The 72,089-nt window shown below is 37.5% G+C and overlaps 1 protein-coding gene and 1 pseudogene across 1 annotated transcript; both read left to right on the forward strand.

Moving 5' to 3' along the window:
- The window catches only part of LOC139703052 (zinc finger protein 85-like), a 3,056-nt pseudogene extending 1,867 nt beyond the window's left edge, over window positions 1-1,189 (forward strand).
- Window positions 1,190-10,357: 9,168 nt separating this feature from the next.
- LOC139703053 (zinc finger protein 345-like) lies at window positions 10,358-55,427 on the forward strand. Its single transcript, XM_071605974.1, has 6 exons — window positions 10,358-10,481; window positions 25,191-25,264; window positions 26,633-26,734; window positions 39,975-40,022; window positions 41,690-41,816; window positions 54,142-55,427. The coding sequence occupies exons 1-6, from the start codon at window positions 10,358-10,360 to the stop codon at window positions 55,425-55,427; spliced, it is 1,761 nt and encodes a 586-aa protein (XP_071462075.1).
- The last annotated feature ends 16,662 nt before the right edge of the window (window positions 55,428-72,089 follow it).

Genomic DNA, 72,089 nt, shown 5'->3' on the forward strand with positions numbered 1-72,089 from the left:
GCACTCAAGAACTTTACTCAACATCACAGTGTTCATACAGGAGATATGACATGCAAATGCAAAGAATGTTTCAAAACTTCTAATAAGAGCTCAATTTTTTTTGTCACCAGTGGACACACCCTGTAGAGATGCCCCACATATTTAAATGATTTTGCAAAGCTTTTATTAAAAAACCAAGCCTTAAAAATCACCAGAGAACTAATACTGGAGAGAAGCCCTACAAATGTAAAGTGTGTGGCAAAAGTTTTAATACAAACTCACATCTTGAGTGCCACAACAGGATACATAATGGAGAGAATCCCTATAAATGTAAAGTGTGTGGCAAAAGTTTTAATAGAAACTCAAATCTTCATTGCCACAGCAGGATTCATACTGGAGAAAATCCCTACAAATGTAAAGTGTGTGGCAAATGTTTTAATAAAAACTGGAATCTTGATTGCCACAATAGGATTCATACTGGAGAGAAGCCCTACAAATTTAAAGTGTGTGGCAAAGGTTTTAATACAAACCCACAGCTTGATTGCCACAACAGGATACATAATGGAGAAAGCCCTACACATGTAAAGTATGTGGCAAAAGTTTTAATAGAAACTCACATCTTGATCGCCACAGCAGGATTCATACTGGAGAAAAGCCCTACAAATGTAAAGTGTGTGGCAAGAGTTTTAATCAATCAACATCACTTACAAAGCACCAGCGAATCCACACTGGAGAGAAGCCCTACAACTGTAAAGAATGTGGCAAAGCTTTCAATAGCATCTCACAGTGTAATTGCACAAAAGTATTCATACTGGAGAGAAGCCCTACAAATGTAAAGTGTGCCACAAAAGTTTTAATACAAACTCAGAGCTCAATCGCCACAACAGGAATCATACTGGAGAGAAGCCCTACAAATGTAAAGAAGCCCTAAAAATGTAAAGTGTGTGGCAAGAGTTTCAGTCAAAAATCATCACTTACTCAGCACCAGCAAATCCACAGTGGAGCGAAGCCCTACAAATGTAAAGAATGTGGCAAAAGTTTTTATCACAAAGCATCACTTACTCAGCACCAGAGAATCCATACTGGAGAGAAGCCATACAAATGCAGAAAATGTGGAAAAGATTTTAATCAACAATCATCACTTACTCAACACCAGAGAACCCACATTAGAGAGAAGTTCTATATATGTGAAGAATGGCAAAGCTTTTAAAATTGAAGATCACATCTTACTAAACATTATGATTTTACACTGCAGAGAAGTTTTACAAGTGAAAACATTGCATCAGTGTCTTTAAGGATGAATCAACCCTTATTTCACAATAGTTCATCACTATTTCATACCAGAGATATGATAGCACAGAAATAACACAAGTGTAAAATAGGTGACAGAGTCTCCAAAAGTTGTTCACACCCTACTCAGCACCTCAGAATTCATACGAGTGAGAGGACATGTGGAAAAATTTTTGCAAAACTTTTGGCCATTGATCAAAAATTTTTTAAACACTGGAGGATTTAAAACATATAGAAACCTAAAGATTATGTCCAAGACTGTATTCAAATTTCATACATTTTTAAATTTCTGACCTCATATCTGCAGCAAGTGTGGAATAGCATTTGTCCAAAGTGTGTACCTTAGATAACAGCAAAATATTTACAAAAACACCTTGACAAATATAAAGATTGTAGTAAGTTTCTTATGTATAGCCCATCCCTTGAAGTATTTGGGACCTAGGAGGGAAAAATCATTTAAATGTAGAAAATGGATAATTGCTTTTGACATTTGCTGAAAATTTTCTTAACATCTTTAACTGATATTGTAGAAATAAGGAAATACAAATATAGAATAGTGCATCCCTAAAAGGATATACTTTTACAATAAATCAACAATTACTAAAGAGTCTCATTTTTCAAAACTGGAGAAATAATAATTCTCAGAGTTGATTATTTCAGAAGTTTCTTATGATTTATATGAAATTCTAAATTTTTAGTTTTTATTTTTGTACTTAAACTTAGGGGTACTTAATCAGTAAACCACATCCCCATATTTTTTTTTTCATTTTTTTAGAGATAGGGTTTGCTAAGTTGTATAAGGCCTCACTAAGTTATGGCGCCTGGCTTTTAACTTGCAAAGCTTCTCATGTCACAGGCATGGACCACCATGCCCGTTTTACAGAGCATTTTTACTTATATTTTATTAAGGATGCAACTTGTTACTAAATAAAGTCTGAATTTCTTAATGATAACCTTGTCATGCATTTAATGATGTTATTAGGTCACACATCTCCCACTATTCACTTTGCTAATGGATGGATGCAATAGTAAAACATTCTATTGGGTAAATAATGCTATAAAGTCTCCATTAATTATTTCATACATTTAATCAAGTTTTATTTAGGGAATATTATTTATGTAAATTATATACTCTCTTATTTGTAATTAATGAAAAATTAAGACAGTTATAGGAAGGACCTAGGGATACTAAAATTATGCCCAGATATCCCTAGTTTGAATTACGACGTTAACATTTCACTTTATAGAGGTGTAGTACTCCCTAAGGGATCTACAACTTTGGAGAGTTATACAAGCTCCCAATCAGGGAGAAGAGAAAGACCCAAGAGACTAGGAGCCAATGTGCATATTCAGGTAAAAAAGGAGGGTTGCTGAAGGGGAAATAGTCTCAATGTTTCCTGTGGAAACCATGTGGTCCACAGGCCCATCCTGACACTTGAACTGAAGAAACCATGCAGTTCCTCATGAATCCATGACATTCATCACTGAGGAGACTGGACTGACCTCAAGTGTAGGAAAACATCCCAATATAGGACCACCTCTTTAGTCTTGTATACCCAGTAGAAAAGTGTAACCAGAAACATGTAAAATGATGACTGTAAAAAGAAAAAGACATTCTATAGGAGCATTTATGCCCCCACATTTTTTATTTCATTATATATTTTGATTTTGTAGACCTTTTTAGTTCTACTTAATAACTTTCAATATAATGTTTGTTATACTTATTGGATTATATGATAGATAGCATGTGTCATGGTCTCCCAGACCCCTCTGCAACCCAGTAATTGTAAGATACTATAAATTAACCCTGTCCCTCCTCAGATCTTAAAGCTCCAAGAGCCCATGACATCACAGAGAGAAAAATACAATTTTGATTGAAATAAACCTCTAGACTCTAATCTACAAGTCCTGTTCTAAAAGTAAAAACACAATATTCTCTTTATATGTGAGCCTTTTGGGTCAACAGAACACCAACCACAAACATTTCATTTAACTTTATTTAGGAAAATAAATATTGAAATATAATGATAAATTCTAGGAGAATAATATTCATGTCATTCTTTATTCTAAAGGGTAAATCTCTAAGTTTCATGCTTAATTCCACATTATTTTATGCAGAAACTGTCTTTATTTTACATATAAGTTTTAACTATTTATAAAGTCCAGATTGAATATTGAGTACTAGAGGTCTAAGGAAAATACTAAAGATCTTTCCTTTCCATGTGCCAGCATGAGTCTGCATATCCTTGATTAAACAGCTAAAGAATGCCAATTTATCAATGCATCTGGCTCAGTGGCTCACTCATTGGAACCCCAATTTATTTAGTCATCTAGAGGCTATCACTCCCTCCTCGAGGATCTGACCTGCTCTTGGGAGGACGTAGTGTTCTTCAGGGAATCACTAGGTCACGCAAGCTATTAGAATGAAGCTTTCTTTGCTCTAAGTTTTATTTATTCAGCCACACTTTAAATACAAGTTAGAACAAGACTTCAGACTCTCACCTGTGGAGTGGATGCTCTGCCCAGCACTTCCCAGTCAGGACCCTGAAAAGCTGTTTGGGACTCCCCAGTACATAGGTTCAGTGTTGGGATTTTCCTAGTCTAGCAATACAGTTGCCTGTGTCTGTTACTTTTGCTTTCTCTCTTGTTTTCATAGTATTACTCAAAGAAACACTGTCTTGTGTGAAGAGAGTGTCTTCCTTATCTATTGCATCTGACATGCCAAGTTGAGCAGCTTCCCATATACTTAATGTCACAAACACATGTATATGTTATCAGTAACTAGCATATCTTTCAACTGCATGATATTTATTGAATGGGGGAGAAAATTGAGAATGCTTTATTTGAGTGCACACAGCACTATTAATAGTATTCATAACACTGCTATGTAATATTTCCTCTCTGCTCAACTTGCAAGTATTGCTCTTGTGCTGACTTGAAACAAATAGAAAAGAGTTGCAAATCAAAAATTTTGTGATTATAGATAGTTGCACAGACTGACTTAGGCAACTCTATTTACCACTCTTATTTTGTATGGGCTCAAAGTAGTCTTTTATAATTTTATTTAACCTTAATGACACTAGCATTTATTGAAGAGATTTTAACTCACAAACCTTCTCTGTATACAAATTTTCCCTTACCGTTTTTAAAATTTCTTACTTTTTTTTGGGTATACATGACAGGAGAGCAAATTTTGACACATTATACACACATGGAGTAATATTTTAGTTAGCCATTCCATTCTTGAGGTGTACATGGTGTGGACCTTCCCTGGTGGTGTATTTATACATGAACATAGAAAAGTTGTGTCTGATTCATTCTACTGTCATCTGTATTCCTATTTCCCTTTTCTTCCCTTCATTCCAACTTTGTCTAATCCATGCAATTTCTATTCTCTTCCCCTCCCTTATTGAGTGGTTTTCATCATCCATATATATTATGTATTATATGTAATGTCTGTTCCATTATACTATGCTTCCTGTCCCCATATCCCCTCCCCACACTCCTCTCTACTTAACCTAAAGTAACTATTCTTCCCCACCCCCCAATGTGAATTAGCATCCACTTATCAGAGAAAATATTTGGCCTTTGTGTTGTGTGTGTGTGTTGGCTTATTTCACTTTGCATGATATTCTCCAACACCATCCATTTACCACCAAATGCCATAGTTTCATTCATCTTTAAAGCTAAGTAATATTTCATTGGTGGGGGGAATATATATATATATATATATATATATATATATATATATATATATAAATATAAATATAAAATCACATTTTATTTATCCATTCATCTGTTGAAGGGCACCTAGGTTGATTCTATGGTTTAGCTGTTGTGAATTTTGCTGCTACAAACATTGGTGTGGCAATGTCCCTGTAGTATGCTGTTTTGAAGTCCTTTGGGTACAGAACTAGGAGAGGGAGAGCTGGGTCAAATGGTCCATCCTGGTTTTGTAAGGAGTCTCCATACTGCTTTCCATGGTGGTTGCACAAATTTGCAGTCAGTCCCATGAGCAATGTGTGAGTGTTCCTTTCCCCCCGCAACCTCTACAACATTTATTGTTGCCTGTATTATTAATGATTGCAATTCTGACTCAATGAGATAAAATCTTAAAGTAATTTTTATTTACCTTTTCCTATATGCTAGAGGTGTTGAACGTTTTTTTCATGTATTAGTAATGGATTATATTTCTATTGTGAAGTGTCTATTCAGTTACTTAGCCCATTTGTTAATTGGTTTTTGTTAAGTTTTGAGTTCTTTGTACACCCTAGAGATTAATGCTTTATCTGAGGTATGTGTGGTAAAGGCTTTATACAAACCTGTAGGTTCTCTCTTCACATTATTGTTTATTTTGCTGAGAAGCAGCTTTTTAGGTTAACTCTATCCCATTTATTGATTCTTGATTTTTAATTCTTGTGCTGTAGGGGTCTTGTTATGGAAGTCAGATTCTGGATGAACATTCACCACAGATTTTTAAATGGCATCCCAAGTTCATGAATATTTCACTTTTATTGTTTTACTTACCATCTTGCCTCATAGATGTACATGTTCTAAAGAGTCATGAAATGATCTAGCATCATATGCATGGTTTTGATGATTGTTATTTTTCAATATGTAGCTGCAGATTATTTAAAATATATATCTACTATTTCAGACACTTGAATTAAAGCACATACATGTCCTGTGTAGGAAATATTCCATCAGTAGATCAACATCAAATCTATAATATATATAAAAGCCTGGATTCAAATGCATGCATATCCACTCCAGAGTTTTGCCCATCACACTTATTCTATACTAGTTCTACATTTTAGAACCTCCATGAAAGAATGACCCAGACTTCTTTTTTTGGGGTGGGGGATGATGAAGATGGAACTCAGGGACACTCAACCACTGAGCCACATCCCTAGCCCTATTTTATGTAGAGACAGGATCTCACTGAGCTGCCTAGTAAATCTTTCACTGAGGCAGGCTCTGAGTGCTCTACTGCTGAGCTACAGCCACAGCCCCAGAGATTTTAATCTATTGTTCTTGTTGTTGTTATTGTTGTTGTTGAGACTATGCTATGGACTTTGAAATACTTTGTTCACATTATCTATGCTTTTTTATTTTACTAAATAAAAGTAATAATTAATGTGCTAACACTGCTCTGTATAGAATCATCATGTCATAGATATCAAACTATTCTACTTTGGTAATGTTCTTAGTAACAGGTAGTAAAAACACACTATTGGGTAAATAGTGGCATAATATCTCTGTTAATTATTAATTATTCAATTTATTTGGAGAATATTATTCCTATAAGTTGTATTTTTGTTCATTATTTTTTTCTGCTTGTAATCATTGGAAAATAAAGACAGGTGTAGATAACGTATGGAGATATGAAAGTAAGCCCCAGATTTCTGTATCTTGAGTATCAAATTTTTATCCTGCACTTCCGGAGAGTTACACAACCTCCCAAACAGGGTAATTATGAAGACCTCAAAGGCTGAGAGCATCTGGCACATTATCAGGGAAGAGGAGGGCCATTGGGAGAAATACTCCCAATATTTTCAAGAGAAATATGGTCAGTTACATGTTGATTCTTCCTGGCTCTTATCGCTTCATGTACAGAAACATTCTGAAAAAGTCAGGCCATCCCAAAAAGGAACCTCAGAGGATACTTGACTGACTTCAAAGAATGTAGGAAAATATTTCCCCCAATATTGATTTTCTATTTATTCTTGAATCCCTAGCATGGACATATAACCAGGATGGGTACAATAATTGGATAAGAAAGAGACATACAAATGGAGCACTTAAAACTCCCACACAATTTACTTATAAGTCTCATGCTGTACTGACTGAGCTAGCCAGGCACATCACAATTTAGTTAATTAAATATCTCTGTACTTTTCCTACCTCTTTTATTGTACTTTATAATATATAATGGTAATTATACCCTTGGGATGGCAGGGTAGACAGTATATAGCATAGACCCCCAAATTTCTCTGAAACACTGTTTAAAAGATACTTTTTTTGGTTATACAGGGACAGGAGCACATGTCCTCACACTGAGAAAAACAAAATTCTTATTCACATAAGCCACTATCTATGTTCAAACCTGTTCAAAAGTTAAAGCACATGATTACCCTATATTTTTTCATGTGTTACTGCTTTGGCTCAAAAAAATTCTACATGTTGATTTAAGTTGACTGGAATATGTAAATGTTGCAATACAATAATCAATTTTAGGGATAAGAAAACCAAGGTAATGGTAATGATGTTTCTGAGATCCTTGAGTTTTGGTTTCAGATATGGATGTACCTTGGCCATTCTTTTGTCTTTCAGGGGTCATGCCTGTAACTTTCCTCTTGTATTCATTCCATGTCATTACACACAGGATAACTTAGTTCTGAGGAGTCATTTTAATTTTTTTCTATGTTAAGTGTACATTGTAATTTGTGAGTCACTGGGGAGCTCCTGCATTTTTAAATTTTCAGTCTCACAATAAGATGTATTGTGGGGAGCCACACTGATTGACGATGCCTTCCAGTTCTGAAGCAGGAGGCTCTGATCAGTCACTACATTTGTGGTGGCTCATGGGCCATTACCCCGATACCACAGGCCTAACATGGGCTGAAACCATTTAAAAACGGAATTCAAGTACTGCCGGGAGTGATTGATTAAAATTTTTGAGATGAGATTAAAATAGCTGCGCAATCAGAACATGCCATCCGGCTTTCTACAAGAAACTATCATGTCATTCAAGGGACTTAATTAAGGATTTACTCCTAGGGAAATCGAGGGAGATTTACAGGAAGAGTACCTACCTGTAACCCAATCTGACCAACAGAGATTAACTAATTAACCCAGGCCAAATTTTTGGAAGGTGCCCTGACCTTATCCCTAACCAGAGAACAGCAAATAATAATAATAATAATAATAATAATAATAATAATAATAATAATAATAATAATAATAATAATTTGCTCACAGAAGAGCTAATGTGGGTTTTTCAGTGACCCCTAACAGTGGAAAAGTTAAAATAGCCCACATGTTAGTTGAGGAACAACTTCAGGCTGGTCATTTAGAGCCTATGCTCAGCCCTTGGAACACACCCATCTTTGTAATTAGGAAAATATCTGGTAACTGGAGATTATTACAAGACCTAAGATCTATTAATTGTGTTATAGATCCCATTGGAGCATTACAATCTGGGCTTCCTTCTCCTACAGCTATTACTTTAGATTATTATTTGATAATAATAGATCTGAAAGATTGCTTCTTCTCTATACCTTTGCACCCAGATGACTGTAAAGAGTTTGCTTTTAGAGTCCCAGCAATTAATTTTAAAGAACCAGTTAAAAGGTATCACTGGAAAGTGTTGCCTCAGAGAATGCATAACAGTCCTACCCTATATCAAAATGTTGTGACACAGGCTATCACGCCTGTGCATGTATTATTCATTTTATGAAAGACATACTCATGATAACCCAGATGTACTCTTAAAACTTTTTGCCCAATAAGGGACGTAACTCACAGCAATGGGTTTGTTCATTGCACTTCCAAAGGTGTTAAAGACATCTCCTTTTCAATATCTAGGTCATGTGATTAGAGGACATATAATGAATCCTCAAAACTTACAAATGAGAAAGGTCAATCTCTTGTAGAATGAGCTCATTTATCTATTAAGCTACAATTACAAAAGCTAAAAGGGGAGATATGACTAGGACTCCCCAAAATAACCTCAATCATGCTCTGTTTTTAACTAATTATACTGTTCCTGGAGACTAAAAGCCTTAGATCAGATCAGTTATTAAAATGGGACTTTCTCATAACCAGTCATCTCAGCAGAACATCCATGTATACCTCCTTCTACTAACAATTTGGCAATAGAAAGTTGCACCTTTCCTAAGTGGATGCAATGTATAAATACTTTTCCAGTACAGCATAAGGTGTGTAGAAATGGTGGGTATATTTTGGACTGGTCTCCTAAAACTGACAATAGGCAGTTATGCAAGGGTAATGCCATGAATCCTGGAGGATTTGTTAGTAGCATCCTGACCTTCATCAAGGATGGCATTCAGAAAGATGTTTGGTACTTAATTGCTGCCTCAGAAATCTTACATTTTACTGACAAACATTTACCAGACTCTGTAGGCAAGAACTGTAACAAGAAGGTTCTTGCTATGGCTTATGGGCCTGTGTTCATTCTCCTTATGTTTTAATTACAGGAAATGTAAAAGTTAAAAGGAAAGATGATAGATATCTTGTGACACGTAGTAAATGTAATTTAACTAATTGTATCACCAGAAATAATAGAGAAAAAGGAACGATGATGCTCCACCAGCCCTCTTGTGTCTTATTACCAGTAAATATTTCAGAGCCATGGTAGGCTAATGCTGGTTTTCAAGTCTTACTACAAATACACGCCCACTAGCAAGACCTAAATGTGTTCTTGGGCTCATAATAATGGGAGTCGTTGCCTTGGTTTCTTTCATTGCTTCCATGGTCACAGATTCGGTGGCCATATTTCAAATATTCAACACGCAAATTTTCTTAACAATTTGGCTCAGAATACTTCCAAGGCTCTTCAAAATCAAATAAATGTTGATGAAAGGATTGAGACAAAGCTACATGCCTTAGAGGCTGCTGTCATGAATATAGGTAATGAACTTTCCACTTTGAAATTCAAGGAAAGACTTAAATGTCATGCTAGCTATAGGTATGTGTGTGACTGATGCCAAATGCAATTCTTCTTAATGGTATTGGGAGAAGGTTCAAAACCATTTGTTGGATATTTGGCAGAAAAATGATAACAGCTTAGATCTTTAGGAGCTGCATCATCATATTCAAGACATACAAAAAAAGTAAGATTTATTTTTCAGATCCTACTTCTTTAGCTGATCAAATACTTAAAGAATTAAACTGCTTTAACCCTGGAAACATTCTTAAACACTCTGCATGGTATATCCTTGTATTGTTCTCCTTGCTACTAATTCTCTTTTGTGTTATAATTGTGGGATGATGTGCCCCCAGAAGAAGAATTCAGGGACTCAAATGATGACCCATCACCTGCTTTTTCAAAGAAAGAAAGACGGATATGTGGGAAGCCCTTCTGAATGACCCATGCCTTCCAGTCCTGAAGCAAAAGGCTCTGATCTGCCACTACATTTGTGGTGACTTGGGCATTGTCCCAGCTCAGATAGAGAGGCGGGTCTTCAGATGTAGGCATTACCCATGAGGGTTGACTTATCCTCACGTGTCCCTTGTAACCCTGCCCCCTCTGGCCTTTTTTGGGTAGAACTTTCTAAGAACAAGAGTCCTCCAATAAAAGCTCTCTTCTGAATGTGGTCACTTTCTCACCAGCCTCTCCCTTTTGGGGAGCCTGAGGTGAAGAGCAGAGAAGCAGTCCTGAAGCTTGTGTAAAAGTAAAGTGTGTCTGTGTTTTATTTGGTGTCCCTGGAAATTCACATGAGTGCCCTTAAGTTCAGCTGACTGTGCAGATCGGGGGTGGCAATTTGCCTGACCTGCATGGGCAGCAATTTGTAACTGGTGTTCAGAGGGTTTACACACACACACACACACACACAGAGAGAGAGAGAGAGAGAGAGAGAGAGAGAGAGAGAGAGCGAGAGCGAGAGCTTATATTTTTGAAGAGTAAAAGCAAAAGCAAAAATTGCCCTGGGATGACTAGATATCCACAAGAAGAAAAAAAAAATTATTTGGATATGTACCTCACATCATGTACAAAAGTAAAATTTTTTTAAAAAGGATCAAAGTCCTTTGTGAAAAAGCTAGAAGCATAAAACTCATAAAAAAAACGTTGAGGAAATTTTGGTTACTTTGGATGTGCTGATGGCTATTTAATATTTTTATTTATTTTAATCAGAATAATCCCCATTTAAAAGTGGTATGATTTCATGTCAAAATAAAACTTAATGTTACATGTAACTGAAATTAACTAAAAAAAAAATAGAATTTAAAAATGAGCAAAGGCATTGGAGATGTAGCTCAGGGGTAAAGCACCCCCAAGTTCAATTTTCAGTACCAACAAATAATTATTAAAGGAACAAAGACATTTCTAAATGTAATAGGCTTAATATTGACTCTGTTGACACTTTTTTGAGTTTGGTGAAAATGAGAGCCATTTTCATGAAAATACATAATTTGTTAAAAAAATATGCCCACAAAATTATGATTTCTCTTTTTTGTGACTCAACAATATGTTCCTGACTACATGAAAAAGCAACAAGTATACAGATGTTAGTTTGGAGTCAGAAGGTAATTAGTTAATGTTATTTGTTTGACAGCCCTTCAGCTAATATGATTCCACACAATGCTAGGGATCATTTGGCTTCAGAGGAATAATCTTTACTCTTGAGAAATTTAAATTTTATTTAAGTCTATAGATTAAGAAAATTGGATGTCCAGGTTTGACTTATACAAGATAAATGTGGTTGGAGATTTTCAGATAGAAGTCCCTGATGGGGGACAGTGAAGTTTCAAATAGCATATACAGAAGCCTAGATGAAGTCTATTGCTTAAAAAAACATAGTGACTAAATTGTAAATATATTAATCTTTACCCTTCAAAAAATTTATTATGCCACATCATAAACCTCATATCTAAAATCCTGTAGATACTTTCCAAATATATGGCATTATAAGCAGTATCTTTTGGCACATGCCTATAATCCCAGCAGTTTGGGAGGCTGAGGCAGAAGGATCACATGTTCAAAGCCAGGCTTAGTGATTGGCTTCTAAATAAAATTGTTAGAAGGGCTGGGAATGTTGCTCAGTGGTTAAGCTCCCCTGGATTCACTCCCTGGTACCAAAAGAAACAAAGAAAAATAGTGTTTTCTAGGAATTTCTTGTCCAATGCAGGGTCATGAGATTTTATATGTTTTCTGCTAAGAATCTTGTAGTCCATCATTTGTGCAATTTGATTACAGCTTGCTTCTCTTCGTCTAGTTACTGTGTAAAATTATGTTTTTGTTTGGGTAGTTTTTCTTTTATAATGTAGGCTTCTGTAGTTATGAATTTTCTTCTGGGGGCTACTTTAGCTGCACTGCATAAGTTTTGGCATGTTTGCTTTAATTTTATTTTCTATTTTTTTCTTTTTGTTCTTCCTACAGAGTATACTGTCTAATTGCTACATGTTTGCAAATTTTTTAATTTTCTGTTTTTTTAACTTAATTTCATTGTAGTTACAAAAGATACTTGTACTGATTTCAGTGCTTTTAAATTTATTGACATTTTTATGGCTTTAAAATGGCAAGTTCTGCACAATGTTTCCTACACACTGGAGTAAAATGTGTATTTCACCTTTTGGGCAGAATATTCTTTATAGTCCTCTAGACCTAGTGTAGTTATATTATTGTTCAAGTCATTTTGTTTTACATGGACTTTTTGCTAGTTATTTCATTCTTTCTTGAAAGTGGGATATCACAAATTATCCTCCCCTTTTTGTAGAAATTTTTCTTCCTTTAATCCTGGTAGTTTTCATTTCATGCATTTTGGAACTCTGTTTTTAGACATGTATACATTTATAACTTAGCTTGTGACACTGCCCACTCTATTGATATGTAATGTATATTTTAACTTTTATCATAAATATGCATATATATATTTAATATATAATTTAATATATACAATTACAAGTATATATAATGTTCTTGCCTCTATATAACAATTTCTGTCACAGCTGATTTTGTCTGACATGTGCATGGCCCTCCAGCTGTTTTCTTTGTTGTTTTTTTTTGTTTTTTCTTATATTGGGGGTTTTACCCAGGAGCACTTTACTACTGAGACCGGTCCGCAGCCATTTTTATGTTTTATTTTGAGGTAGGGCCTCACCAATTTGCAAGGAGCCACCCATGAATTACTTGAGGGTCTTCTGTCACTATGGAGCCATGGGGATTTAGATTTAACCTTGGAAACTATGGAGGCACCCTCAAGAACATTAGATTGCCCAAGGCACATGACCTATAAAAGTTACTAGGTGATATTAGTTAGCTGTGACCAAGTTTAATCCTACCCAGTGTAGATTTGATTCCTTTGTTTCAGATTGTACAGGGAGATCCTTCACTACCTTCTCATCAACTTATGGCAGAAGAAAGGATTGCCATAACAAAGGTTGAATCTGCCATGAAGACTGCACAGCTTACTAGAATTAATCCACAATAGCCTATATCTTGATTAACATTTCCCAATGTTCATACTCCTACAGGAGCAATGTGGCAATAATTGGGAATTATTGAGTGGCCTTGCCTACCTCATTCTCCTAAAAAGTTATTGACTCCGTTTCATAGCTTTATTGTGCAGTTTTTAAAGGAAGAGCACGAGTTTTGCAGATAGTTGGGTCATAGCCTAATATTATTGTTACCCCCTTTTCTACTCAAGAGCATGATTGGCTTTGGCAATCTTCTAATACTTGGCAGATAGCTTTTGCTAATTTCCCTGGTCAAATGGAAAGCCATTACCTTCATGATAAAATTATTCAGTTTGCTCTTGTGATTACATTTATTTTTCCCAAAAGTGTACGTGCTTAACCAATAGTTGGAGCATTAACAATTTTTACTGATGGATCGAGTTCAGGAAAAGCAGGTTTCTATAGCCAGACTCATACAAAGATAATACAGACATCTTATACTTCTGCACAATGAGCAGAACTTCAAGCTCTCATTTGTGCTTTAACTCATTTTTTAAATGTGCCAAGCATTACTTATTCAGATAGTTCACATGCAGTTCATATTACAAAAAATATTGAAACATCAACTACTGGGAACACACTATTTCAAGAGTTATTTAATTTGTTTTAGATCTTACAAAAGACAATTCAAATGTGTCACCATCCATGTTTCATTAGCCATATAAGGGCACATTCTAATCTTCCAGATCCTTTAGCATCAGGTAATGATAAGATTGATAAACTTGTTGCTGTTTGTGAATAAATATCTTTATATGATTGTGCAAAAGCATCACTTTCTTTACATCGTCAGAATGCTACTACTTTACATAAAAAATTAATATTCCTGGGGAAAAACTTGTCAAATTTTACATCAAATCTCACAATATTTTATTCATATTTTATCTTCACCAACTAGGGTTAATCCCATGGTTTATGACCAAATGAGTTATGGCAAATGGATGTAACTCGCATCCCTCAATTTGGCAAACAGTGTTAAGTTCATGTTATTGTTGATACTTACTCTAGATATATTTTTGACATTGCCTGTGTAAGAGAAAATACTCAGCATGTTATTTCTCACTGTCTAGCTACTTTTGCAGCATGAGGATGTCCTTTACAGATTGAAATTGACAATACTCCAGCTTATACCAATTTTTGTTTTCAACAGTTTTGCCATCAATTTTATACTGATCATAAAACAGGTATTCCATAGAAGCCTCAAGGTCAAGTCATTGTAGAATGAACTCATGTGTCTATTAAGCTACAATTACAAAAAAGGGGGGGGAATAAGACACCACACACACACACACACAAACTTTAATCATGCTTTGTTTTGATTTTTTTAAATTGTGACTCTGAAAGTCACACTGCAGCCAAAGGACACATTTCTTCTACTGCATCCGGTCCCTTGAGCCAAGGTTGGTGGAAACATTTACAAACGTAACAGAAAATATCAGATCCAGTGATAATATGGGGTAGATGTCATGCTTGTGTTTTCCCAGAAGGTACCTCTCATCCTATTGGGGTACCTGAATGAGCTATCAGACATGGAGGACCTAGAACCAAGGTTCAGCTAATGAAGATTGATCCAGAGATGTCAGACCTGACCCCCAGCAGGAAGTGAAAGCTACAAAGGAGGAAGAGGATGAAGAAGGCCCAGAGAGACTGAAATTTGAAACTGCCATCATGGAGGCAACTGTAGAATCTAGCGCCACAGCCTGACCACATAGTTTGACACAAGGAGGAACTAACCCTGCAGCCACAATGTTTGTGGCCATGTTAGCTCTGTTGAGCTGTCCAGTAAATGGGGTCCAGAAAGAGACCAATTGGACATATTTTCCAGACCCACCTTTGGTACACCCAGTGGTGTGGACCAGAGAATCCATCCCAGTATTTACCAATGATATTCATGTAATGTGTGTTTTTACAGATAACTCTGATTAAAACCAATCCCTGTGATTGGATTTAATTATACTGGTTATAGTGGACAACTACATATATATTGGTCCCATGATAAGCATGCTGGCTATCCAGGGGTATCTTTTGAAGAAAATACAGCATATGGGGGGTGTAGACCAGCCAATAGTACTGGACCCTGGGACTGTAAGCAATATGTCCAAACAGTTATTAAAATTGGACTTACTCATAATAAGCCAGTATTTGCCACAGAACTTCTGCCAATACCTTACTGTCCTAATCATTCTGCAATAGAATTTGGCACCTTTCCTAAATGGATAGACTGTGCAAATGTCTTGCCAGTGCAACAAAAAGGTTCTAAAAATAGTGGATATATTTTAGACTGGTCTCCAAGAATAGACAAAAGAAAATCACATAAGGATGCCATGATCCCTGGAGGTTTTGTTGGTAATATCCTAACCTTTAGTGAAGGCGGTATCCAAAAAGATGTTTGGTGCTTAATTGCAGCCTCAGATTTCCTATATTACACTGACAGCCCTATGCCTGACTTTGTAGGCAGGGGGTGTAAAGAGGGTTCCTGGTATGGCCTGCAGGCCTGTGTTCAATCTCCTTATGCTTTAATTACTGGAAATGTGAGAGTTAAGAGAAAGGATGATAAATATCTTGTAGCCTGTAAAAAGTGCAGTTTACCTAATTGCAGTTCTAGATATAACAAGGGAAAGGAGCAGTAATCCTTCACCAGTCTTCCTTTGTCTTACTGCCAGCCAACATTTCAGAACAATGGTATGCTGCTGCTGGTGTTCAGGTTTTACAACAGACACATGCTCAGGTGAGAAGACTCAAGCAAGCTTTTGGACTCATAATTCTTGGTTATAATTTTTCAAATTTTATTTAGTTTTTTATTGTTGGTTGTTCAAAACATTACAAATTTCTTGACATATCATATTCCACACTTTGATTCAAGTGGGTTATGAACTCTCATTCATCAGTCTACAGTTACAGTTTAGTGGCTTGATTCAGAACATTTAACATGCAAATTTTCTTAATAATTTGGCTCAAAATACTTCCAAGGCCTTCAATAATCAAAAATATTGATTTTTGAAAGTATTGAAACTTGAATGCCTTAGAAACTTCACTCCTAAATATTGGTAATGAGCTTTCTGCTCTCTCATTTAAGGAAAGGTTTAAATTGCATCTGACTATGAAGGTCTCTGTTACTGTAACCAAATATAAGGCTTACCAATGGGATTTGGAGAAGGTTAAGTCATCTAATGGGTATTTGGCATAGCAATAATAATAGACTGGATCTTATGGAGTTACATCACAACATCCAGGATATTCAAAAAAGCAAAATCGATCTTATGGATCCTACCTCTCAAACAGGAACTACTTCAAGAATGGAATGGCTTTAACACTGGAAACACACTGAAACACTCTGCATGGTATATTATTGGAATGAGATGTTTGCTACTAGTTCTTTTTTGAATTGTGATAATAGGTTATCACACCCTCAAAACAGGAATCCATTAACTTAAAATAACGGCTCATCTTTTTCTATTGCAAAGTAAAAAGGGGGAATATGCAGGGTGCCACCCATGAATTACTTGAGGATCTTCTCTGAGTATGGAGCTATGGAGATTTAGTTCTAACCATGGGAACTATTCACAGCTCCCCAGAGTGCACTAGATTGCCCAAGGCAGATGACCCTATCCCTGCTCTACCAGGAAGACCCCTCTTCTAGCTCTGAAGTTGGGCATAACCCACTGGGATATGCAAAGCCCACTTTCTACCTTATTTGGCAAAGAACATTCCATGGAAAACCTTTGATATTCCCTGATATAATTAAAGCAAACATGGGCTCCATTTTGCTCTTTTGAGTGTGGAAGCTTTATCCTGAAGATTGGCTAGCCCATCCCACCCCTGCTTTTAAAATTACTTTCTGTATCCTGTGGGTTATTTTTGTCCCCTGCTTCACCTTTTTTAGCTTTTATTTTGCAGCCAGACCATTCCACCAAGAGGAACTCTATTTTTACCACCTGCAGTTTTGAATTCACAATACTCTTGCCTCAGCCTCCCTAGTCACTGAACTACTTTGGTGGGCTCTTGATTGCTATTTTAATGTTTTTTATATTTATTTTTATTCTCATCCCATCTTTGTTTTGGAATCTAAAGTGAATCTGATGTAGACAGCAGAAAAATTTTGTTGGATTCTAGGTCTTTTACCCAAGGGTGCCTAAACTCTGGGCTATATCCCCAGCCACTTTTTAATATTATTATATTTTATTTTCAGACAGTGTTATGCTAAGTTGCTGATGCCAGCATCAAACTTGTTATACCCTAGCCTCAGTCTCAAAAGTAGCTTAGTGACATCATTTCACCACTGTGCCCAGATGATGATGACTTAGACAGGCTCTCCGTAAGTCACCGAGTTTGCCCTCAAACTTGCAGTCCTCTTACCTTAGCCTCCTGAGTTTCTAGAGTCACAAATGTGTGCTGCATGCCCAGTTTGATCAATATGTTTTCTAAAATTGGAATAAATTGGATCTATATGTAGTAATAGTAATGAAAAAAGTAATAATAATGAACCAAATGCTTCTTCTATGTTGCCTCTTGGTTTCTACGTATACGTTTTGGGTTTATCAATATTTTCCATTATTGCCTATTAATGATTCATTTTTCTTGTGTACCATTTTAATTTTATTTTCTTCTTTTGGTACATGTTTTAGTTTTTCCTTAGTGATTGTGCTGGGAGCTCTAACATCTTAAATTTATGACAGTTTTTATACATGCCAAATTAGTTTCAATAGTATAGAAAAATTTTGCTAATCTTACAGATTTGTCCCTCAGTCCTGGTTTTTATCTTTGTCATAGACTATAACTTCATGCATCGTGTGTCTTCTATGGCTTGGATATCATTTGTCCCAAACAAGCTTAGGATCTGGACACTTGGTCCTCATTATGGTAGCACAGAGGCAGGGGAACCTTACAAATGTGATGTCTACTTGGTGTTAATTCAGACATTGGGGACACCACTTTTAGGATGAATGGACGCTAGTCCCTTGGAATGAGTTTTTGAGAAAACGAGTTGTTATGAAAAATCAAGACCTCCCCTCTCTGCTCTGTGGCTTGTATTGGTCCATATGATTTTTCCTCTTCCACTTGTCCCCACTCTGATGACAGCCACCATGCTGGAATAGAGCAAAGTGGGTACTCCCCAGAAGCCAAGTGGATGGGATCCCTTTATCTTGGACTCTCATACTCTAACATTCTGACCTAATTGACTTTTTAATCACAAAGTACTCAGCCTTAGGTATTTTCTGATAGCAATTAAAAATTGAGTCTTGTAGTCATTCAGCATCAATGTTTGTTTAGTTCTAAGTGTTATTTTTGTGTTCTAAGTGTTATTTTTGAACTCATTTATTTTTTAAATTTTTTAAAATTTTATTTTTTAAATACACAACAGTGGAATGCATTGCAATTCTTATTACACATATAGAGTACAGTTTTTACACTTATATTTTTAAAACAAATAGAAAAGGGTTAGAAACTAAATACTCCATAATACTGGCTATATTTAGCTACCATATATAGCTACTGAGCTACATTATTTCTCATTATTTTATGAAGCCTGAAGGTTCTGTTTTTATCATTTGCTTTAACCTTGATGGCTCTATTGGCATTTATGGAATTGTTTACTCACCACAAACACTTAATTGCACAAATCTCCATTTATCTTTTGAACAATAGTTTAGCAAGGTATAAAATTATTGATGGTTAAACAACAAGTTTCATCATGTCTTCCCACTGACTTCCAGAGTCTTGGATTCTCTAGGGAAACCCACTAATGCTGTCTTGTACCTGAACAACTGTGTCTCTCTGACCACTCATGAGATTGCCTCTTGGTATTTGTTTTACAGCAATTTGACTGTCATAGTTCCTCTTATCCATGGTTTCCCTTTCTGCAAGCTATCGAAAATTCAGAATGAGCAACTCATGAGTTTTAAATTGCAAAGTGTTCTGAGTAACATGAGGCAATCCCACACCACCCCACCCCAGCCCTCTAGGGCATGAGCCTCTGCCTTCTCCAGCAGTTTCCCAGTTGGTATACTGTTTTTGAAATACCTTCCTGTTAGTGCTGAGTTGCCATCTTTGTTGAGAGACTGACTGTCGTGATAGTGCTCCACTTGTGTAGAAGAGAACATCTCTCCAATTAATCAAGCACCACATTCTGTTTGTGCCCATGTTGCATTGTTAGCACCTTGGAGCTTAAGAATAGAAGACACACCTTGACCCTTCCTAATGGCAAACATGATTTCCCATGAGACTCTGACCCAAGAAGTTGATATGTGTTTAATAAGTTTAGGATGAACCTCTTTCACGAATAACCTCAAGAGAAAGTACCAGTGACTAGGAAGTCTAGTCTACTTCATTGTAATGCTAAAATGTCCACCAGGAAGGAAGTTGAACCTCATTACCATAGTATATGGTTGTATGCCAAACTATCTTTAAGAATAACTCATGTGTAACCAAGGGAGTCTGGTGCATGCCTAACTTCCATGATTGAACCTGATTTCATCTGACAATGCAAGGTAAAAGCCTCCCCCCCAATGCCACCATGATCTGAGGGATGAGGTATCAGTCCCTGGGCATAATGAGGAGCCACTGGAGGCTCTTGTTCTCTCCAAAAGGAAAATGCTATAGTCATCATCCATGGAAGAATTTAAGCCTCATTCTCACACCATGTAATGCATGCAGAAGCACATATTTCTCATGATCCTGGGCAAACATTTCTCAACCTCCACTGATAACTAGGTTGTGGGAGTTTAAAAGCTTCTTAGAAGGAATTTCAGTGGTCAATTCTGCTCATTATTTATTTATTTATTTTTGGCACCAGGGATTGAACCCAGGGCTGCTTAACCACTGAATCACATCCCCAGCCCCTCCCTTTTTAAATATATATACTTTATTTAGAGACAGAATCTCACTGAGTTATTTAGTCCTCACTAAATTTCTGAGGCTGACTTTGAACTCATGATCCTCCTGCCTCAGGCTCCCAAGTTGCTGGGATCATGGGCATGCAACTCTCTGCCTGGCTCAGTTAATTTTCCTTAATGATAAAAATAATGATTCTTTTCTATTATAAGGGTTGAAGTCTAGAAGTCAGAAGTTGTTTCTGTTTTGTTTTTTCCCCCACCAGTTTAAGCAAGACCCAGTAAGCATCTGTACCAGTGCTGGATGAGAAGAGAGTTACAGAAAAACTTCCATGTTAAGTTGATTGCAAGTAATAGAATGGATAGCTGGCCAAGGACAAGGAGTCAAAGGCCACTTCAAAGTTCTTGGTGTCAAAAATTGAGAATTCAGATAAAAAACATGTTTGTGGGAGGAGAAAAATGAAGACTTAGTCCAGCAGTGGAGATGTCTTGCAGTTTTCATTCAGCATAGGTGGGTGGCTTGTTCCAGGCCAGCAGTCCCCAAGAGATTGCAAAGTGCATCAATTTATGTATACAGTTTGCAGACAGCTTGCTCATCTCCTCTGATAATCTCTGGATTACTAATAAAATTTGCTTCAGGGCTGGGGCTGGGCCTCAGTGGCAAGAGTGCTTGCCTAGCACTTCTGAGGGACTGGGTTTGATCCTCAGCAACACATGAAAATAAGTAGAAAAAAGGTATTGTGTCCATCTACAACTAGAAATATATATATTTTTAAAAACTGATACAATGTAACCGCTATGTAAGTAGACATTATACCATTGTCATTATTTGGGAGAAAGTCTGTACATTTACTAGGTACACGTGCAAATCATTTTCCAATCCTTCCCATCCACCAGGGTTTGAGACCTTGGGTGCAGAATCCAGGCATGTGGCCACAGGTATTTCCAATCCCTGGAGAATACCAAGGGCAGGTTGTCTGGAAAAGGCTTAGAAATATGTTGTAGGAATTCCAATAACATCTGGAGCAGAGAGAGAGAGAGGCAAGTAGAGGGTCAGAGATGACACCTGGAAAAGCAGCAGGTGGCAGGCAGAGCCGTGAGTGGTGGGATGGCAAAGAGGACAGGCAGAACCTCTAGGGACACAGGGGCGGTGGGCAGATGTTTGGATGGGGAACACTGAATGCTTGAGGAAGCAGATGGAGAAAGAAGATGTCACCGTTAATAAAATAAATAAATGGGGACAGAATAGATTTAGAAGCTCAGAAATTCTTGACCTTCAAACTCCTCCTTTATTCCAGAAGATTGCATTCCCCTTTCTGAACAGAACGCACAGTGGGATTTTTTGTTTTTGTTTTTGTTTTAGAAAACTGGTAAAAGTGTTCACTGGGTTTGAAAGATGATTTATGGCCCTCGAAAAAGGTTCTCTCGAGTTTCTGTTCACACAGTATTGGTCTCTACTTTTTTCCATTTTTGATGAATATCTAACACCTGGCCTACCAGTGGATACTAAATTTTATAAGCCAATGATTGTATTTTTAAAATGCAAAATTATTAGGGAACTCTACGGGGTGATACATAATTGGTTCTCCAAGATGCAGCTCATCCCTGCCTTGATCTATCTATCTATCTATCTATCTATCTATCTATCTATCTATCTATCTATCTATCTTCAGTGCTCATGGTGGATCTACCACTCAGCTACATATTGATAGTGATGGGTAGCATGCAGATGTGATTGATGGGATCATGAAGGTCAGGGAGTCATTCTATGAATCTGGCCCACTGTACAGAGACCTCCACATGGGTTTTCTTAGAAAAGTAATTTATCTAGAGCCCTGCCTGGGCCAAGTCAATGTGCTATATTCCATCCCTCAGCCAACAACCTGTGATTTCTGTGAGCAGTGATTTATTCTCTGCCAGTGATTATACAAGTTAACCTGGAGGGGACAAGTTCTGGGACACTTTCACAGACTGGATTCCAGAATTCAAGGAGATAGGATGATTTCACCTAACCATCAAATATGTAAGAACCATTCCAGATCAGCATGAGCCAAAGCGACCTAGAGTTGTCCTGGATCTTTGGCATGTGAACTTCCTGTTCCTATCTCTAGTGTGCATCTGCTAACGACTATTTCTATCAGGTATTAGTTTATTTAAAGACATAGGGAAAGTAAAGAGGGACACTATCAAGAGGGAGTGTCCTCTCTGATAGTATGGTCCCAGAAAAGTTCCAATTAGAACCCGTCAGTGCAGACCAAAGTGAATTAAGAATTGCATTTATATATTTAGAATATCATGTTAAACTTTTCATAACAAGTTTTTTTTTAAAAAAACCTAAATGACAGCAGAATGCATTTCAATTCCTATTACACATATAAAGCACAATTTTTCATATCTCTGTATGTAACATATATTGACACCCAATTCAAGTCTTCATACATGTATTTTGGAAGATGATGTCCATCACATTGCACCATCCTTACTAATCTTTTGCCCCCTTCTTTTCCCTCCCACCCCTTTTCCCTATCTAGAATTCATCTAATCCTCCCATGTTCCCCCTGCCTACCCCACTATGAGTCAGGCCCCTTATATCAGAGAAAACATTCATCATTTTTGGGGGGGGTATTGGCTAACTTCCCTTAGCATTATCTTCTCCAATGCCACCCATTTACCTGCAAATGCCATGATTTTATTCTCTTTTGTTGGTGATTAAAATTCCATTATGTATATATAATGCATATTTTTTCATCCGTGCATTCACTCAAGGCATTTTGTGGGCATTCCTGCATTCTGGTGATTTATGAACCTTCTCCTTTGAGTTTCAGTGAAACTTTCTTCTTGGTATCTCAACATTTCTGCCCCAACCAGACATGTTCCATAGTTCTTTATGGACCTGAAGTGTTGCTAGAGGAATGCTTAAATGATCATTTAGTTATCAAAGCAAATAGGGCAGTGTTTTCAGGACAGAAGACTTAAGAGAATGCTCATTATTAGATTTATATTTTTACTTATGTATTTAGCCATGGACTCGTGGTTTTTGCAGTGATCCACAAATGTGGTCCACAAACCAGCAGATTTCAGAAACTTTTCATGTTGACAGCTCTTTTCAAATGGTTTCCTTCTGATTGAGGCCCATTTGACAGAGGGTAAACATTAAGATGCTTTTAAAGTGCTTGTGAATTTTCCTGGCTAGAATATTACAGAGAGTTTTGCCAGTTTTCTTGCCACATTGTTTATCTCATTTGTGTTGAAAAACATCTCAAATGCAAGGAATGCACCTCAGAGGCAATCTCGTGCAGCTGGCCACCCACAGACCCCCACACCCACCCATCCAATTCTCCATCCCCCTTTAATTGGGTGTCAGGTAGTGTTGGATTGTTAATTATTGGGTAAAACCTAGTGTTTTGTCCTCAAGGACCCCAAGGTCTAGCTTGCTGGTTATTGGAACCACTGGGTTGGTTTTTCACTTTTACTTGCCTCTCAAGACAAATCTGAGCTCCATCCAGGGACCTATATCTAATGGCACTGGTAGTTTGGAAAAAATTTCTAATTTCGTTTAAGAGAACTAACAGCAAGAATAATTTCCCTCATGAGGGAAGGAGGGGTTCTGGCCCCAGTGTGTCCTCGGCTCTTTCCTTCTTCTCACCCACATAATCTTCTCATCATAGGCCAGACAACTGTGTACTGCTTACCCCTGGAGTCCTGGGCATGTGCCTTGACCTTCTAATTCTTCCTTCAAGAGAAATGTTCCCATTTAACAAATGCAGGAAAACTGGTCCCCCAAATACCTGGGCTGCTGTTACTGAGAAGCAAAACAAAAAAAAAATACTGAAGATGGGGACTGGGGCTGGGGCTCAGCCGTAGAGTGCTCACCTTGCATGTGTGAGGCCCTGGGTTCCATCCTCAGCACCACAGAAAAATAAATGGATAGAATAAAGGTATTTGGTCCAACTCCAACTAGAAAAAATATTTCAAAAAATAAACACTGAAAAGGCAATGTATCTAGCAATTAGGGAAATGCAAAATAAAACTGAGATTCTCTTTCATTCCAGTCACAATAGCAATTATCAAGAATACAGTAACAATAAATTGGTGAGAATGTGGGGGACAGGGAATGCTCACACCTTGTTGGAGAAACTGCACATTGGTGCAACCCCTCTGGAAAGCAGGATGGAGATTCCTCAAGAAACTTGGACTGGAACCAACCTCTGACTCAGTTATCCTACTCCTCAGCATAAAGAGGATTTAAAATCAGCATACTGCAGGGACACAGCCACATCGATGTTTATGATAGCACAATTCACAATAGCTAAGCTTTGAAGCCAGCCTAAATGCCCATCAACAGATGAATAGATAAAGAAATTGTGGTATATATACATGGTGGAATATTACTCAACTTTAAAAAGGGATGACTTCATAACATTGGCCAGTAAATGAATGGATCTGGAGATTATCATGCTAAAATAAAATAAGGCAATCCCCCAAAACCAAATCTATATCACAAGGAAGGTGGGGGGCAAGAAGTAAAGTTCTGTAGATGAGACAAAGGGGAGCAACAGGAAGGGAGGGGAGATGAGAACAGAAAAGACAGTAGCATGAAGTGACCATAATATTTCTATTTAAATATATGAAAATACCTCAGTGAATCCACCCATCATGCCCACCTACAAGAATGGGGTCCTAAGGAGAATAAGGCATATTTTATGTTTGGATAAGTTTACCACAATGGACTCTATGATCATGTATAACTAAGAAGAACCAATAAAATAGAAAAAGATTTAAAAGTACTGAAAAGGACCATGGGACCAAATTGATAGCATCATAGCCGGATATGGAAATGTCTTTAGGTACATTCCAGAATTTTCTAAACCGCTCCCCCATTGGATGCTGCCAAAGGTGTTGGAGCCTATGGGAAGGTGGAGGTTCAAGGCTCTGCGTTCATCTGCAGGTTCAGTGATCCCAGGGGACAGGTAATCTCGAGGCCTCCATTCACCTAAGGCAGAGAGAAACAGGGTGCATTCGAGTCTATGGAGTTATTTACCAAATTAGGAAAACCTGGAATTGACCTTCTTGGACTCCAAATCAAACCCAAATTATTTTCCCTTAAAGAGACAGACCCTTGAGCCCCTCTTAAGGAGAAGTCTTCTCTGTATTATGTGACTTTTTGCACCACTGAATTGGGGGGACAAGACGCAGAGCTCTCTTTGGAAACACATTGGCTTTGTTTGCATCAAGACAAGCAGGTAGGGTCTCTCTTTTTTCTTGCCAAGTGCAGAGTATTTAGCTGATACTAAGGATGCGCACTTGGGCAGGGTGTCTCTGGTTTTTGGAGGAGGCAGGATCCCATTGCCTCCAGGGAACCAGGGAGAGTATCCAGGGTGGCCTTGATCTGTGCAAGGCTGTTATCCTGTGGCCACTGCAGGTATTTCTCTCAAAAAAAAAAAAAAAAAAAAAGAAAGAAAAAAAGTGGCACACGCCTGTCATTGCAGCGGCTGGGGAGGCTGAGGCAGGAGGATGGCGAATTCAAAGCCAGCCTCAGCAAAATCAAGGTGCTAAGCAACTCAGTGAGACGCTGTCTCTAAATAAAATTCAAAATAGCGCTGGGGAAGGGGCTCAGAGGTCGAGTTCTGAATTCAACCCCCAGTTGCCAGAGAGTGAGAGAGCCTGGGTGCAGCTGGGGTTTACCCAGGTCTGCGCTCTCCTGGGTCTCTTCTGTGCTGTTCTCCTATTCTGCCTCCAGCTCAATGTGGACTCAAGATACAGATTCAACTCAGCTGGAGGAAAATCAGCTCTCATGCTGCCAACCAGGTGGGAGTCTCCTCCAAGGCGCCTGCCAGGCCCCCTGTGAGCCTCTAGCAGCAGTTCCCAAGGGGCAAAAGGCCAGTTCTGCTTGGAGAAATTTGCACAGATGAACAGAGGACAAGTCAACATCCCGAAGACACTCTGAGTGGTCTTATTATAGGAGGAGGCCCAGGTGGTGAAACGTTCAAGAAATGACTTCAATTTCCTAACATCAAAACCCAACAGAACTTAGAATTCTGGTCAACCTAACCCTGACCAATGCCCAGACCGCAAAAGGAAAAGAAAAAAAAAACCAAAAAACCCTGCCATTGTGGCCTCCTTTTTGCCTGGAGTAGATATCACCCCCCTATCACTCAAAAAGAAGGCTCGCTGGGCTCAGGCTGGGCAGAGCGGAGACTGACTGATGCCCTGTCCATTCAGAAGCACCTGTGTTGAGCGTTGTCCAATCCAGAGCGCAGGCAGAGAGCAGGGGGCGGGCTTCTGCGCTCGGGATGGGATTTATTTCTCCTGGATTCGCGGTTTCATGATTCCTGCAGTTTGACTCCAGGCTTCGCTCCATGCTCAGGATCCTGGGTGGCCCTGCCATGCACGGGCGGAAGCTCTTCAGGGCAGGCTTGGCTGCTGGGCACCAGGAAATGGTGAGTGTGTAGTGACACCTAGTGCCTGGACAGGGAGGCTTGAGAGGGAGGCCAGGCAAGGAGGCCGTCTGGCGGGATTGGCTGTGGGGGAAACCCGAGCTGGCCGACCCCAACCCCAACTCTGGGCGCTCTCTGCGTCCACAGGCCTTAGCCCCTCTGGGAGAGCGCCCCTCAGTCCCCCTGGCCAGCTGGGTGGGGAGCGTGACAGTGGCGGAGACCCCTCACAGCCTCCCCATCCCCTGGGGCAGCCTCAGCCCCTGCCAGAGTCCTGTCTGGCAGGTGAGCGCGACTACCCAGCGTCTTCCCGGGCTGTGGTGATTGACAGGTGGGACCACTAGAAATCCGATCTCCAAGTCGGGCGATGGCCCACACCTGTCATCCCAGTGGCTGGGGCGGGGGCCTGATGCAGGAGGATTGCGAGGTCAAGGCCAGCCTGGGCAAGTTGGCAAGGCACTTATAGACTCAGGGAGACCCTGCCTCAAAATAAAATGCAAAATAGGGCTGGGGATGGAGCTCAGTGGTCGAGTGCCTCTGCGTTAAATACGGACGGACGGATGGATGGATGGATGGATGGATGGATCAAACCTCCAAACATGGTTTTCCTGCAGGAGGGGAGCTGAGGTTTACAGGGACCTCGCTTATTCCTGTGGACTTTATTTGTTTTTTGTTTGTTTGTTTTGGTAGTTAACAGAAGAGTGCTTTACCACTCAGCTATGAGCCTGGTAGTTTTTAGTTTTTATTCTGACCGAGGGTCTAGCTAAGTTGCTGAGATTGGCCTGGTTAGGGTTTGATTGATAATGACTTTTGCATTGCAATTAAGTGTATGATTTTTATATCCTCTGGGTGGACTTTGTTGACATCATGATTTCTTGATGACAATTGTAATAGTACAGCTTCACAATGCACATGTTAGGTAATAAATCCTTTTTTTTCCTCTTATAATTTTTTGCTCTTATAATTCAAAAGTTTCTTGGTTAAGTTTACATATATTTAACTTTGTGGATGAATTTTAGGACTGGATGCTTCCATTAAGAGTAAAGCATGCTGGATTGTTTATTAGTGCATCATATTTATACATAATACCACATGCATATGGCACCCGTGTAAAACTTACCCGTGGTATTTTATATTATTTTTAATCTGAATATCCCATGACTATTAATGTATTATCCTGGTCCTATGAACTGATTGCAGCAAGTCCCTGCAGCGGGGGACTATCATGTGTCTTTAACAGCAAAACAGTTTCCACAAATAGTTAAGAAGCAGTTAAACTCCTTGAGTTTGTTAGAATTCTTTTGTTTCCTATCTTCATTGATACTATTTAATTTTCTCTCTGATAGGGTTTTAGTTTACATTTCTTGGGTTTCTAAAGATGTTGGATTCTTTTTATTCTTATTATTGAACACGTGGGTATCTCCTGTACAAATTGGCAGCTCAAGTCTCCTCCCTGAATTTCTACTGTGGTGGATTTCAGAGGGTTGGGACTGTGAGAATCGCCACTCAGTGAGCCCTTTTCAAACCTAAGGGGGCTGGGATCTGCAGGGGTCTCAGGTTTTTCTTCCTCCTGAGCTTTTGTTTATTTTGGGTGGCAGGGGGGCATAGTGGATTGAATGCAGAGCTCCTTTCCCACTGAGCTACATCCCTCACACTTTTTATCATTTAGCTTGAGACAGAGGCTGAGTCTGGCCTTGAACTTGTGCCTCAGCTTCCCGAGTGGCTGGGATTACAGGTGTGGGCCTCCTGCCTGGGTCCCCCTGAAAGTTTTAAATGTAAGGGAAGCAAAATGTCAGATCCAGAACCTGGTCTCCCAGATGAAACCTTTACACGTGTATCAATGAATTCCTAAAATTCAAGTCCCCTGTCCCCATTTCCAGTGACAATTTTCCTCCCCAGTGTAATAAAATAAGAAGCAAAAGTTTTGTTTTCTGTTTGAGCATTTCACATGAGAGAAAAGTACACTAAAAACCACTTGACATTTGTAAAAATGTGTGTGTGTATTTTCCCTTCCTCTCCCAGGCCAGACACCTTGTCAGAATATCTTTGGGCTGAGTGTCCCCCCTGTGGACTGCATGTCCTAGGGGTCTCAAGCCCTCTCTGAGATTTTCCTGGTCCTGTTTTGGCTCTGCCTGACATGAGAATCCCACACCTGGCACATCTGAGGTCTCTTGAGCATCTGGTAAATATCAGCCACCACCTGTTGACCTATGAGCAGGTGCATTTCGGGGAAGTAGTTTCTCAGGGGAGTAGGTGATGTCCCTGTGACTGGGAGGAGTCTCCTTATCCAGAAGCCACTTCAGATGTTCCCTCCTCCTGGCTCCTGTGGATCCTGGAGTAGCGATGGGCATGCAGCCATTTATTAACACACTGGTTCAAGTTCCTTTGGAAATGCGTCCAGAGTGGTTGTTACTCTGTTAGCTTTTAAAGAACTCCATGCTATTTTTAAAAATTGTCTGCACTAAGCTTATATTCTAGCCCCATGTCATCAGCATGTCTCTTGCTCCATATCTATGTCATTGGAGGACTAGTTCCTTCACCTCTTTGATAGGAGCCTTTCCCATAGCTGGGCTCAGGCTGCAGAAACTCTCCTACTTGGCTGGTGACTAAATTCCTGATGCAATTGGTTAGAACCCAGGCTGCCTGTGCTCACTGTAAGAAGGTGGTGTGAGCCTATTCTAGAAAGAAACAGGGAGCTGTGGTTTTCATCATTTTCCTTCACTCCGGGGTGTGTGGGGGAGTGATAGTAGTCCCTGGAAGTGCTTGAACATCAATGTGAAGCCACTTGTTTTTGATCCAGGGGGATTTGCACATGCACAGTTGCCATTGCTCCCAAAGCTTGGTGGGTTAGGATGGAGTCCCTGGAATGGAAAAAAAAATGTTGGGACCCTGAGTGCCTGGACATACTCCTTCCAGAAAGAACTGGTCAGGACTGGAGTTATTACTGAGGTAGGGGGGAGAGGGCTCAGGCAGGGCTGCTGGGTGGACTGCATTTCTCCTGTCTACCCTCAGGGACTGGCTAGAGTGGAACTCGACTGTTAGCAACCACAGTTTGCAGATCATGAGGTGCAAATCCCTTCTAGGGATAAACTGGGACCCTTTATCTCATTCCCCTTCTGCCCTGGTCCCATGGATAAAGATCATTATGCATCACAGCCATAGAAAACCACCCCTTTTCTCTACTCCTGATACTTGTGTATACCCAGTTCGTTCTTCTATAAGCACCAGCCAAATTGTGTTTCCAGCGACAAGTCATTTAGTGTCCAATGTGCTCCATTTGTGACCCCAATAAGTCTTCATCTACTCTGGGTGACACTGGATTGGGGTATTCTGTCCCAATTATGTGGCACATTGCTCAAGGCAGGTCTAATGCCCAAGTGTCCCCCAACTTTGCCTGCCCTTCAGATGGTAGATATTTTCTCAGTGGTCCAATGCCTAGGTCTCTCAACCCATGTATAACTTTATTTAAGAGGGACTCCAAACAGAAGTAGGTGTTTATTTGGTGTAGTATAATCCAGTACCATGCATGTCCTGTACCCAAGCCCTACCAGTGCTCTGCACCTCCAGTTCCCATACCTCCCTTCCTGTTGGGTTGTCTTGTTCATTCACATCAAATCCTCTGCTGGAGATGGTTGCATTTATCTAGGCCTTTTCATTGCACTTCATAATAAAATTGACATTTACATACATATGGAGTCATCTATGAAATTTCTGCATTGTGATTTTTTTTGGTCCTCAAATTACTGCAATATGATAATTTTATAACATGCATTAGTGCCTGGTAATGATAGCTCCTGCTTTTGCACTTAGAGTTCAGAATTCCTGGCTAATTTCATATCAATTCAACCTTCTAGGAGAATTTTCAAACTGTTTGCTTTGGTCCCTTCTTCAATGAAAAGAAAATCATGGTGAAATTTTGATGGGGTGTTTTCATAGATGAACCTGAGGGAAGCTGTCCTCTTTATAATGAGGAGTCCTATCATCTATACCCAGGATGTGTAATTCAGTCTTTTATGTGCTTATCTGTATTTGTATTTTTTCAAATTCTGCAGATGTACTATTGAAGTATGCTTATATGTGAAATGTGACATTTATGTGACAGCTATATAAAACTGACATGGCATTTCATAGTATTTGTCAAACTGTATGCAATATGGCAAACAAAATGTGGCTGATTGCCAGAAATTGTTATTTTCCATAGTTTATTATTTATTCCCAAATGGACATCCTCTTTCACCAGACCCCAGGTCTCGGCTCTGGAGGAGCATGCTGTGTCCCCATATGAACAGGTGCTGTAGGGTCCACATCTGTTTCTGTGGACCTTCATGATAACCCCACATATTCTTCAACACTGTCTCAATTTGTGTTCAATGTGACTTTATTGTACAGTCCCTCCTTTCTAAAGGCGTTGATTGCTTTGTGATGAAGGGACATTTAGATACCTGCTATTTGAAGGGGCTGTTCACGGCTCTTGCCTGTGTTTCTCTTGTAGTCTCTGTTCTCCTTTCTTAGAAGAGTTTGGTTAAAGGTGAGGCAATTTGTTTCTTTCATCTGTCACTTCTCCTTGTTCTCTTTAATGGAGTCATTTGAGGAATAGAATTTTTGTTTTCATATATACAATTTATAAATTTAAAAATGTTTCCTGTAACTTTGAAAAGGACTTTTTTTTCCTTTTGTGAAACTGGGAATTGGAACCAGGGTGTCCTATTACTGAACAATATCCTCAGTTCTTTTAAAATTTTTATTTAAAAAAATTAATTTTTTCTTAATTTTTTAAAATTACTACTGACTTTTTTTTTTTTTTAATTTAGGCAGGGTTTCACTCAGTTGCTAGGGTAAGCTTCACAATTGTGATCCCCCCTGCCTCAGCCTCCAGACCACTGGATATATCAGGTATGTAGCACCAAATGCATCCTATCTCAGTTAGTTTCTTTCTTTCTTTCTTTTTATCTAGATGTTTTTTTAGATCTTGTTTTTTATGGTTTTTATTATTTTTTAAAAATAGATGACAACAGTGGAATGCATTATAATCCTAATTACACATAGAGCACAATTTTTCATATTTCTGTATATAAAGTATGTTCACATCAATTTATGCCATTATACATGTACTTTTTTGCATTACAACTCTTAATACACATATATATCACAATTTTTCATCTCTCTTTGTATATAAGGTATGTTGACACCCAATTCAAGTCTTCATACAGGAACTTTGTATAAAGATGTCCATCACATTCCACCATCCTTGCTAATCCCCTGTGCCCTCCCTTTCCCTTCCACCCCTCTGCCCTATTTAGAATTCATCTATTCCTCCCATGCTCCCCCTCCCTAACCCACTATGATTCAGCCTCCTTATATCAGAGAAAACATTTGGCATTTTTTTGGAGCGGGGGGATTGGCTGACTTCACTTAGCATTATCTTCTCCAACTCCATCCATTTACATGCAAGTGCCATGATTTTGTTCTTTTTTAATGATGAGTAATATTCCATTTTGTATATAAGCCACATTTGTTTTTATCCAGTTATCCACTGAAGTGCATCTAGGTTGACTCCATAGTTTATCTATTGTGAATTGTGCTGCTATAAACATTGACCTGGCTGTGTCCCTGTAGTGTGCTGTTTTTAAGTTTTTTGGTATAGTCTGAGAAGAGAAATATTTGGGTCAAATGGTGGTTCCATTCCCAGATTTCCAAGGAATCTTCATGCTGATTTCCAAATTGGCTACACCAATTTGCAGTCCCACCAGCAGTATATGAGTGTAACTTTTCCCCATATCCTCGCCAACACTTATTGTTGTTTGTCTTCATAATAGCTGCCCTAATGGCTGGAGTGAGATGGTATCTTAGAGTGGTTTTAATTTGAATTTCTCTGACTGCTAGAGATGATGAGCAGTTTTTCATATAATTGTTGATTGATTGTATATTCTCTTCTCAGAGTGTCTTTTCAGGTCCTTGGCCCATTTATTGATTGGATTTTTTTTTGTGTGTGTGTTAAGACGTTTGAGCTCTTTATATACCCTAGAGATTAGTGCTCTATCTGATGTATGAGGGGTAAAAATTTGCTCCCAGAAAGTAGGCTCTCTATTGGGTTTTTTTAATAAAAACCTTTAGTTTCAATCCATCCCATGTGTTGATTCTTGGTTTTAATTCCTGTGCTATAGGAGTGTTATTAAGGAAGTTGTAGCTTAATCCCACATGATGGAGATTAGGGCCTACTTTTTATTCTATTTGGAGAGTCCCTGGTTTAATTCCTAGATCCTTGATCCATTTTGAGTTAACTTTTGTGCATGGTGAGAGAGAGGGATTCAATTTTATTTTGCTGCATATGGATTTCTAGTTTTCCCAGCACCATTTGTTGAAGATGCTATCTTTTTTTCCAGTGCATATTTTTTTAGTACCTTTGTCTAATATAAGATAATTGTGGTTTTGTGAGTTGGTCTCTGTGTCCTCTATTTTGTACTATTGGTCTACCAGCCTGTTTTGATGCCAGTACCATGCTGTTTTTGTAACTATGGCTCTGTAGTATAGTTTAAGGTCTGGTATAACAATGCCACCTGCCTCCCTTTTCCTGCTAAGGATTGCTTTAGCTATTCTGGTCTCTTGTTTTTTCAGATAAATTTTATGATTGCTTTTTCTATTTCTATGAGGAATGTCATTGGGATTTTGATCAGAATTGCATTAAATCTGTAGAGTGCTTTTGGTAGTAGGGCCATTTTGATAATATTAGTTCTGCCTATTCAAGATCAAGTTAAATCTTTCCATCTTCTAAGGTCTTTGATTTCTCTTTAGTGTCTCGAAGTTTTCTTTGTATAGATCCTTCACCTTTTGTTGATTCCCAAGTTTCTTTTTATTTTTTGAGGATATTGTGAATGGGGTAGTTTTCCTCATTTCTCTCTCAGAGGATTTGTCACTGATATACAGAAATGTCTTTGATTTGTGGGTGTTGATTTTATATCCTGCTACTTTGCTGAATTCTAGTTCTAGAAGTTTTCTAGTGGAGTTTTTTGAGTCTTCTAGGTACAGAATCATATTATCAGAAAATAGTGCTAGTTTAAGTTCTTCTTTTCCTATACATATTCTTTTAATTTCTTTCATCTGTCTAATTGCTCTGGCCAGTGTTTCAAGAACTATATTGAATAGAAGGGGTGAGAGAGGGCATCCCTGTCTTGTTTCCGATGTTAGAGGGAATGCCTTCAGTTTTTCTCCATTTAGAATGATGTTGGCCTGAGACTTAGCATAGATAGCCTTTAAAATGTTGAGGTAAGTTCTTGTTATCCCTAGTTTTTGTAGTGTTTTGAACATGAAGGGGTGCTGTATTTTGTCAAATGCTTTTTCTGCATTTGTTGAGATGATCATAAGGTTCTTATCTTTAATCTACTGATGTGATGAATTACATTTATTGATTTCTGTGTGTTGAACCAACCTTGCATCCCTGGGATGAATCCCACTTCATCATGATGAACCATCTTTTTGATATGTTTTTGTATTTGATTTGCCAGAATTTTATTCAGAATTTTTGCTTCTGATTTTTAGAGGTATTGGTCTGAAGTACACTTTCTTTTCTGTGTTTGTTTGATTTTAGAATCAAGGAGATATTGGCCTTATAGAGTGAGTTTGGAAGTTCTCCCTCTTTTTATATTTCATGGAATAATTTGAGAAGTATTGGTGTTAGTTCTTCTTTGAAGGTCTTGTATCCATTGAGTCCTGGGATTTTTTTTTTGGTAGGCTTTTGATGGTGTCTTCTATTTCATTGCTTGAAAATGATCTGTTTAACTTACTCAATTTGGGTAAGTCACATGATTCTAGACATTTGTTGATGACTTCAATATTTTCTGTTTTATTGCAGTACAAATTTTCAAAATAATTTCTAATTATCTTCTGTATTTCTCTAGTGTTCATGGTGATATTTCCTTTTTCATCATGGATTTTAATAATTGGAGTATTTCTCTCCTTCTCTACAGTAGCATGGATAAGGTTTTATCAAATGTATTTGTTTTTCAAAGAGACAACTTTTCATTTTGAAAATTTAAAAAAAATTAAAAATATATGGCAGCAGAATATATTACAATTCTTATTATACATATATAGCACAATTTTTCATATCTATGTATATAAAGTAGGTTGACATCAATTCCTGTGTTCATACGTGTACTTTGGATAATGATGTCTATTATATTCCACCATCCTTGCTAATCCCTTTCCCCTCCCTATTCCTCCCACCACACTGCCCTAAATAGAATTCATGTATTCCTCCCATGATCCCCCTCCCTACCCCACTATGTTTCAGCCTCCTTATATCAGAGAAAACATTCAGAATTTGTTATTTAGGGTTTGGCTAACTTCACTTAGCATTATCTTCTCCAATGCCATCCATTTACCTGAAAATGCCATGATTTTATTTTCTTTTATTGCTGAGTAATATTCCATTGTGTACAAATGCCACGTTTTCTTTATCCATTCATCCACTGAAAGGCATCTATGTTGGCTCCACAGTTTAACTCTTGTGAATTGTGCTGCTAAAAACATTGTGACTGTGTCCCTGTAGTGTGCTGTTTTTAAGTCCTTTTGGGTATAGACTGGGGAGTGGGATAGCTGGGTCATATGGTGGTTCCATTCCCAGTCACTTTGTCAATTTTTATTTGCTTCTTTTGTTACAATTTCATTGATTTCAGCTCTGATTTTAATTATTTTCTGTCCTTTACTGATTTTGGTGTTTCTGTCCTTCACTGCTTTACTGCTTTTCCTAGGGCTTTGAGATGTAATTTTAGGTCATTTATTTGACTTTTTCTTTTTTAAGGAATGAACTCCATGCAATGAACTTTCCTCTTAGTAATGCCTTCATAGTGTCCCAGGGATTTTGATATGTTGTATCTGTGTCCTCATTCACCTCTAAGAATTTTTAAAACTCCTCTTTGATGTTTTCTGCAACCCATTGTTCATTCACTAGCATATTATTTAGTCTCCAGGTATAGGAGTAGCTTCTATTTTTATCATTGATTTCTAATTTCGTTCCATTATGAAATGATAGAATTCCATTATGAAATGATAGTATCTTTACTTTTCTGTATTGCTTAGAGTTCCTTTTTGGCATGACATATTGTCTATTTTAGAGAAGGATCCATTTGCTGCTGAGAAGAAAGTGTCTTCGCCTATTGAAGGATGAAATAGTCTATGTATGTCAGTTAAATCTAAGTTATTGATGGTATTATTGAGTTCTATAGTTTCTGTATGGATATTGTTTGGAAGATCAATCCAGTGGTAAAATAGGTGTGTTAAAGTCACCCAGAATTATTGTCTTATGGTCTACTTGGCCCTTAAACTTGAGAAGAGTCTGTTTGAACAAAGATGCTCCATTGTTTTGGGGGTGTGTATATTTATAATTGTTCTGTCTTGTTGGTGTATGGTTCCTTTAATCAGTATGAAGTGTCCTTCTTTATCCCTTTCGATTAACTTTCACTTGAAGTCCACATTATTTGATATAAGAATGGAAACCCCTGCTTGCCTCCACATTCCATGTGAGTGGTATGTGTTTTAATATTTATTTTCTTGTATATGGACACAATACCTTTATTATTTAGTTTTATGTGGTGCTGAGGATCGAATACAGGGTCTCACATGTGCTAGGCGAGTGCACTACCACTGAGCCCCAGCCCCAGCCTGAGTGATATATTTTTTTTCCAACCTGTCACCTTCAGTCTGTGGGTATCTTTTCCTATGAGATGAGTCTCTTGGAGGCAGCATATTGTTGGTTTTTTTTTTTTTTATCCAATCTGCCTGTCTTTTGATTGCTGAGTTGGAACTAAACTTTCATGGTTATTATTGAGACAAGATTTGTATTCCCAGTTATTTTTGTTTATTTTTGGTATTTAACTAAGTCAGTTTCTCTTTGATAGGTTTTTCCTTTAGAGTGATACTACCCTTTTCTGATTTTTTATTGTTGTTAATTTCCTCCTCATGGAATATTTTGCCAAGGATGTTCTGTAGTGCAGGTTTCTGGTTGTAAATACTTTTAAATTTGTGTATGAAGGAAGGTTTTTATTTTGACATAAAATAACATCTGAATCGAAATCTAATTGCTAATCAAAATTTAATTTTGCTGGGTATGATTCTTGGTTGGCATCCATTTCTTTCAGAGCTTGGTTTATATTGTTGCAGTATCTTGTAGATTTCAGGGTCTCAGTTCAGAAATCAGAGATCCTGATTTGTTTTCCCCATATGTAATTTGATTCCTTTCTCTTGTGGCTTTTGAAATGCTCTGCTCCTCCTGTATGCTAGGTGTTTTCATTATGGTGTGTGTTGGTGTAGACCTGTAGTGATCTTGTTCATTTGGTGTCCTATATGATCCTTGTATTTGATTTCCCAATTCACTCTACATGTTTGGAAATTTTTCTGGTATTATTTCATTGAATAGATTGTCCATTTCTGTAGTTTAGACCTCTATGCCTTCATCTATCCCAATAGTTGTTAAATTTGGTCTTTTCATATTATCTCACAATTCTTGAATCTTCTGCTCATGGTTTCTTACCATCTTCATTGGGGTCAACTTTATTTTTTCAAGATTATATATTTTGCCTTCAATGTCAGAGCTTCTGTCTTCCAAGTGATCTATTCTGTTGGAGATGCTTCCTATTGAGTTCTTAATTTGGTTTACTGTTTCCTTCATTTCAAGGATCTCTGTTTTTTTTTTTTTTCAAAATCTCTGTCTCCTTATTGAAGGAATCTTTTGCTTTCTGTATTTGCTTATGTAGCTCTTTATCAAAATGATCCTTTGCTGCCTGTATTTGCTCTCATATCATCCTTTAATTCACAGAAAATTATGTACCTTCTCCCATTTATCCTGATATTCTGACCATGGGTTCTAATAATGCAGCATCTTTGTTTGGGGCACATTCTTTCTTGGTTTCTCATGTTGTTCATGCATCTTCCCTTCCAGCTCTGTGTTTTTAAGATATATAGCCATATAGGCTTATAGTGTCCCCAATGGGTTTCAATACCTTTCTTTTTTTAAACATTTATTTTTTTAAATACACAACAACAGTGGAATGCATTACAATTCTTATTACACACATAAAGCAGAATTTTTCATATCTCTGTATAGAAAGTATATTCATGCTAATTTATGCCATTATATACGTACTCATTTCTTTCTGCAATACAACTCTTAATACATACATATATCAGAATTTTTCGTATCTCTGGTTGTATATAAGGTATGTTGGCACCAATTTGTGTCTTCATACCTGTACTTTGCATAATGGTGTCATCACATTCCACAATCACTGCTAATCCCCTGCCTCCTCCCCTCCCCTCCAACCCCTCTGCCCTATGTAGAATTCATCTATTCCTCCTATGCTCCCCCTCCCTACCCCACAATAGTCAGCCTCCTTTATCAGAGAAACCATTCAACATTTATTTTTTGGGATTGACTAACTTCACTTCTCCAATACCATGCATTTACCTGCACTTGCCATGATTTTATTATTGCTGAGTAAAATTGCATTGTGTATATATGCCCCATATTTTTATCCATTCATCCACTGAAGGGCATCTGGGTTGGCTCCACAGTTTGCTATTGTGCATTGTGCTGCCATAAACATTGACATGGCTGTGATCCTGTAGTATGCTGTTTTCAAGTCCTTTGAGAATAGTCCGAGAAGAGGAATAGCTGGGTCAAATGTTGTTTTCATTCCCAGATTATGAAGGAATCTCTATACAGTTTTCCATGTTGTTTGCACCAATTTGCAGTCCCACCAGCAGTGTATGAGTATGCCTTTTCCCCTACATCCTTGCCAACACTTGTTGTTTGTCTTTATGATAGCTGCCATTCTGTCTGGAGTGAGATGATATCTTAGAGTGGTTTTGATTTGCATTTCTCTAATTGCAAGAGATGATGAACATTTTTTCAAATATTTGTTGATTGATTCTACATCCTTTTCTGAGAAGTGTCTGTTCAGGTCCTGGGTCAATTTGTTGATTGGATTATTGGGGTTTTTGGTGCTTAGCATTTTGAGTTCTTTATATACTAGATATTAGTTCTCTATCTGATGTGTGAGGGGTAAAAATCTACTCCCAGGATGTAGGCTCTCTGTTCACCTCAGATTTTTTTTTCTGAGAAGAAATTTTTTAGTTTGAATCCATCCCATTTGTTGATTCTTGGTTTTAATTCTTGTGCTATAGGCATCTTATTAAGGAAGTTGGGGCGGCCTAGCCCCATGTGATGAAGATTACGGCCTACTTTTTCTTCTATTAGATGCTTAGTCTTTGGTTTAAATCCGAGGTCCTTGATCCACTTTTAGTTGAGTTTTGTGCATGGTGAGAGATAGGGTTTTAATTTCATTTTTTTTTGATAATGGATTTCCAGTTTTCACAGCAAAGATGCTATCTTTTTTCCAATGCATGTTCTTGGCACCTTTGTCTAATGTAAGATAATTGTAATTTTGTGAGTTAGTATATGTGTCCTCTATTCTGTACCATTGGTCTACCGGCCTGTTTTAGTGCCAATACCATGCTGTTTTTGTTACTATTGCTCTGTAGTATAGTTTAAGGTTTGGTATAGTGATACAACCTGCTTTGCTCTCCCTGCTTATAATTGCTTTAGCTATTCTGGGATTCTTATTTTTCCAGATGAATTTCATGATTGCTTTTTCTATTTCTATGAGAAATGTCATTGGGATTTTGATCAGAATTGCATTAAATCAGTATAGTGCTTTTGGTTGTATGGTCGTTTTGATAATATTAATTCTGCCTATTCAAGAGTAAGGTAGATCTTTCCATCTTCTAAGGTCTTCTTTGATTTCTTTCTTTAGGTTCTGTAGGTTTCATTGTATAGATCTTTCACCTCTTTTGTTAAGTTGATTCCCAAGTATCACATGTTTTCTTTTTTTTTGAAGTTACTGTACATGGGGTAGTTTTTCTTATTTCCTTCTTGAGGCTTTGTCACTGATATACAGAAATGCCTTTTTTTAATGTGTGTTAATTTTATATCCTGCTGCTTTGCTGAATTACTTTTTAGTTCTAGAAGTTTTCTGGTGGTGCTTTTGGGGTCTTCTAGGTATAGAATCATATTGTCAGCAAATAGTGCTAATTTAAGTTATTGTCCTGTAGTTATTCCTTTAGTTTCTTTTGTCTGTCTAATTGCTCTGGCCAGTGTTTCAAGAAATATGTTGAATAGAAATGGTGAGAGAGAGTACCCCTGTCTTGTTCCAGTTTTTAGAGGGAATGCCTTTAGTTTTTCTCCCTTTAGAATGATGTTGGCTTTAGCCTTAATGTAGAGAGCCAGTATGATGTTGAGGTATGTTCTTGTTATCTCAAGTTTTTCTAATTTTTTGAACATGAAAGGGTGCTGTATTTTGTCAAATGGTTTTTCTGTGTCTCTTGAGATGATCATATGATTCTTATTTTTAAGTCTATTGATGTGATGAATTACCTTTATTGATTTCTATATGTTGAACCAACCCTGTATCCCTGGACAAACCCCACTTGATCTTGGTGCACGACCTTTTAAATATGTTTTTGTATTTAATTTGCCAGAATTTTATTCAGAATTTTTGCATCTATGTTCATTAGAGATATTGGCCAGAAGTTTTCTTTCTTTCATTTGTCCCTGCCTGGTTTTGGGATCAGGGTGATATTGGCCTCATAGAATGAGTTTGGAAGTGCTGCTTCTTTCTGTATTTTCTGAAATAAATTGAAGAATATTGGTATTTTTGAATTTCTTCTTTAAACGTCTTGTTTAACTCGGCAGTGTATCCATCTGGGCCTGGGCTTTTCTTGGTTGGTAAGCTTCTGATGGCATCTTGTATTTCATCATTTAATATTGGTTTGTTTAAATTGTGTATGTCTTCCTGATTCAATCTGGGCATATCATATGACTTAAGAAATTTGTTGATGCCTTCAATGTCTTCTATTTTATTGGGGTATACATTTTCAAGATAATTTCTAAATATCCTCTGTATTTCTGTAGTGTCTGTTGGGATATTGCCTTTTTCATCATGTATGCTGGTAATTTGAATTTTCTCTCTCCTTCTTTTCATTAGCATAGCTAGGGGTCTGTCAGAGAACCAACTTTTTTCAAAGTTTAATTGTTTTTTTTTAATTCAATTTCAGTTCTAATTTTAATTATTTCTTGCCTTCTACTGCTTTTGCTGTTGATTTGTTCTTCTAGGGCTTTGAGATGAAGTATGAGATCAATTGACTTTTTCTTCTTTTAAGGAATGAACTCCATGCAATGAAGTTTCCTCCTAGTATTGCTTTCATAGTGTCCAAGAGATTTTGATATGTTGCGTCTATGTTCTTGTTTACCTCTAAGAATTTTTAAATCTCCTCCTTGAAGTCTTCTGTAACCCATTGTTCATTCTATTGTACCAAATTGATTCACTCATTGAACTGCTTATAGAACTTGAAATGTTTCAAGTTTGTCTTTTCACGAGGTGGAAGTGTCACTTTACATGTCTCCAAATATTAATATTTTATGAATATTTTATGCATTGGGAATGTGTTATGGATGATACTTGAAACTAATTGTATTGGGGATCTCAATCTATCTCATGGATAGAAGGCAGAGAGAATAGGAACCAGACTGTTTTCAAAAGCTTTTTTTTTACCAGTCTTTTTGTCTCCCGTGTGCACAATCACCTTATGAGAATATCTTTGACAAATCTTATTTGCATCTGGAATGTCCGCCAAATTTCACATTCACTGATGGCAGAAAAGTTAGGAGTTGGGCTTTTATTCAGTGCTTGGGTTATGGTATATATCCTTCACTTCACTCTGATATGGAATATATATACTGTTTTTGGACTTATGTATTTTCCTCTGAATTAGATAATGAAAAGTATCTTATGTCATAATTAAAGTCACTCTCCTACATGACAGTCAGTTCTACAAACTCTTAATTCAAATTAAAAACTGAATAATGGTTTGGTCCATGTTCTTTTGATCTAACAATTTTTATTTCAGGAGCCATTGACATTCGGGGATGTGGCTATTGATTTCTCTGAGGAGGAATGGGAATGCCTGGATCCTGCTCAGCAGAATTTATATAAAGAAGTGATGTTGGAGAACTACAGCAACCTAGTCTTTGTGGGTGAGCATAACTTCCCTTCAAAATTCCTAATTATCATTATTTAGTTTTCTTCCCTTGAAGTATATCTTTTGGGAACTTCTCCACAAGAATGTGTTGCAGATTTATGCTTTCAATAAAAAAGACGTGGTAGTTCTTGGTGCTGACAAGAAAATGTTAATGATGTTTACTTTCATCCTTAATGTTTTCCATTGGTGGCATGATATATATCTTTCACTTGACATATGGTTGACTTAGAGGAATGCAGTGATGTCAAATCCTGTGGCCCACATATAGCAGAGGACATAGTTGAGGTAGAGGAGGAAGCCTAAATTCAAAAAGGTTCATTGAGACATTATCCAGCAGAAAATATTTTTGAGAAGCTTTGAATTCTTTCTCTTGTTATCATAGAAAAACCTGTCCTATGTTTTGTCCTTTAAAATTATGTAGTATCCTGCTTTTCCTCCAGTAATGTCTCCATACATTCAAATTAACAACAAAACACTCCCCTTGCCTTGTGAGTGTCAATATTATCTGATAGCTCTTCCATAATTTAAAAAATATTTTTAGTTGTTAATGAATTTCCTATTTATCCATATATGGTGCTGCGAATTGAACCCAGGGCCTCACACATGCTAGGCAAGCTCTGTAACACTACTCTACAACTCCAGCCCTTATTCCATTATTTGCAGGAAAGTTTTGCACATTTCTGGAGACCTCTAGGTCCACCCATTGTAATACACTACTATCATAAGTCAGTTTACCTAATCTTATTTGTACATTTTTTCACTAAAATTTCCTTATCAGTGTTCTTTCTGATATGTGTAATGGATTTTCTGTGAAATTATCTGCCATGGAATGAATGTCAAGTTGGACAAAGACTGCTGTTTTGAGAGATGGTGTAAGTTTATTTGAGTTAGATGATTTGTAAAATAATACATCTGTGGATATTTACAATTTGGTTGTTGTTTTTTCTTTTTTTATTGTGTACAGAGTGTTCCATGTTATAGACTGGGTTTCCTCATATCAGTTAATTGCTTTACAAATTAAGATATGCATGACTCTGGTTTGTATTGCCAATCATATTATATATGCTTTTGCTTGTATAAATATTAAGCCTCTTTTGTCTATGACTTTTGTATTTTATCTTGATTGGCTTTTTATTCTGCCCATGTACTTAGAAATTGAAGTTTTCTATATGTAAATGTAATGGGATTGATGGCAGTGATACTGAACTACACCCCAAGCTCCTTTTCATTCATAGTTGGAGAGAGGTTCTCACTAAGTTATTGAGGATGTCTTGAATTTGCAATTCTTCTGCCTCAGACTTCCTAGTAACTGAGATTACATGCATGGCTGTCATTTGTATATTGATTTGTTTGTTCTTTTTTATAGGATAAAGACCTTAATAAATAATAAAAACATTATTTTAAATGTAGCTTTGAGAAATGTTGCAATTCTCTTTTATGAAATTTTGTAATTTTTATTATAATCAAAACTACAAAATAAAACTTACTGCCTCCAAAATTTTAAATATACAGTTCAGTAACATTAATTCAAATTGTTATGCAATATATCTCTAAAAATTTTACATTTCAAAAAAAAAAAACAAAACAAAAAAAACCCCACAATGCCTAGGAAGCAAGTGCTCATTTCTGTCCCCCCATCACTAAACCATTCTCTTTGTTTTCAGAAAGCTGCTTCTTTAGTTTAGAGATGTCATGTTCTAGAATTCTGCAGTATTCTTTCTGTGACATTCAGTTAACCTAATGTACATACATTTTGTAAAATATATAATTAGAATAAATTCCTTGACTTCAAATTTTATAGTTTCTATATTTCAAATTGGCTCATCCATTCTTTTCAAGGGATATTTGGTTTGCATCCCCCATGATGGCTGTGTTGAAGAACATTGTAACAACACTGATGTGTAATGTTTTTAATTTGCTATTGATGTGAGGGCTTATTGCCACACTCACTAAGAACTCCGTTTACCTAACTCCATGTCTGCATTTACAATTGAATGCTGTAACTTTTAGTATATTTTTTTTAGCAGTGAAAAGTTTTCTTATTTGTATTTTGGGAGATATTCATATAATTTAATGGATAGATTTCTCTGAAAAAAAAACAAAACTTTTTAACAATGCAAGTTTGATGAATATTACCTGGAGCTTCTATTTAACTTTAAGTAGTATAAACATCTTTTAATTTTTATCTTTCAATTCTTAAACAACAGCATGCCCAAGAGTGTTCAATCAACTGACACATATTGAGTGATTTTTGAAAATCCCTACCACTTTTGACTTCAAATATTTATTCCATGTTGGTTAAAAAATAACTATCACTTAAATATTAATTAAGAGGAGCAGTCGCCTGCTGAGAGGCTGAGCCGCCCCCTCCCCCTGCGCCGGCATAGTAGAGAGAACTGGGACCAAACACAGAGCAGGCCCAGCAGCCTGCTGAGGGGCAGAGCAGCCCCCCACCCCCCTCGCCTGCCAGGTAGGGGAAGGGTGACCACCAACAGAAAAGGCCCAGTGGCCCAGGGCGGGACAGAGCTTCCAATCACTCCTGCAAGGTAGGCGGGCCTGCGACCCACTGGCAGAAGAGGAGCAGCCACCTGCTGAGAGGCTGAGCCGCCCCCTCCCCCTGCGCCAGCATAGTAGAGGGAACTGGGACCAAAGACAGAGCAGGCCCAGCGGCCTGCTGAGGGGCAGAGCCGCCCCCCACCCCCCTCGCCTGCCAGGTAGGGGAAGGGTGACCACAGACAGAAAAGGCCCAGTGGCCCGCGGCGGGACAGAGCTTCCAATCACTCCTGCAAGGTAGGCGGGCCTGCGACCCACCGGCAGAAGAGGAGCAGCCGCCTGCTGAGAGGCTGAGCCGCCCCCTCCCCCTGCGCCAGCATAGTAGAGGGAACTGGGACCAAACACAGAGCAGGCCCAGCGGCCTGCTGAGGGGCAGAGCCGCCCCCCACCCCCCTCGCCTGCCAGGTAGGGGAAGGGTGACCACTGACAGAAAAGGCCCAGTGGCCCGCGGCGGGACAGAGCTTCCAATCACTCCTGCAAGGTAGGCGGGCCTGCGACCCACCGGCAGAAGAGGAGCAGCGGCCTGCTGAGAGGCAGAGCCGCCCCCTCCCCCCCGCGCCTGCAAGGTAATCGGAACTGAGACCACCATCAGAACAGGTCAGACCTGCAACCGAGAGACAGAACAGGCCCAGTGGCCTGAGGAAGGGTAGAGCCGCCCCCCCCACGCCTGCAAAGTAGGCGGACCTGCGACCCACTGGCAGTACAGCCCCAGAGGCCTGCAGAGGGGCAGTGCCGCTGCCTGCGCCTGCAAAGTAGGCAGAACGGCGACCACCGACAGAACAAGCCTAGCGGCCCGCAGAGGGACAGAGCCGCCGCCCGCGCCTGCAAGGACGGCGGACCTGCTACCGACTGGCAGAGCAGGCCCAGCGGCCTGCCGGCGTGGTAGGCACATTGCCCCAATTGGCGGAGGGGCAGAGCCGCCGCCCGTGCCTGCGAGGGAGACTTTGCAACTATACAAGACCAATATAAATATATAGGGGGAAAATTCAATAGCACAACAGTTTCACCAAGAAGAAAGGAACGCGAACAGTATGAAGAGACAAGGAAAGAAAGGACCACAAGCATTGCAGGTCAACTCAACTTTAGAAGAGGTAATAGCTGCAGCTGATGGAATGTCAGATAAAGAATTCAGGATATACATGCTTCAGATGATCTGGAGTCTCAAGGAAGACATCAGACAGCAAAATCAGACAATGAAAGATCACTTCAACAATGAATTACATAAACAAATCCAGGAAGCAAAAGATCAACTATACAGGGAAATAGAGGTTATAAAAAACAAACAAACAGAAATCCTAGAAATGCAGGAAGCAATAAGCCAACTTAAAAACTCAATTGAGAATACTACCAGCAGAGTAGAACACTTAGAAGACAGAACATCAGACAATGAAGATAAAGTATTTCAACTTGAAAAGAACATAGACAGCTCAGCAAGACTGTTAAGAAACCATGAGCAGAACATCCAAGAAATATGGGATAACATCAAGAGACCAAATTTAAGAGTCATTGGGATACAGGAAGGAACAGAGTTTCAAACCAAAGGAATGAGCAATCTATTCAATGAAATAATTCGAGAAAACTTCCCAGACCTGAAGAATGAGACAGAACCCCAAATCCTAGAAGCCTACAGGACGCCGAATGTGCAAAATCATAAGAGACCCACACCTAGACACATTATAATGAAGATGCCCAACATACAGAACAAGGAGAGAATTTTAAAAGCTACAAGAGAAAGGAAACAGATCACATTTAGGGGTAAGCCAATCAGGATAACAGCTGATCTTTCAACACAGACTCTGAAAGCTAGAAGATCCTGGAATAACATATTTCAAACACTGAAAGAAAATGGGTTCCAACCAAGAATTGTGTTTCCAGCGAAATTAAGCTTCAGGATGGAAGATGAAATTAAAACCTTCCACGATAAACAAAAGTTAAAAGAATTTGCAGCTAGAAAACCATTTCTTCAAAACATCCTTGGCAAAACATTACAGGAAGAGGAAATGGAAAATAACAATGAAAACCAACAGTGGGAGGTAGGACACTAAAGGGGGGAAAATAATCAAAGTGGAAAACAAACCATGTTTAGTAACATAAATAAACAAATATGGCTGGAAGAACAACCCATATCTCAATAATAACCCTAAATGTTAATGGCTTAAACTCACCAATCAAGAGACACAGGCTAGTAGAATGGATCACAAAACAAGACCCAACAATATGCTGCCTACAGGAGACGCATTTGATAGGAAAAGACATACATAGGCTGAAGGTGAAAGGTTGGGAAAAATCATATCACTCATATGGACTTCGGAAACAAGCAGGAGTATCCATACTCATATCAAATAAAATAGATTTTAAGCCAAAGTTAATCAAAAGGGATAAAGAGGGACACTACATACTGCTCAAGGGAACCATACACCAACAAGACATAACAATCATAAATATATATGCCCCAAACAATGGTGCAGCTATGTTCATCAAACAAACTCTTCTCAAGTTCAAGAGTCTAATAGACCACCATACAATAATCATGGGAGACTTCAACACACCTCTCTCACCACTGGACAGATCTTCCAAACAAAAGTTGAATAAGGAAACTATAGAACTCAATAACACAATTAATAACCTAGACTTAATTGACATATATAGAATATACCACCCAACATCAAACAGTTACACTTTTTTCTCAGCAGCACATGGATCCTTCTCAAAAATAGATCATATATTATGTCACAGGGAAACTCTTAGACAATACAAAGGAGTAGAGATAATACCATGCATCCTATCTGATCATAATGGAATGGAACTGAAAATCAACAATAAAAGAAGGAAGGAAAAAGAATATATCACTTGGAGAATGAACAATAGGTTACTGAATGATCAATGGGTTATAGAAGACATCAAGGAGGAAATTAAAAAATTCTTAGAGATTAATGAAAACACAGACACAACATATCGGAATCTATGGGACACATTGAAAGCAGTTCTAAGAGGAAAATTCATTGCTTGGAGTTCATTCCTTAAAAAAAGAAAAAAACCAACAAATAAATGATCTCATACTTCATCTCAAAATCCTAGAAAATGAAGAGCAAAACAACAGCAAAAGAAGTAGAAGGCAAGAAATAATTAAAATCAGAGCTGAAATCAATGAAATCGAAACAAAAGAAACAATTGAAAAAATTGACAAAACTAAAAGTTGGTTCTTTGAAAAAATAAACAAAATCGACAGACCCTTAGCCATGCTAGCGAAGAGAAGAAGAGAGAGAACTCAAATCACTAACATACGGGATGAAAGAGGCAATATCACAACAGACACTTCAGAAATACAGAAGATAATCAAAAATTATTTTGAATCCTTATACTCCAATAAATTAGAAGATAGTGAAGGCATAGATAAATTTCTTAAGTCATATGATCTGCCCAGATTGAGTCAGGAGGATATAGACAACCTAAACAGACCAATATCAATTGAGGAAATAGAAGAAACCATCAAAAGACTACCAACTAAGAAAAGCCCAGGACCGGATGGGTATACAGCAGAGTTTTACAAAACCTTTAAAGAGGAACTAATACCAATACTTTTCAAGCTACTTCGGGAAATAGAAAAAGAGGGAGAACTTCCAAATTCATTCTACGAGGCCAACATCACCCTGATACCTAAACCAGACAAAGACACTTCAAAGAAAGAAAACTACAGACCAATATCTCTAATGAACTTGGATGCAAAAATCCTCAATAAAATTCTGGCCACTCGGATACAAAGGCACATCAAAAAAATTGTGCACCATGATCAAGTAGGATTCATCCCTGGGATGCAAGGCTGGTTCAATATACGGAAATCAATAAATGTTATTCACCACATCAATAGACTTAAAAATAAGAACCATATGATCATCTCGATAGATGCGGAAAAAGCATTCGACAAAGTACAGCATCCCTTTATGTTCAAAACTCTAGAAAAACTAGGGATAACAGGAACATACCTCAATATTGTAAAAGCAATCTATGCTAAGCCTCAGGCTAGCATCATTCTGAATGGAGAAAAATTGAAGGCATTCCCTCTAAAATCTGGAACAAGACAGGGATGCCCTCTCTCACCACTTCTGTTCAACATAGTTCTCGAAACACTGGCCAGAGCAATTAGACAGACGAAAGAAATTAAAGGCATCAAAATAGGAAAAGAAGAACTTAAATTATCACTATTTGCAGATGACATGATTCTATACCTAGCAGACCCAAAAGGGTCTACAAAGAAACTATTAGAGCTAATAAATGAATTCAGCAAAGTGGCAGGATATAAAATCAACACGCATAAATCAAAGGCATTCCTGTATATCAGCGACAAATCCTCTGAAATGGAAATGAGGACAACCACTCCATTCACAATATCTTCAAAAAAAATAAAATACTTAGGAATCAACCTAACAAAAGAGGTGAAAGACTTATACAATGAAAACTACAGAACCCTAAAGAGAGAAATAGAAGAAGATCTTAGAAGATGGAAAAATATACCCTGTTCATGGATAGGCAGAACTAACATCATCAAAATGGCGATATTACCAAAAGTTCTCTATAGGTTTAATGCAATGCCAATCAAAATCCCAACGGCATTTCTTGTAGAAATAGAGAAAGCAATCATGAAATTCATATGGAAAAATAAAAGACCCAGAATAGCAAAAACAATGCTAAGCAGGAAGTGTGAATCAGGCAGCATAGCGATACCAGACTTCAAACTATATTACAGAGCAATAGTAACAAAAACAGCATGGTACTGGTACCAAAACAGGCGGGTGGACCAATGGTACAGAATAGAGGACACAGAAACCAATCCACAAAACTACAACTATCTTATATTTGATAAAGGGGCTAAAAGCATGCAATGGAGGAAGGATAGCATCTTCAACAAATGGTGCTGGGAAAACTGGAAATCCATATGCAACAAAATGAAACTGAATCCCTTTCTCTCGCCATGCACAAAAGTTAATTCAAAATGGATCAAGGAGCTTGATATCAAATCAGAGACGCGCCGTCTGATAGAAGAAAAAGTTGGCTACAATCTACAGTCGGTGGGGTCGGGCTCCAAATTCCTCAATAGGACACCCATAGCACAAAAGTTAATAACTAGAATCAACAAATGGGACTTACTCAAACTAAAAAGTTTTTTCTCAGCAAAAGATACAATAAGAGAGGTAAATAGAGAGCCTACAACCTGGGAACAAATCTTTACTCCTCACACTTCAGATAGAGCCCTAATATCCAGAGTATACAAAGAGCTCAAAAAATTAGACAATAAGAGAACAAACAACCCAATCAACAAATGGGCCAAGGACCTGAACAGACACTTCTCAGAGGAGGACATACAGTCAATCAACAAGTACATGAAAAAATGCTCACCATCTCTAGCAGTCAGAGAAATGCAAATCAAAACCACCCTAAGATACCATCTCACTCCAGTTAGATTGGCAGCCATTATGAAGTCAAACAACAACAAGTGCTGGCGAGGATGTGGGGAAAAGGGTACACTTGTACATTGCTGGTGGGACTGCAAATTGGTGCAGCCAATTTGGAAAGCAGTATGGAGATTTCTTGGAAAGCTGGGAATGGAGCCACCATTTGACCCAGCTATTCCCCTTCTCGGTCTATTCCCTAAAGACCTAAAAAGAGCATGCTACAGGGACACTGCTACATCGATGTTCATAGCAGCACAATTCACAATAGCTAGACTGTGGAACCAACCTAGATGCCCTTCAATGGATGAATGGATAAAAAAAATGTGGCATTTATACACAATGGAGTATTACTCTGCATTAAAAAATGACAAAATCATAGAATTTACAGGGAAATGGATGGCATTAGAGCAGATTATGCTAAGTGAAGCTAGCCAATCCCTAAAAAACAAATGTCAAATGTCTTCTTTGATATAAGGAGAGTAGCTAAGAACAGAGTAGGGTCGAAGAGCATGAGAAGAAGATTAACATTAAACAGGGATGAGAGGTGGGAGGGAAAGGGAGAGAGAAGGGAAAATGCATGGAAATGGAAGGAGACCCTCAGAGGTATACAAAAGTACATACAAGAGGAAGTGAGGGGAAGGGGAAAAATAATACAAGGGGGACAAACGAATGTCAGTAAAGGGGGCAGAGAGAGAAGAGGGGAGGGGAGGGGAGGGGAGGCGAGGGGAGGGGGGATAGTAGAGGATAGGAAAGACAGCAGAATACAACAGACACTAGTATGGCAATATGTAAATCAATGGATGTGTAACTGATGTGATTCTGCAATCTGTATATGGGGTAAAAATGGGAGCTCATAACCCACTTGAATCAAATTGTGAAATATGATATATCAAGAACTATGTAATGTTTTGAACAGCCAACAATAAAAAAAAAATAAATATTAATTAACCTTTTTTTTAATACATAAAATTGGTCTATCCAGCATAATATCCCATTTGTGATTAAGAACAGGGATTCTATAAGTCTACAATAGTTTCAAAATATTTTCAAAGTCTTATGCTTTGTAATTACAGTTTTGCTTCACTGTATTTCCCTTTTCAGTAAGTGGGGATTGGTGTCTCTTAATATGATAGTGATTCTTGGTTTTCATTCAACTCTCTCAATGTTTTCTTTATGTGTTTGGGAAGTAGGATGTTTGTTGTGAATGTATTTACTCTTAATTCAGAACCTAGGGAAAGGTTCCTTTTCTCTATTTTGCCTCTTTTCAAAGGTTATTTTTAAATTTAAAACGTCTTCTATGTCCTATTACTGACTTAAACTATGTTTTGTGTACAATAATTTAGACAGCCAGATTGTGTTCGGTCACTTTTGTATGTGTCCTTCTTATATCCTCTTGCTTTCCATATGTGTGTGTCCTTAGATTTAGAGTATCCTGTGGACTACCAACAGTTGTAATTTTTAGAGTTAATTCAGATAGCCAAGGTTTGTTTTGATCAGAATTTTGTAATCTTGCATTTGTCAACAAAAAAAAAAAATCTAAAAACTGAATTATCTTCTTCTCATACTTTGTATGAGTTTCAAATTGACTTCACTTTATTAAAAATTGAATATATTTATGTGTCCTTTCAAAATTATATTATTGTTACAGATATATATGCCTATTTACAGTTTTTTTTATGCTTTTGTCTTTCAAATTATATTGCAAAATTGCATATTTTGTGACCCATCATTACAATACAATAGAATTGTTTGTGCCAAGACATGTTTAAAATTTCATATGACTTGTGTTGCTGGGCACACTTACATTTTAGTATGAAGAATTTCCTTTAGTACTTTGTGGAGAACAGCTAGTGTTGATGAGTAGTGTGTGCATTTTTATATCTTTAAAGTCATCATTTCCCTTCTCTTTTGAAATATAGTAGCTGTGAATATAATGTCTTGGTTGATAATTTTATTCTTTCATTTTTTGAAAGTAGCCCTGAATTCCTTTCTGTGTTGTGAAGTTTCAACTAAGGATTTCACAATTATATAGTTACACATTTCTAGGTGACCCATCTTTTTCTCTTGGATGCTCTCAATATTCTGAGTTTAAAAACTTAGTTTAATACCTGCTTTGAGTCTTTACAACTTGGTGATAATTGAGTTGCTTGGATTTTTTATTTTTCCTATTTTCTGAGATGTGTTTATTAGTACTAGAAAGAGAACTTAAGGATTATTTGCCACTTTTCATTTTTTTTTTTCATTTTAGTTTGGCTGGCCTTGAAATTTTTATCCTTCTGGCTCAACATCCTATGTTGCTGTGTACAACCACCCTTGACAATTTCAGACATTTTCTAAAGAAATTCTTTCAAGACACATTTTATGCTTATTATTATTAACAATTCTTTTTTTTAAAAGAGAGACTGGGAGAGAGAGAGAGAGAGAGAGAGAGAGAGAGAGAGAGAGAGAGATTTTTTAATATTTATTTTTTAGTTCTCGGCGGACACAACATCTTTGTTTGTATGCGTTGCTGAGGATCGAACCCGGGCAGCACGCATGCCAGGCGAGTGCGCTACTGCTTGAGCCACATCCCCAGCCCCTATTAACAATTCTTGACTAATTTTTATTCTGTTTTTGTGTGTTGGTTTAGTCCAGTAAACTTCTTTTAAATGATAATTTACTATTCCCTTGGATTAATTCATAAATTTTCTTACAGTTGACTTAGCCGTGTTTTTTTTCTGGTGGTAAGCAGGAACCCCTTTTTGAACAGTCTCCAAGTATTTGCACGTTTCATATTCTTTTTAATGAAGCAGAATAAAGTTGGTAAATTTTTAAAATATATTGTGAAGGAGGAAAGGCTTTGTGCAACACAATGTATTTTCCCCTACTGTATTACTCTTCACAGTAATGTACTCATCCAGGATACTCTGAACAGTAAGATGATTTGAAAATTTCTCAAAGTATTTTTCTGTGTACATTTTTATTTGATTCATATGTATTTCTGCCGTAATGATGGACTTGGATTTAATAATCTACTCCTCTGCTGATGTTCCTTAATTGCTGTAGTTTCTTATGATTGCAAAATATACTCAGCCCAGTACAGTGAGTAAACATGATTGTTTTTATTTATTTTTTATTTATTTCAGCCATGACTTCTCATCATACTCAAGAAATTTTACCAGAACAGGGAATAAAAGAGAGAGAGAGAAGATATGGAAAGTGTGACTTTGACTATTTACAACTAAGGAAACAATGGGAAAATATAGGTGAGAGTAAAGTTCAAAAATCGTATTATAATGGACAAAACCAATTAGTAGTCTGTATTTGTGATAAAAATTTTATGGCCAAAAGACACCATAAACAATTAATATCTGAAAAAAGATTTAATCTATTCCAATTAGTATTAAGGAGCTGTATGTATATGTGTGTGTGTGTATATATATATATATATATATATATATATATATATATATTTAAGAATATATCCACAGCCATTTTTGATGGCTATATTTCCTCTAAAAGGAAATGTGGAAAATTTGAAAAGATATCTGGTCCATGAATAAGTTTTTAACTTAGCCAATTATAAATGTAGCACTGAGTTAAACTTCCAGTCAAACATTTGCACAAGGATGATATTTAAGACAAATTTCTAAAAGTCATTCTTTTGAGAGTTTCTTTACAAAATGTCCATTCTTCTGCAACAAAACTTGTGCTCAAATGGACAATATTAATAATTGTAGAAAGGTTTCTACTTCCCCACTATTGCTCAATGACAATTCTGATACAGATTTCTGGAAAGTGCACTATATAGATAACGCTATAAGTAACACCATTAGCCATGTCTGTACCCTGAGTAATTACCAGTATATTTACATTGGTGATAAAAATTATGAATATAGAGAAACTCCTAGTCATTTTCTAAAAAAAATTTACCAAGATGAAAAATGTGGGAAAGTTTTGCTTCAGTGCTCAAACACTATTACTCATCCAAATATTCATAGTCAAGACAAAACTTGCAAGTGTAAGGTATGTGAAAGGGCTCTTAATCACAGTGCAGAGCTTGCTCAATACACGAGAATTTATAGAGAATGAGTGCCCTATACTTTTAAAGAAAATATAAAAGCATCGGCTTGCTCAACCTCTTCTAAACACAGTAGATACTATGACACTGATAAACACTATAAATTAAAAGATGGTGGAAAAACTGTTAGTGAAACCTTACAACTTTTTAAGCATCAGAGGATTTATACTGAAGAAAAGACCTGTAAATGTAAAAAGTGTGGCAAAACTTTAAAAATTTTTCAACTCTTACTCAACACCAAAAAATTTATTCTGCAGAGAAGACCTACAAATGTGAAGAATGCAACACACTCAAAAACTTTACTCAACATCACAGTGTTCATACAGGAAATATGCCATGCAAATGCAAAGAATGTGACAAAACTTCTAATAAAAGCTCCGATCTTATTTGCCACCAGTGGACACACACAGAAGAGATGCCCCACATATGTAAACAACTTTGTGAAACTTTTAGTCAAAAACCAAGCCTTAAAAATCACCAGAGAATTCATACTGGAGAGAAGCCCTACAAATGTAAAGAGTGTGGCAAAACTTTTAAAACAAACTCACAGGTTGATTGCCACAATAGGATTCATACAGGAGAGAAGCCCTACAAATGTAAAGTGTGTGGCAAAAGTTTTAATACAAACTCGAATCTTGATCGCCACAACAGAATTCATACTGGAGAGAAGCCCTACAAATGTAACGTGTGTGGCAAAAGTTTTAATACAAACTCGAATCTTGATCGCCACAACAGAATTCATACTGGAGAGAAGCCCTACAAATGTAACATGTGTGGCAAGAGTTTTAATCAAAAATCATCACTTACTCAGCACCAGCGAATCCACACTGGGGAGAAGCCGTACAAGTGTAAAGAGTGTGGCAAAGCTTTTAATAGCATCTCACAGCGTAATAGTCATAAAAGGATTCATACTGGAGAGAAGCCCTACAAATGTAACGGGTGTGGCAAAAGTTTTAATACAAACTCGAATCTTGATCGCCACAACAGAATTCATACTGGAGAGAAGCCCTACAAATGTAACATGTGTGGCAAGAGTTTTAATCAAAAATCATCACTTACTCAGCACCAGCGAATCCACACTGGGGAGAAGCCGTACAAGTGTAAAGAGTGTGGCAAAGCTTTTAATAGCATCTCACAGCGTAATAGTCATAAAAGGATTCATACTGGAGAGAAGCCCTACAAATGTAAAGTGTGTGGCAAAAGTTTTAATACAAACTCACATCTCCATTGCCACAACAGGATTCATACTGGAGAGAAGCCCTACAAATGTAAATTGTGTGGCAAGAGTTTCAGTCAAAAATCATCACTTACTCAGCACCAGCGAATCCATACTGGAGAGAAGCCCTACAAATGTAAAGAATGCGGCAAAAGTTTTAATCAAAAAATAGTACTTATTCAGCACCTGAGAATCCACACTGGAGAGAAGCCCTACAAATATAGAGAATGTGACAAAGATTTTAATCAACAATCATCACTTACTCGACACCAGAGAACCCATACTAGAAAGAAGTCCTATAAATGTGAAGAATGGAAAAGTTTTTAAAATTGAAGATCACATTTTACTAAACATTATAGATTTTATACTGGAGAGAAGTTTTACAATGAAAACATTGCATCAGTGTCTTTAAGGATGAATCAAACCTTATTTCACAGTAGTTCAACACTATTTCACACCAGACATATGATAGCACAGAAATTATATGAATGTAAAATAGGTGACAGAGTCTCCAACAGTTGTTCACACCCTACTCAGCACCTCAGAATTCATACGAGTGAGAGGACATGTGGAAAACATTTGCAAAGCTTTTGGCCATTGATCAAACATTTTTAAAACACTGGAGGATTTATAGCATATAGAAACCCAAAGAATGTGTCCAAGACTGTATTCAAATTTCCAATATTTTTCAATTTCTGACCTCATATCTGTAGCAAATGTGGAGTAGCATTTGTCCAACGTGTGTACCTTAGATAACAGCAAAATATTTACAAAAACACCTTGACAAATATAAAGATTGTAGTAAGTTTCTTATGTATAGCCCATCCCTTGAAGTATTTGGGACCTAGGTGGAAAAAAATCATTTAAATGTAGAAAATGGGTAATTGCTTTTGACATTTGCTGAAAATTTTCCTAACATCTTTAGCTGATATTGTAGAAATAAGGAAATACAAGTATAGAATTGTGCATCCCTAAAAGGATATAATTTTAGTATAAATCAACAATTACTAAAGAGTCTCATTTTTCACAACTGGAGAAATAATAATACTCAGAGTTGACTATTTCACAAGTCTCTTAAGGTTTATGTGAAATTAAAAATTTAAATTTTTAAGAGCCTCTTAATCTTAGCGGCACTTAATCAGTAAACCACATCCTCAGATTTTTTTCTTTTTTATTTAGAGATAGGTTTTGCTAAGTTGTATAGGGCCTCACTAAGTTATGGAGCCTGACTTTGAACTTGCAAAGCTTCTCACGTCCCTAGGGTCATGGCATGGTCCACCATGCCCGTTTTACAGAGCATTTTTACTTATATTTCATTACAGATGCAATTTGTTACTAAATAAAGTGTGAATTTCTTAATGTTAACCTTGTTGTGCATTTAATGATGTTATTAGGTCACACATCTCCCCCTATTCACTTTGCTAATGGATCGATGCAATAGTAAATATTCTATTGGGTAAATAATGCTATAATGTCTCCATTAATTATTTCATGTTTAATCAAGTATTATTTGGAGAATATTATTTATGTAAATTATATACTCTCTTGTTTGTAATTATGGGAAATTAAGAGAGTTATAGGAAGGACCCAGGGATACTAAAATAATGCCCAGATATCCCTAGTTTGAATTATGAGTTTAACATTTCACCTTATAGAGTAGCAGTACACCCTAAGGGATCTACAACTCTGGAGAATTATACAAGCTCCCAATCAGGGAGAGGAGAAAGACCCAAGAGACTAGGAGCCAAGGTGCGTATTCAGGCAAAAAAGGAGGGTTGCTGAAGGGGGAAGTAGTCTTAATGTTTCCTGGGGAATCCACATGGTCCACAGGCCCATCCTGACTCTTAGACTGAAGAAACCATGCAGTTCCTCATGAATTCTATGACGTTCATCACTGAGGTGACTATACTCACCTCTAGTGTAGGAAAAACATCACAATTTGGTACCACCTCTTTAGTTTTGGATACCCAGTAGAAAAGTGTAACCAGAAACATGTAAAATGATGACTGTAAAAAGAAAAAGACATACTATAGGAGCATTTATGCCCCAACATTTTTTATTTTATTATATATTTTGATTTTGTAGACCTTTTTGTTCTACTTAATAACTTACAATATAATGTCTGTTATACTTATTGGATTATACAATAGATAGCATGTGTCATGATCTCCCAGACCCCTATGCAACCCAGTAATTATAAGATACTACAAACTAACCCTGTCCCTCTTCAGATCTTACAGCTCCAGGAGTCCATGATACCAGAGAGAAACACAATTTTGATTGAAATAAACCTCTACACTCTCATCTACAAGTCTTGTTCAAAAAGTAAAAAACACAATATTCTCTTCATATGTGAGCCTTTTGGGTCAAAAAAACACCACCCGCAAACATTTCATTTAACTTTATTGGGAAAATATATATTGAAATATAATGATAAATTCTAGGAGAATAATATCCACACCATTCTTTATTCCAAAGGTTAAATATCTAGGTTTCATGCTTATCTCCACATTATTTTATGCAGAAAACTGGCTTCATTTTACATATGAGAGTTTAAACTATTTACAAGTCCCAGAGGGAAGATTCAGTACTAGAGGTCTAAGGAAAATACAAAAGTTCTTCCCTTTTTATTTGATTGAATGATGTCTGCAATCCTTGAAGAAACAGCTAAAGAATGCTGATTTCTCAATGCATCTGGCTGAGTGGCTCACTCATTGGAACCACAATTTATTTAGTCATCTTAAGGCTATCACTCCCTCCTCTAGGATCTGACCTGTTCTTGGGAGGACTTGGTGTTCTTCAGGGGATCACCAGGTCATGCAAGATGTTAGAATGAAGCTTTCTTTGTTCTAACTTGTATTTATTCAGCCCCACTTTAAATACATGTTAGAACCAGAATTCAGACTCTCACCTGTGGAGAGGATGCTCTGCCCAGGACTTCCCAGTCAGGACCCTGAAAAGCTCTTTGGGACTCCCCAGTACATAGGTTCAGCATTGGGGTTTTCCTAGTCTGGCAATACAGTTGCCTGTGTCTGTTACTTTTGCTTTCTCTCTTGCTTTCATAGTATTACTCAAGGAAACACTGTCTTGTGTGAAGAGAGTGTCTTCCTTACCTATTGGATCTGACCTGCCAAGTTGAGCAGCTGCCCACATACTGAATGTCACAAACACATGTATGTGTTATCTAATCAGTAACTAGTGTATCTTTCAACTGCATGATTTTTTATTGCATGGGGGAGGAAATTGAGAATGCTTTCTTTTTTTTTTTCATAACCCACTTGAATCAAAGTGTGGAATATGATATGTCAAGAAATTTGTAATGTTTTGAACAACACACAATAAAAAATTAAAAATTAAAAAAAAAAAGAGAATGCTTTCTTTGAGTGCCCACAGCACTATTCATAGTATTCATAACATTGGTATGTATTGTTTCCTCTCTGCTCAACTTGTAAGTATTGTTCTTGTGCTGCTTTGTAAAACAAATAGAAAAGAGTAGTTAATCAAAGATTTTGTGATTATAGCTAGTTGTGCAGACTGACTTGGGCAACTCTATTTACCATTGTTGTTTTGTATGGGCCTAAGGTTCTCTTTTATACTTTCATTTAACCTTAATGACATTACCATTCATTGAAGAGTTTTTAACTCACAAACCTTCTCGGTATACAAATTTTCCCTTGTCATTTTTAAAATTTCTTACTCTTTTTAGGTATACATGATAGTAGAGCAAATTTTGACATATTATACATGGAGTTAAACTCATTTTAGTTACCATTCCATTCTTGAGGTGTACATGGTGTGGATCTTCCCTGGTGGTGTATTTATATATAAACATTGAAAAGTTGTGTCTGATTTATTCTACTGTCATTTGTATTCCTATTTCCCTTTTCTTCCCTTCAATCCAACTTTGTCTAATCCACTGAATTTCTATTCTCTCCCCCTCCCTTGTTGAGTGCTTTAGCATCCATATATATTATGTATTATATGTAATGTCTGTTTCATCCTACTATCATTTCTATCCCCATATTCCCTCCCCTCCCTTCACTCCTCTCTACTTAATCTAAAGTAACTATTCTTCCCCACCTCCATTGTGAATTAGCATACACTTATCATAGAGAACATTTGGCCTTTGTGTTTGTGTGTGTATGTGTGAGTGTGTGGGGGGGCTTATTTCACTTTGCATGATATTCAACTCTATCCTTTTACCACCAAATGACATAGTTTCATTCATTTTTGAAGCTAAGTAATATTCCATTGGTGGGGGGAAATTATATATATATATATATATATATTATATTATATATATATATATATATATATTATATTATATATATATATATATATATATTATATTATATATATATATATATATATTATAATATATATATATATATATATATATATTATATTATATATATATATATATATATATATATTATAATATATATATATATATATATATATATAATATAATATATATATATATATATATATATATATATATATATATAAATTAACAACATATATATCACATTTTATTTATCCATTCATCTGTTGAAGGAAACATAGGTTGATTCTATGGTTTATCTATTGTGAATTGTGCTGCTATAAACATTGTTGTGGCTGTTTCCGTGTAGTATGCTGTTTTAAATTCCTTTGGATATAGTCCGAAGAGAGGGATAGCTGGGTCAAATGATGGTTCCATTCTGGTTTTTCAAGGCATCTCCATACTGCTTTCCATGGTGGTTGCACAAATTTGGAGTCAATCTCATGAGCAATGTGTGAGTGTTCCTTTTCCCCCACAACCTCACCAACATTTATTGTTGCCTGTATTATTAATGATTCCCATTCTGACTGAAGTTAGATAAAATCTTAAAGTAATTTTGATTTACATTTTCCTAATTGCTAGATGGGTGGAATATTTTTTCATATATTTGTTAATGGTTTATATTTCTTCTGTGATGTGTCTGTTCAGTTACAGAGTGCATTTGTTAATTGGGTTTTGTTATTGTTGTTTGTGTTAATTTTGAGTTCTTTATATAACCTAGACATTAGTGCTTTTTCTGAATTATGTGTGGTAAAGATTTGTATAAAATCTGTAGGTTCTTTCTTCACATGCTTATTTGCCATTCCTTGGTAAAGTATCAAATCTTTTATGCTATTATTTTTGGGGGTATTTGGTTTTTTAAAATTTATTAAGTTTTAAGTGTTATTTATATATTCTGTATACAAATTCTTTATCAGATTTATGATATTTTGTCCCAGTCTGACATGTTTTACATTCCCCTAGCAGTGTCTTTCAAAGAGATGTTCTTAATTTTGATGAAATTTAATTTACAAATTGTTTTTTAATGCACTTTTGGTATCATATCTAAGAACTCTTTGTTTAACCCCGAGTCACAGAAGTTAGCTCCTGTTTCCTTGAGGAGGTTTATTGTTTTAGGTTTTACACTTAGGTGTATGACCCATTTTGAGTTAATTTCTGTATGTGGTGCAAGGCAGGTGTCAAAATTCATAAGTTTTTGTATATGGGTATTTAGTTCCAGCGCCATTTGTTAAAAATGAACATTGTCTCTATGCTGAATTGCCTTTGTACCATTGCTAAAATCAGTTTTCTGTGTACATGGGTCTATTTTGGCCTCTATTTTGTAGCATGATCTGCTTGTTTATCTTTATATCAGTACCACATTGTCTGAATTACTTTACCTTTGTAATAGTGTTTTTCTTCCAGATTTTTTCTATTGCAAAGTTCTTTGTACTGTTCTGGGTCCTTTGCATATGCATTGGAAGTTTATAATTAGCTTACCTGTTTATACAAAGCAGCCTGCTGGGATTCTGAGATATTGGATCTATGAATCAACTTGGAGAGAATTGACTTCTTAACATCATTGAGTATTGCAACAAATGAGCATGTTATTTATTCCCATTTGTTTAGATTTTCTTTAATTTCTCTCAGCAATCTTTTAAAGTAGAAGTCTTGCATATCCCTTTCAAATTTGTCTTAAATATTTGACATTTTTGGTGTTATTATAGTATGTTTAAAAATTCAATATAAAATTTTTCATTACTAGCATAGAACAACAATTCAGTTTTGTGTCTAGCTCTTGTATCATGCAGCTTTGCCAAACTCTCCTTCTAGCAGTAGCTTTTTTGGGGGTATATTTCATTGGATTTTCTATATAGATAATCTAATCATTTAAAAATATGGTTTGAATTCTTCCTTTCTCACTTGAATGTCAATTTTTTCTTGCCTTGTTAAACTAAGCAGAATCTCTGGTGTATTGTTGGATAGAAATGATGGGAGTGGTCATCCTTGTCTTGTTCCTTATATTAAAAGAAAAACGTTCAATCTTTTTTTTTTCTTATGTGTGCTGTTAACTGTAGGGTTTTTTGTTTGTTTTGTTTTTGGATTTCTTTTATCAGAATGAGACTGTTCTATTCCTAAGGTTTTTATTGTTGTTGTTTTTGAACTAAGAATGGGTATTGGATTGTTATTATTTGTTTGATAATATAATGATGTGCATTGTGTTTTGAATGGCAAACCAGCTTTGCAATATTAGCTTAAATCTCATTTAGTCATGAGGTATTATTCATTTTATATATTATTATAATTAAATCATTAAAATTTTGCTTGAGAACTGGATGTAGTGGCATACGCTTATAATCCCAGGTACTCTGAGGCAGGAGGGTCACAAGTTCAAGGCTAGGCTGGGTAACTGAGTGAGACCCTGTATCAAAATAAAAAGGACTGAGGATGTGGCATTAGCCTACCCACATTAGAGCATTAACTTAGCATGTGTGAAGCCCTTTTTACAACCCCCGACCTCCACCCCTACAATTTTTTATAGGATTTTGCACCTGTGTTCATGAAGGGTATCACAACCTCTTGTAATGTCATTGTCTGGCTTTGATAGCAGGTTAATGCTGGCCTCAGAATAAGTTAGGAAGTATTTCCTCTTCTTCAGTTTTCTTATAGAATTGGTATAATTTTTTTTTCTCTACATGTTTGTTGGAATTTTCCAGTGAAGCTATCTGGATCTGAAAAAAGTTTTATGGGAAGATTTTCAAGCTACAAATTCTCTTAAATATAAACCTGTGACTATTCAATTCAAGTTTTCATTGTAGGTGAGTTTGGTGGTATCTTTGTAGAAATTTGTTGGATTTATTGGCATATATCCTTTTCATATCTCTACAAACTATGGTGATATCATCTTTTCTTTCCTGATATTAGTGATATGTATATTCTCTCTTTTTTCCCTTATTAGCCCAACTGGAGGTTTCCACTTTTTTTCTGTCTTCTCAAAGAATCAGTGTTTTTTTTTTTTTTTTTAATGTTTTTGTTTTTGTGCTTGGGATCAAGCCAGGGCCTTACACATGGTAAGCACACAGTGTACTACTGAGTTATACCACAGCCCAAGAACCAGCATTTAATTAGTTGATTTTTCTCTATTTTTTCTGTTGTTTATTTATTGATCTTTCTGCTCTTTCTTCATTTCTTCTTTTTCTCATTTACTCGCTGCATGTGATTTAATTATTTCTTTTGCTATATTTTAAATTTTTTTATACATAAAATATGGTTCTTTGAAGATTGTGATTTAAATTGGTTCCTCCCTGAGACATAACGATATTGAGGCACAGAGAAGTGTGCTGTAGCTCAGTGATAGAGTGCTTCCCTCACACATATGAGGCACTAGGTTCGATCCTTAGCACCACATAAAAATAAATAAATAAAATTAAAAAAAGAGGAATTAGGAGAAACTAATGTCTGAGGCACCTTAGTTTATTGAAATCTGTGGGAAAATTCCTGAGAGGAAATCCTAAGTGTTACTTTTTTTTGTCACTTTCTTTTGCTTTTTTCTGCAGTGGCAGGGATTGAACTCAGGGATGCTCTGCCACTGAACTACATCCCCAGCCCTTTTTATTTTGGGGCAGGGTCTCAGTTGCTGAAGGTGGCTTTGAACTTATGATTCTACTGCCTCTGTCTTCAGAGCAGCTGGGATTATAGGCTTGCACCTGTTTGCCCAGTTTTCTGGTGTTAGTTTTTTTTTAGATGGACACAATAACTTTAATTAATTTATTTATTTTTATGTGGTTCTGAGGATCTACACGAGAAGAACGTGACCCTCTGAGGACTGGAAGGTAAATAAAATTTGTGATTTCAAAGGGATTTTCTGGAATTAGTGAAAGTATTAAATAAACCACATCTAATAAAAAGGTGGGATAGCACATTTGCAAGGAACCTTCTTCTATGATTTTTAGCTCCAGAATGTGATGTCAATTAGATACTGCCTTTGCCTGATTGAGGGATTTGCATCCCCATGCAACCTTATTTCTGGCAAGGGTGACAATGATGTAGCTCAGTGGTAGACTAGCTCTGTTTTCAACATGTAGTAATATAAATAAATAGGCCCAATATGTTGACCCCATGCTTTATTTTACAAGAAAGTTCTGGCTAAACTACACAGGATATGTTACATTCCTTAACAAACTCTTTTCTACAGAAGAAATGCAGTTTCAAAACAATGTTTATAAGAGCAACTTAAGTTACCCTGAAGTGAAGACTTTTGTGACCCTGCTATAGACCAGATTCTGGAACTCAGAGAAATAAAGATAATTCTTACTAACCATGAAATCTGCAAGAGTTTATGCTTAAGAATTCAATTAGAAATGGTGAACATGAGCCTAATTAACCTAAAGTTGTCATGGCAGAGGATACTTGAGAGTTTGATGTTATCCTGCTGTCAGTCCAAAGTCAAGAAGTGTACCTGGGCAGGACTCTTTGGGATCTTTTTTGAGATCTTCAAAAAAAATGGATTTCAAGAGAGCCATGCTATTTTCTTTTCAGAGAGAACACACTTTCTTCTGTCAGTGTCACCCTGTTCCTCCTTCACATCACTTCTAATAAACTCATTGCCTCCCTGAGATGTATTTTAGTATCTCTGAGAATACAAACAATAGTGTTATTTCTTAAGAAGTTCACAGGGAAAAGATTGCAAATCAAGGTTCCTGAGAAAAGCTTAACAATTTACACTTAGCCCCTCATTCTAAAGCCACAACTTGTTCAACATACATTCCCTTCACTAACAGAGCCTTCTTTGCCCTACACAGGAATTATGATGAAAATAGGAAACACATAGTTAATACTAATAGCAAATGAGTTGAAGTCCCCACCTAGCCTGACTGAGTCAGTGACACCTGGCGCAGCAGATCACGCCTGTCATTTGTAGACAAACAACTTAGCAGGGTGGGAATGTGCCTAGAAGTGCTCTGTGGGTCTTTCCAAGGACAAAGGTGATATCCCTTCCTTGGACAGGCTTTGCTCTGAGGTAGAGGCTGGTTTTTCAATCTATGTTTCTATCAATCCATCAATCCATTCATCTGTGGTCCTGGGGCTCTGTATTGAATAATAGCCATGGGTCTGATCTCCAGTGTTTTTTTTTTTTCTACTGACAATTGAACTCAGGGGCACATGACCACCAAGACCACATTCACAGCCCTATTTTTATTTTATTTAAACACATAATCTCAGTGAGGTTCTTAGTGCCTTGCCATTGCTGAGGCTGTCTTTGATCTCACTGTCCTTCTTCCTCAGCCTCTCCAATTGCTAGGATTACAGGCATGCACCCCTGCATGTGGTAGACCCCAAAGATTTGATCAACAAAAACAGAGCAGACAAAAACCTGTCTTTGTGTCCTTATTTGATTCTGATCTGGATGCAGTTTACTGTCACTCAAACAATAGGCCTACTGAATTAGACAGGCAGTCAGTGTAGATAGTGAATAGATAAAAGAAACTGAAGTTAAAATGTAAAGGACCAGGTATTGTAAAGTTTCTAAACTGCACTCAGAACCTGAAATTCCTGTGGCAGTTAAGACAATTCCTGGAACTGCCCATTAGATATGTGTCAAAATCCCCCCTGACCACTTAGTTGCTTAACAACCTGGACCCTGTGCAGCTCATCACGTAGGCACCTCAGGGCCCAAACCAATCAGTTTGAATGTATCCCCCTCCTTAGGACTGACCTATCACTCTCGCCCAACCTGTTCCCGCCAATGAATGTGCTAATCATGTTTGAGAGTTGTTGTTTGATTTTCCCGCGCCCCATGATGATTTGCTCTGATGTATGCAAAGCCCCCGCCCTCCCCAAAAAGTGTACTTAAGCACCACTTAACCCCAGCTCGGGGCTCTTGGCCGCTCTCCCTTCTTGAGTGAGCATGGAGCCCCAGTGCGCTGGATCTTCAATAAACCCCCTTTTACTGTTGCATGAGCCGGTCTCTTGGTGGTCTCTTCCTCCGTCGTTCGCTGGTCCCTTGCATTTGGTGCATTGGCCGGGAATCCCCCAGCGCCGGACAAGTAGACCCCAACGGACTCCTCTAGGGGTAAGTAAGGCGCCTCTTTCCTTCTTCTTGCGATCGCTCAGAGCTTTCAGTTTAGTTTCGGTTTAAGGGTTGGCAGAGTGGCTGCCAGCTGAGAGCGTGAGCACCCCCTGGCGGTGGTGGACAGACGTGTCCTGAAGCCACAGGCCACGTCCCCAAGGGACGCCTTGGAGGACTCGGGAAATTGGGGGATGGAAGGGCCCTCAAGTTGGGGAATTGGGGGATGGAGGAGCCCTCAATTCAGGTGTGTTTTTGCCACTGACTTGGATTCAGTGACTCTGCTGCCAACCCATCAGGTTTTGCTGGCCACTCAGTTCTGTCTCAGGTTGAGTTTACTGTCTGTCTTTATGGCCTAGCTTATCAGGGTTTTTTGCCAGTTACTCAGTTCTAATCTTTGTTTTTGGACTCGTGTTAAACATTTGCTGTTTGTCTTTGTCTTTGTCACTTTTGTGTTGTCACTGTCCCTGTTCGAGTAACTCCCATTATGGGACAAAGCACCCCCACGCCTCTGTCCCTACAATTTGATGCAGAGTCCCAAATTCCAATCTTCCTTAGATGTGTGTAGGTAACTTTAGCTAAATTTTAGCCTAAATTGTCCCTAGTATGCTTCTCCTGTAAGGGACCAAAAGTCAATAGAACTGCCAGCTTTTCTGTTCTCACCTTTTACACCCCTTTTAGCTGTGTTTTAAAGAACTCTGGTAAACTTTACTCCCCTTTGTTAAGCGAGATTCGGGAAGCAGTGTTTCCTTTTCTTCCCATAATTGGCTTGAGTGCACCCACTGCAGAACTTTGATATCTCGCTTTAACTTTTCTCAAAACCCTGTCCTCATTATTAAATTGGCATTAATTGGCTTTGGGGATGGGAACCGAACTTTCAGTCATAAATTTTGGCACCCCAGAGGGGACTTTAAAGGAGTCCCCACTCTGCCTTCTTGGGGAAGCCTAGCACTTGAAACAACTGCAAGCAGAGGATGAAATTTTTGGGAGCTGACTACTGAAAAGTTAGGAGATGTGGAACATGCCTGGTGCCTGGGGTCAGACCAAACCAGAGGAACTAATCCTGTAAGTAAAAGGTGGGACTAAGGGACTCCCAGCAGCTTCCAAAGCCATTTTGCTTTGGGGAACTCCCTCTTCCTTACCTGCACTTTAAGGATTACCCACCTCTGTCTACTTAAAAAAAAGGGGGGGGGGACAATGAATGCAGTAATGTGTTGATATTATAGATTGTTTCTTGGGGATGATCTTGGCTGAATGTGTATCTAGAAGATGATTTTTTTATTGTAACAGTCTGGTATCTGAATGGGTTTCTAAAGCATTGCACAATCTTGCAGCTAAAAGTTGGGTTTAAGTAATTGTTTAGTTTGAGACTTCAGATAGTTCATGCTAGAAAACTTAAATATTTGGATGGAAAATTAAAGAACTCTACTTCCAAGTTGGCAAGTAACTCCCAATCATTTAGTTTTATTTTTTCATCAATTTCTGAACTGGGTAGCCTGAAAAGATTTCACTAGGTGTACCAGTACATTAACTTGCACAAGGATAGTAAATTATGATATGATATCTATTCCCCTCAGTGTGTAAGAGTCAGGAAAAGAAAGTGTTGAATTGGAACATTGGCCTGGCTTATTAAAATGACATTAAATAGCAACAGTCTAAAAATTTTCAAAGCTTAATTTTGGATATACATGGTAGTGTGTGTTTCTCTTTTAATTTTTTTTAGGTGATTTAATGTAACTTAATACTACTTTAGGAACTTAAGAACAAAGAAAGTGGCTTAATGATCCTGAAGGAATTTCTTCTGATGGTAGCTTTATATTATTAAGTAAGATCCTATTTTCAGTTTTGTGTGAGTAAGTTTTTCTAGTGTAGAAAGATATAAAGATATAAATTTTTGAGAATTGCATCTTAAATTTGTATCATAATTTTCAACATCCAAACCTGAAAATTGTGACTTATGGTTAAAATGCCTTAGGCATGAGGTTTCTGCTCAGAAATCCAGTTTTCCCAGTTCCTTCCAGACCTCAGCCAGGACTTAAGTTGATATGCAAATAGAAGAAGCCTGTAGCACTCAGTAGGTGACAGATCTGAGGCCCAAGAAAAAAAAAAAGAGTAAAAGTGTCTTTTTATGGGAACTCAAACTAGACCAAACCAAAAAGTAAATTGTATGGTATTTACTAGAGCCGATCGGAGAACATTAACTTGTCTGTAGGAGCTCATGATTTTGATCCTGCAGACGGGTCGGTGTTTTCTGATCAGTTCAATTTTTGATCAACTGTGGAGTTTTTAAACATTGCAATGGAGATTTCACCTGAAAAAAAAAAAAAAACAGCTACAAGGCCTTGTGTATGTGTGCACACTTGTGTTATGTGTTGTATGTCTGTATGTATGTGTATGTCCATATATCATGCAATTATATGACAATTGGCAGATATATGAGGAGCGCTCAAAAAATTAAAAAAAATGGATCCAAATATCTTTGATTCACGTGATTCAAATGGCTCAATTTAAATTTGGTAAATAGATAAAAAAAGATGTCTTTAAAATTAAGCTTATAAGTTTTTCTAGGTGTTCAAAAAGGCCTTAATAAAATGTTAAATCTGCTTAAATTCAGAAATTTACAAGTATTGTTTCAAAATGTGAACAAAAAAGAAGGTTAACAGATAAAAAAAAATTAAAGGTTCTAGGTATGGATTTAATAGAGGGAAAATGTGTTTCTGGATAAGAGAGTCTAAGTGATTAAGTAATTAAGAGGGTTTAAGTAAGTGATAAAGAAGGTTTGTGTAAGTTGGTTATATGTGTAAGTTTTTGAGCAAGTAATCTTAAAAAAATTAAAAATTATACAACTATGGTTAAACAACAGCTGTTATTTGTTTAAAAGCTAACCTTGGTTAATATAAAATCATCAATGTAATTATGGGACTATTAATGTGTTCATATCTTCCAGGTATACAAGTCTGTAAGGTAGAAGCTTCAAAAGAGCATTATATCAAGCTGGTGTTTTAAAGTTGTATGGTAATTTTAGGCTTAAAAAATAAAAAAAACATGTTGGAGATTTATTTATATCATTTTTGTTCTATAACTGGACTTGTTATCAATAAGTTATGTAAAGTTCTATGTTCCTTTTTACACTGAGATACAATTTAAATGTATTTTTAAGTTAATGAGAGCCTAATCTGTGTGAAGGTTTTATTGTAAAATGCAAAAATACTTTGCTACTTTTCTACAAAAGGTTAAAAGCTTTCAGCCTTTCTTTAATTCATGTTTTAGATGTGATATTATGTTACCTAATGTTCATGTGAACTTGAGCAACAATTTATGTAGGCCTTGTAAAATGATGTCTAAAAATCAAAGATCAGCTTCAGAACTATAGTATTTAAGATTTATGAAGAGCCCCGCCTTACTTGAGATAAGGCTCTATGTCCCCTCTCACTACATGTGAGAATGACTATGAAAGAAGTAGGCCAGATTTCAGTACATTTAAAGTTGTGTCCAAACGTTGGTTTTTGTCACGATTACCAGGATCTCAAACAGGGGATAATAATGTATAACTGCCAAAATTCAAGGTAGCTATTACATAAACTAAATATGTTTTTACCCTAGTTAATTTTATTCTGTAGTTTTCTTATAAATGGTCTGAAAATTGCCTGTTAATGTTTTGCAGAGGTACTGATTTAAGAACACACAACCTGGATTAATTTAAGATAAGGAGTTATCACCTACAGGATAGAGAAATAGACATTAAAGCCCAGTGCTCTTAATATAAGGCTGTTAACTTATTTGCTGGATGTTTAAGATTAAGTTTTAAAATTAAAGTTAAATTAAAAGGGCCAAGAAAACCAATATTCGGCTCTTGCCCTCTGAGTCAGTCTGAATCAGGGAATAGGGGACTTCTCCAAAAGAGCTTTGCAACTCTAGGCCACATAACCTCCCAATCAGGGAGATTAATGAGACCAGTGGAGGACAGAAAGCCAATCAGTGCATTTGCTGTGAAGAGGAGGGTCCTTCGAGGGAAGCCACATGGTCAAGCAAGGCCTGGACCCATCCTAGTGCAAATGGCACTAGCAGAACTGAGAAGCTGCTGTAAGTTCCCCAAGGACTCCCAGGGAAACTCAGCTGACTGTTAACAATAGATAGAAACAAAAGTCAGTTTGAATTGCTTCATATTAAACACTTAGCAAAGATGGCTAAAGCCAAAACACAGCTATTCCTGGACATTTTAAATAATAATAATAATAATAGTTAAATGTAACTTTCATAAATAAGTAAACTGGAGGCTACAAAAGAGATTCTCAGACAGGAATGGCTGATAACTATCAAAAGAAACTGCCAGAGTAGTTTTTAGTTTAAGGCCTTTATTCCTAACCTACACAGGTAGGCTTAATGTTTGCTAGTATGGTTATCCAGCCCTAAGTAACAGAATTAAAGATTTCTCTATTAGACACAGGTCATACTAGTAAAAGAATTTTGCTAGATCAGATGACATTAAATTATTAGACTATATCTTAAGGGAAAGGGCATCTGTAAACCTAAATGTTAAATGTTGTGTTAACATCCCTGACATTTCTGGCAATGTGACAAATATCCTTAAAGATTTACATGCTCAGATAGAAGCCATGTCCTCAGCAACTTTGTCATGGAAACAACATCTTAGCTCCTTGTTCTTGGTACTTCCTGGTGGAAAACATTGTTAGTCTTTGTCTTTGCCATCATACTCATTGGCATATTCCTGTGCAGTGGCATTTATTGCTGCATCAATATGGTTCCAGTACTAATGAATTCTTGTTTCTCTTATAGACCACCCATCACTAAAATGGCCCTCCAGCCTATTACTTCTCAATCGGAGTTTTATCATGGACCACTCTAGACCCGATTTTTAAAGGGGGACTCCAAACTGCTTGCCCCACACCGTCCCTTTTCAGCCTGAAGAAGCCAGAAAGATCTTCTTCGCCCCCCTTCCTTACAGCAGTAAGGAGTTCCCAAATTAGGGGCGGGAATGAAGCCAGATTTAAAGTTAGGTAGTCAGTGTAGTTAGGTAAATCGGGGTCTAATACCGAGTGAAATCTAAAATGGAGGCCATGCTGAAAATGATTCCAGGAAACGGAGGACAACTCATGGTAATCAGACAGCAATATGCTTCACTGACAGAGATGGAAAATGAGACTCCCCAATAATTATGATTCATTACTTTTAAGATTAAAAGTAGCCAGAAAAAGGAGTGGGAAATGAAAGGATAAAAGAAACTGAAGTTAAAATGTAAAGGACCAGGTATTGTAAAGTTTCTAAACTGCACTCAGAACCTGAAATTCCTTTGGCAGTTAAGACAATTCCCAGAACTGCCCATTAGATATGTGTCGAAATCCCCCCTGACCACTTAGTTGCTTAACAACCTGGACCCTGTGCAGCTCATCACGTAGGCACCTCAGGGCCCAAACCAATCAATTTGAATGTATCCCCCTCCTTAGGACTGACCTATCACTCTCGCCCAACCTGTTCCCGCCAATGAATGTGCTAATCATGTTTGAGAGTTGTTGTTTGATTTTCCCGCGCCCCATGATGATTTGCTCTGATGTATGCAAAGCCCCCGCCCTCCCCAAAAAGTGTACTTAAGCACCACTTAACCCCTGCTTGGGGCTCTTGGCCTCTCTCCCTTCTTGAGTGAGCACAGAGCCCCTGTGCGCTGGATCTTCAATAAATCCCCTTTTGCTGTTGCATGAGCCAGTCTCTTGGTGGTCTTTTCCTCCGTCATTCGCCGATCCCTTACATTTGGTGAATTGAGTCAGGTTGAATCTAGGAAGCCAATTTTGAGTGAATCTGGGAAGTTAGAGAGTGTCTCCTGAGGGATATTATCAGGAACCTGCCCCTGCTCCAACTTGTTGCCAAGGTAACCTGTCCCAGGTTTTCCCCTCCCTACAGGGAGCTATAAGATTGTAAATGTGTCCTTGTCTACTCCATCCTGCCCTTTCCCTTCAGCCCACCTATTTCCCAACTTTTGGCCATCCCACCAAGCCTTTCTGAGCCTAGGCAGTCCTCAGGAAGAAGAAAGATAAGGGGGGAAAGGCAGGAGAACAAAGGACATATAAAAAGGGCAGAACACCTTGCTTCTTAGGATACCCTGATACTGTTAGACCAGGACTCAAGAAAAGACCACTGACTCCAATTAAAATCAAATTAAAGCAAGCTTATTATTTTGACCAGCCAGGCTTCCTCTCCCTCCCCAAATGGCGGGAACAAGACAGCACCCCAGCTTTCCTACAGCCCAGCTTTATAGCCCAGAAAGTTACACAAAGGGGGGTTACAGATAACAGAACTCTGACAAGCATCACACTATTGGTAGTTTACATTTTTTGCTGACCCCAACATCAGAATTTATGAGGACCATTAGAGCCTCAGAGAGGGTCGTTGTCTGGCCAGGGAAGGCCAATATTTATGAGGTGTCAGTAAGTTTCAGAGAGGGCTGCTATCTGGCCAGAGAGCCAGGCATGGGTGAGTTCAAGGCACGGGCAGGCATTCCAAGCAGGTTCAGAATTTGCAGTAATTTATAGTAAAGCCGAAATTATCTTTTCATGGTTTTGTGGCGAGATGCCCAATTTTAAGAAAAGACCAGGTTGGGTCTATC

The sequence above is a fragment of the Marmota flaviventris genome, chromosome 20 (genome assembly GCF_047511675.1).
Source record: "Marmota flaviventris isolate mMarFla1 chromosome 20, mMarFla1.hap1, whole genome shotgun sequence".
NCBI classification, from domain to species: Eukaryota; Metazoa; Chordata; class Mammalia; order Rodentia; family Sciuridae; genus Marmota; species Marmota flaviventris.

Bases quoted from the DNA above. Each gene is read 5' to 3' on its own strand.
- LOC139703053 (XM_071605974.1), top strand. From the start codon at position 10,358: ATGTGGGAAGCCCTTCTGAATGACCCATGCCTTCCAGTCCTGAAGCAA. The intron at 40,023-41,689 runs GTATGTTCTTGT...TTTTTATTTCAG, and splicing joins AGAGCCAGTATGATGTTGAG to GAGCCATTGACATTCGGGGA. The intron at 41,817-54,141 runs GTGAGCATAACT...TTTATTCTGCAG, and splicing joins CAGCAACCTAGTCTTTGTGG to AGAAGACCTACAAATGTGAA.